This window comes from Nicotiana tomentosiformis, chromosome 4, assembly GCF_000390325.3.
Source record: "Nicotiana tomentosiformis chromosome 4, ASM39032v3, whole genome shotgun sequence".
Classification (NCBI taxonomy): domain Eukaryota; kingdom Viridiplantae; phylum Streptophyta; class Magnoliopsida; order Solanales; family Solanaceae; genus Nicotiana; species Nicotiana tomentosiformis.
In genome coordinates this window covers 5307506-5370519 of record NC_090815.1, presented here as the reverse complement: position 1 = coordinate 5370519, position 63014 = coordinate 5307506, and the positions used below count along the sequence as shown (strand labels likewise).

Genomic DNA, 63014 nt, shown 5'->3' with positions numbered 1-63014 from the left:
CAGTTATACCCTATTGGGGACTAACAGGTATAGTTTAAGGGAAGGACGGGATATCAAGATCCGGCTTGGGTTAGAGTAACCCAAAATAGTGAATGGATTGTTTGCATTAGTTGATATTTTCGAAGGATATAGCAAATGTGCTAATAGATCTCCTTATGAGACACCCAGATGGTGCACTCTAGAATAGTACAGGTAGATATGAATTCTAGAATGTTCAAAGACGGGCACTGGAATCCTGGAAGGAATAAATATTACCTTAGTATGGCTCTCATCCCTAGTAGAGCGAAAATGCTAGGCAACCCGAAGAGTCAATGGATGAAGCAAGGGGAGCTAAAAACAAAAGAATGTCTTGTTGAAGTTTTCAAAAGAAAGTGATAGGCAAAAATGTTAGCGGGAAATAAGAAAAGAGTTAATGAAGCATTATGAGTAAGATATGATACATGAATGACAACGGTGGATCAAAAAGATGATAGTATTATAGAGTCTATAGTCAATCGAAGGAAAAGACGAGAGTTGACAGGCCTTGAGACAACAAAAGAGTATAGGCCATAAAGTCATATCCTCATTTCAAGAAATAAGTTTGCAACTCCAACTCGACTACCGGAAGGAAAAGTTAGACTCCAAAACAATAGAAATCAGTATGGGCTGGTGAACAAGATAAACTAAACATGAATTAGGGACTGAGTGATTGGATAATAGTCAGCATCATGAGAATTTCAGATTTCGTTCCGGCGATAATAGAGTGGACAGCAGAAGAAGATTCATGAGAAATTCAGAGAATGGTCATTCAGGAAGACGCTTCACTAAAGCAAGCAAGGTGAGTAAAGTTAAGCTTAAGTGACTATATATGCCAATTACACTAAGTGCCACCCTCACGAGTAAATAAATTTTGTTGTCCTTGATACAGAAAGATTACCGCAAGGCAAGCAAGGGTCATCGATGATATGAAAAGATTCTAAAGAGGAAAAGGTAAAACATCTATAGGTAGGTCCTTGTGGATCCAACTCTTAGTACTCCCCTAAAGTGAGGAATATGGGTGATATGGCATTAAGTCGGAATTAAGTGGTTCTAGTAACTATGGAATAGTAAAGGAAGAATGCGAAAAACAAAATGAGAAAGGAATGGGATTGCACTTATCCAAATCCTACAGATATGCTACGATTCCAGAACATTATGCAAGAACGACATCAAGGAGAGGAAGTAAGTGTTCCGGCCCGGGAAATTTTTGATAAATAAGGAGCCAGTGCGAGACATAAATTAAGACAAAAGAAATAACCTAAGAAAGATTATGCGGAATATTGACATGAGTATGGGCCACCGAGTAGTTAGTAGTTGATTCATGAAGAGCCTAGTCATGGCTAGACAAGAGGTTACAGACAAATCAACAGATCGTGCAAGATAAACGTAGTGAAACCCAACATGGCAAATTCAGTCTCGCAGAAATGACATCGTGATCCTTGAGAAATATTCAGATAGGAGTTGGGGTAGTTAAAGGCACTGTATGAGTATTACGGAAATAAAAGAGAGTCTCACTGGGAAGACAGTCAAAACTTCAGTTCAGAAGTAATCGTACGAGCACATAAGTGTGGAGGTAAGTAACTAAGGATAATTATAGGTGAGTACGAATATAAAAAAACCTAATAATAATAATACGATGTGTTAAGATCGCAGCCCTGCAAGAATCAGAGGGTCCTCCCTAAGTATTATAATGAAAGACTAGCTGAGGAAGTAAGGAAGGAGGCTTCAACCTAAGCACAGTGACCTAAAGAGGAAATGATCGTGTAACAACAGTCTCACAATAACATTATATGCACTCCATAAGAAAGTGACACCTATCGTGGCTAATGAACGGGAAGAAAAAAAAACCAAAAGGTGATATTCAAGATCATATGGGTTGTATGGAATTCCAATATGCATGGGCACTAAGATAAGCCAGGTATTCATGCAACAAGTGGTAGAGTGACCAAGAAAAGCAATTGCTTGCATTTAAGGAAAGTTGAGAAGGAACAGAAGAAAATATTTGATCAATGATCCAGAATTAGTTATGGACGCACATAAGACTTCAGAGTATTATCCGTGCAGTATATGTGTTGACAATCATACAACCGTAGAAGACTCTGGTATAAGTTAAAAAGAAGAAATTGAGTCCAGGTCATAGACAACGGATTGAATTATTAGAAGATTGTATCATGTATATTCCAAAGCGTCCATGAAAGGCTAAAATAATAAATAATACCATGAGCCGCAGATCAGATGATAGCTTAAGACTACATAAAGGCTGATCAGAAGGAAGAGAAAACTAAAAAGTTACATCAACGAAGTAAATCATGAGTCTGATTATTGGACCCAGAAACTTACAAGAACCGTGATTGAGAACATAGCAGAATCACTCTTAATATCAAAGGTACAAGAGAGATATTACAACAATAATATTCTATAACGGCTCTACGAGAAAGCCAGTTAGAAGAGTACCATGCTCATAAGAAGTTAGTATGAAGCTCCCACCAGATTGTGTATGCACTAGAGGTGCAAGTATTATAATAGAGCATCAAGTTGTGGAAGTAAATTATACCTATGTGGAAAGGAAGTCTTGAAAGAAATAAAAGATGTGATGCAAGATTTTAAAGCAAATAAGGTAAAGGTGAACAACGTATGAGATACTCAAGTGCAGAAGGTTCTGAATAGTCTATACTTCGGATAGAAGACTAGAAGCGCTGGGATTCAGTATTCCAGTAATGATAGCGGCATCGTCAGTGGCATATCATCCAGCCTATGGTTTCTAGGTATCGAGAGGACTAGTTAAGAAAGTAAAGAATAGTTAGATACGATGCGATGGCTCGCTTGATATTCCATAATAACACAAGGAAATCTATGGTACAAGCAAGCTGAAGAAAGGTCGCAAGTAGTATAAATAGATAGGTGTAGGTCGCAAGCTAAGGTATGGTAAAAAGATAAGGTTTTAGGAAGACGGGAGTAAGGATAATAAACGGCAAGTGAGAAGGTGACGAGAAGGGATAAGTCCTCGGAATTAATCCCTGAGAACAAAAATTATAGAAAGTTCAGTATAGTCTGAATATACTCAAGGGAATCTAAGACTAGTAGAATTTAAAAAGAGATGGAATGCTGCCCTGGTATTGTGTTAGATAGAGGATGACGTTTGGGCCTTCGATTGAGTAATGATTTGATGAATTGTAAAGGATTAACATACCCTCATAAGGAGAATCACATTGGGATGCTATGAAATATGGTTATTGAAGTATACTATCGCCCCTAGGTAGATCAGTTTAATCACTTCAGATGCTTCCCCAATGAGACGTGAGCCCTAGTGACAATATATTACGTAAGAAATTTCAAGTTATCAGTGGTAAATTGTAGATCAATATTGAGGTGAATCAACAATGGATGGACAAAAGTCACAAATTATGAGATGAGATTAGGCCACCATTCTTAAGATGAACAGTAATGACGAAGCATTAAAGGACTTAGATTTATACATATAGGATAAGCACGAGAGTAATCTGGAGTTTGGAAGCAGACCTCAGTAACGATAAATCAAAGTAAGAGTTATGGCAGTAAATTCATACGGATGGATAAACGGACCTATGAAATAAGGTATAACGATATTCGTAAAGTTCAACAAAGTACCGAGCAAAGAATTTCAGTATACTCAGAGATGTCCAGAGGGATATCTTATCAAGCTCTGTATATGTTTACGAAGTGAGGCCTAGAGATTGGCTAAAAGATGAATGGAAAAAAAAGGAAGAAGAGTCGCATAGGTACACTTAAAAGGTCAGAGTCGTATATGGTGCATGACAGAAGGTAGCGACAGTTACAAGATTGGAAGGATTCTGACCACAAGTCGTGGTGTAAGAAAGAGGCCTAAAGGGGGGAATGCCCAGGCCTTTAGATTTATTCACAAAACAGTTGCCTAGATGGCAAGGAGAGTACTAAAGTATTCGGAAGACAACATTTATGAAAATGATAAGTGCATCAATCGACATTCGAGGACGAATGTTCCAAAGGGGGAATGATGTTACATCCCACATTTTCGTATGTTAAAGTTTCGTCGTAAGTTAATCGACGTAAAGTTCGGGAATGAGATTATTTTGAGATTATAAGCATTATGCTATTTCAACAAGTGATCGGTAAATTCGTGAAGGTGAGAGGTAAGAAAATCGAAGAAAAGGAATTTCGTCAAAGTTTGACATTTTGGGATAAAATACGGCCCGAGCTAAAATACCCAGTATTTATGGACTAGTACCATTACAAGGTACCACATGACCATGATAGTAAGGTGTATAAAAGTGAGTAGTATTTTAAATAATTTTGGATAATTCTTAAGTATGTGGGTAATTGATTAATTATTGGTTAGTGAAAGATTAATTAAGATTTTGGATAAGTTTAAGAAGGCTTTTAACGTGGCAGCAAGGCCTTAAGGCATTATGACTCATTGGTCTTGATAAATAGGTGGCATGTGTAGGGAAAGTTTTGGATTAAATAAACCCCAAAAGTGGGGCCCACAAGTCTTTAAAATAAGAGAATGTGGATAACTACATAAAAGACTAATAGTAAATTGGTTATTTTGCCCTCTATTTTCTCATAATCTGTCGACATATGAATTGCTACAAGTAATGTGAAATAAGAGAAGGAAATCCATTGTTTGAAACTACAAGAAAATAATTGTGATACACCTAACCCTCAGTCGTAACTTCTGTAACTATACTTCAATATACTTATTATATCCTACTGATAGATTATATACAAATATATTATACTCCAAAGAAAAGCTTTACTGGAAAACTGGAAGGGAATCACAATAATAAATAGAACACTTGTGTTGCTAAGAAACGAGAAAAGTCTCAAACAAGATTTCATGCAAAAATTTTACAAAGTGAGATAAATCAACGTGATTTTGCTTCAACAAAATTATTTTATCCGAAATTATACTGTGTAATAGCAACGGAATTTTGCAATTCTAAGGGGAGTACGGTGCAACCTTTTCCAAGAATATCATACGGATTTTTTTCCTACTCCAGGTATGTTAAGGTTAAGCTCTTTTTTCATTTTGGCATGATCTCGTAATTACACAAGTTTGATAACGAGGTATAAAGAAAAACGTTCATGTCCCAGAATTTACGTATATTTTTCTAGCCTTGTAAGTTACAACATTCTCCTTATCGGGACTTCATATTCAATTGAGTATTTTTCTTTTCCAGTCAAGAGAGCAGAAAGTCTATATATACAGTATTACAATATTTTCATTACCATCGAGCTATAATCAATGGGCAGGCCCCTATTGGGCAGCCTCTGATCAGATGGTAAGTTATATACCGAGCCTAATGTGGCTGAGCTCCTATGAGCGAGCCCAGTTGGTCGAGAAATAGAGCCTAGTATGGCCGAGCGCCTATGAGCGAGCCTACTACGGCAGAGTATTTATATATATACCGAGCCTTATAAGGCCGGATAACTATTTTAATTACTATATTGAGAGAGTTGAGTCAGTATCAGCAGGTAAGAATATCTTCAGATTATTATTAACTTCTAGTTGCTTTCAGTTATTATATTATCAGTTCAGTTTCAGCTTTCAGTATAGTGCCTTACATAATCGGTACATTATTTCGTACTGACGTCCCTTTGCCTGGGGACATTGCGTTTTATGCCCGCAGGTCCTGATAGACATGTCGAGAGTCCTCCAAGTAGGCTATCACCTCAGCGGAAGATGTTGGTGCGCTCCATTTGCTCCGGAGTTTCTTATTTGGTCAGTAGAGTTAGGATATGTATTGATTGGTATGGCATGACTCAGTCCCGACCTTTATGATACTTATGTAGTCTTAGAGGCTTGTAGACAAATGTCATGTATACGAATACTTGTATGGCCTTGTCGGCCTATGTTTAGTTTACAAATGATCATGTAGGCCTTATAGGCCCACATGTCACATTTATAAGTTTTTATATCAGGTTTGTTCGTCCTATATTGAGTATTCCCCTATATTTATTCTAGTTAGCCCATGACGTCCCGTTTGGCCCATTTGCCAATGAGAGTACGATAAGAAAGATATGTATATTGGTACTCGGTTGAGTAAGGTACTGGGTGCCTGTTGCGGCCCATATGTTTGGGTCGTGACAAAAGCATGAGCCAAAAAGAGAAAATGGAGTGCTTAAGGAAAGATGAACCCGTTCTATTCCAACAATTCTTACCTTAGTCCAAAAGCCTTCATTACATTTCAAAAAAGCCCTATGTGATTTCAAGCCGAGTGAACTTACGTTAGTGGTGATTTATATGAGGGGCAAGCATATGGTACTTAGAGCCGTACTTCTGACATTATTTTGAGAGAGATAAGAGAACTTTTCACAAATCCTTGAAGAGATATGCTAACACAGAGTAGACGAAGAGGAGTTTGGGATCCACAATAAACTACATGAAAGAGCAAACTTTCTTGATGAGTAAAGTCAATTCTTGATGCTCTAGTGTCACATTAGAACTATTTGTGCTTAAAACTTCAAATCATTGCCTTGTTGATAATTCATAAGTGTTGTGGATAATTGTTGGTCCCAATTGATGTGTGTTTGATTCACCTTAGATTAGTTGAAATAGATCTTATCTTGTAGAGGTGGGAATTACCTTATTTGCTTAAGGACAAGCAAAATCTTAAGTTTGGGAGAGTTGATAAGTGGGAATTTTGACTACTTATTAGCGTCTTTTAGCTTTCGTTTTAGTCCAAATGTGTCTAATTGTATTTTCGAAAATTGATGAAATATGCTTACCTGCAGGAGTATTGAAAAATGAGCCACTACGATAAAATCACACTCAAGGAGGAGTGATCTAAACAAGGACAAAAATCAGGCACAGAAGCTCAAGTGCGGGCCGCAGATAGAAAATATGCTTACCTGCAGGAATATTGAAAAATGAGCCACTACGATGAAATCCAACTCAAGGAGGAGTGATCTGAACAAGGACAAAACTCAGGCACAAAAGCTCAAGTGCAGACCGCAGATTTCTATCTATGGCCACAAAATGTGAAGAAAAATCAACAGACCCCCAGTGCAAAGTGCGGACCGCACAATTATTGTGCGACTGCAGAAGCTACGTAAGAGCCAAAGTTCAGAGAGTTTCATTTCAAGCTCAAGAATAAATGTGGATCGCACAATAAATGTGCGGCCGCACTCAGGAAATGTGCAGTCCGCAGAAGACCCCAGTGCGGCCGCACCCAGAATTGTGCGGACCGCAGAACATGAGAGATGCGGCCGCAATACAGAATTGTACGGCTGCAGAATCAACTACTGTTAAGATCTAAAGAGAAGTGTGGACCACACATATAATTGTGCGGCCACAGAACCTCCGAAAGGGTAATTTTGTCCGAAAATTTCAGCTTTGTATAAATAGACTACTTTCACGAAATTAGGTCAAATTTTGAATATTGAAAGTCCTGTAGCCGTTTTTACTTACCCCTTTAGGCAACTTTAGCTTATTTTGATTATTTAACATTGGATTTTTATCTTTTAATCTTGTAATATGAGTTTTATCATTTTCTCTTCTTTATTTTCTTCTATACCCATTATGAGTAGCTAGATTTTTAGCTAGGGTTGTGACCTAACCCTAGAGTGTGAACCTAATGGGTGTTTGATTTATGGCTTATTTATAGTTGGGTATTTATTATTTAGCCTTGTTCTTGCCTTTAATTGTAGAATTAATGGTTGCAAACATTAGTTTATGCCTATTTGACTTGGTCTCAACTTGAGAAAGAGAGATTTAGTCTAGGAAAACTTGGCTAATAAGAATTTGAGATAAAATCAAGATATTGATAGTCCCAATTAAAGGATTGAACCTAGAGATAGTAAAACCCGACTTGAGCATTTTATCAACTGTTTTATTCAATAGCCACTTGGACTTGAGAAAGTCAAATTGAGCAAAATTACTCTCTTACCGATAGGTATTGAGTGGGTATTTGAGTGTTGATTGCTATAATACACCCGACCAACAAACAAGATTTAAAGTTTACAACCCATTAGGCAAACACCTAGGTGAAGATTATACCCGTAGGACTTTTTATATATTTGAAAACCATCCAAAAATAATATTCTTTAGTTTTATATCTTTAGAATTGTAATCCTTAACGTAATTTTAGAAGTAAAAACAAAATTATATTTGTGAAAGTGCAACCAAGATACTTCTCGTGCTTTATTCAAATATATACCACTAATCCCATCGCAGCTCCCTGTGGATTCGATCTCGACTCCTTGTTGGGTATTATTATTGCAATCGACCATTTCACAACCCCGAATAGAGGTGTGACTTGGACGAGATCAGCATACTGTGCGCTTGGTACTTTAGGTATCAAGGTTATTATTGTTGCATGATCAATTGCGCTAGTAGCTTCCCATTGTTTAGAAATTGGAGTACTGCGGTGGTGACATCCTTCCCTACAATCCTCCATGCCTTTTTGAAAAAGTCACTTCCATATCCATTAGGGCCTGGGCTCTTGTTGTTGTCAATACTAAATATAACATCCCTCACATCTTTCCATATATATGGTTGTATCATGTTCATCTGTTGTACTGTTGATAGCACATGCCCATTCCTCATAATTCTTCTTACTTCTCTTGTTCTGTCTACTGATTTCTTCCCCAATAATTCTTTATAATACTCTACAAAGATCATGCCTATCTCTTTTGGTTCTGTGTGTATCCCATCATTGCCATCCCTCAATTGTGTAACAACCTCTTGAAGTTTCATGTGTTTAATTATTGAGAAAAAATATCTTGAATTGTCAACTCCAATCCTTATCCATGTTTCTTTTCTTCGTTGTTGTAGGAAGCTTTTTGCGAGGTAGGAAGACCTTCTGAACTTCTGGTATTGTGCTATTTCCTTTCTCTGTAGATCCTGGTCTTTGGGGGTTATGTGTAATTCTCTTTGTATCTCCTCTAATTGTGTTCTGTCTTCCTCTACTTCTGCTAGAATATCCCTAAAATGGCGTTTGTTTAGTTTCTTCACTGCCTGATGCATAGCAGATCCATGCACCTGCAATTGCCATGTTGTCTTAACTCTCCCCAAGAAATCTGGATGACTTGCCCATATATTGCAGTATCTGAAAGGTCTACTTGTATTTTGTTTTGTGTGTAATTGTTCTACCTTAATTGGACCATGATCGCTTATGCCCTCTAATAGATATCTAGCTCCATATGCAGGCATTTGATTCAGCCAATCATTATTGATGAACACCCAGTCAACTTTAGAGTACACTCTATTTCCTCCCTGTCTATCATTTCATGTGAATCTACTCCCTATGGTAGGTAATCAGGCAGAGGCGGATATAGTATATAACGTACGGGTTCAACTGAACCCATAACTTTCGACGCGGAGTAAAAAATTATATGTAAAAATTTATTAAAATTGCAAAAGTAGTAGATCCAAACCCATAACTTTAAAAATATAATGGGTTCAATGTTATAAATTTTAAAATTGAACCCATAGAAATTAAATCTTGGATCCGCCTCTGTAGGTAATTCTATCAGACCACTAGACTCCACACAGTGCTGGAAATCTATTACTTCCCTCATTGTCACCGGGTTTCCTCCAATTCGATCCTCCATATTAAGGACTGCATTAAAGTCACAAATTGTGATTCAGGGATCTTGACTCCTTTCATCATTTGTATTGTATGCATATACCACAGTCAGTCTAACCATTATATTGTTAGTTTTGTTAGTCACCTCACATGTGATGGCCTGTGCATTGCCAGATTCATACTGCACTAGATATTGATCTGGTCTCCAAATCATCCAAATTCTACCATTGTAGTGATGCTCTAAGTTTGTAACATAGCTCCACCCATAGAATAGTTTATCAGTTATTTGTTCTATCATTTCCTTCTTTATTTTTGTTTCTACTAAACCTACCACACTTTCTCTTTTGCAGAGGAGTTGGACCTCCTTCTGCTTATTGGGACTGTTTAGGCCCCTTACATTCTAACATATCATGTTATCCATTCCCCAATGGAGGTAATTGATGTCCTCCCTCATTCCGGTCCTTATTCAGTGGTCCTTGCCTACTAGTTCCTTGCATATTCAATGCCTGAAATGTATTTGTAGCTTGCATCTGAGTCACTTGTTTTGTCTACTGCTTCCTAGTATTCAGAGGTGTAATCCATCCTTCCTTATCAATTTGCTGGTTAGCTTTCTGTGCCTTCCCTTTCTCCTCCTTTTGCCCAGGGTTCTGCTAGTTCTCCTATATCCTTTTCTCTTCTGTAACCTGTCTTCCTTCATTTGTTTCCTTCACTATGATTAGCATAGGTCCCTTTGTTTCCTCCCCATTAGGCTTATTCTTCTTCCTGCAGTTTTCATCAGTGTGCCCATATTTCTGGTAGAACTTGCACAACGTAGGTCTCCAGTCACATTGCACCCTTTGTTCAACCAGATTTCCCCGTTCATTCCGGAATAATATCTTTTCAGGTAGTTTGCCATCAATGTCACCTTAATCAGAAGCCTAGCAAAGCTCAAACCCACCTTTTTTTCTGTATTTTGGTCCACCATAAGTGATTTCCCGATTAAACTTCCAATTTTACTTAGTCCTTTGGAACTCCAATATTTAAAATCTAATCCAGGTAATTTTACCCAAATGGGTACTGTATGTAGTTCCTCTTTCGTGAACTCCATCTCTGGATTACAAGCTTTCACTATGAACGGCTTATTATCAAAATGATAAATGCCTCCCTGAACAACATCATCCCTCCCAATTACAGAGTCAAACCTTACTACTACTATCTCATTTTTTAGCATTAGTATATTATTTATCTCATATTTAGCCCACAAACGTTATATGTAGCCATTCAGTACTGAGAAATGGGAGTGTGCCCCCAACACACAACAAACAACAGCAGTTTGCCAATACTCAATTTCAGAAGTTATGTCATCTACTTCAATTTCACAAACAGGTACCTCATCGATTATCTCTGGCATAACAAAATCCAATTTGAAACCATCATTCGATATCTTGTTGATGTCGAAATTGTCCCAAACTGAGCTCTTCCAGGTTGATTTTCCTGATTTCTCCGGTTCAATCGGCTCTGCTTCAACTTCTTCTGCCCATGATATCTTTCCGTTGCTACTGGATGCTTGGATTGCAGACCATTCCTCTATAATTTGAGAATTTCCACTTGATGTACCATGTTCTTCATTCACCTCTTTCCTTTTCTCCGATGCTTTTGGGTTACTATTTTTCGTCTTTTGTGCTTGATTTTTCTGTCGTTGTTGCTGGTTGCGTATTTTCTGTGCTTGTTCCTGCGCCATTCTCACCTTCTCCATAGGAATTCGAGCTCTCCTTCCCATGGATGGTGTAGGTTATGCTAACTTACGCCCAGAGAAAAATGTGATAATTTTTTTGGGACAGATTAAAAAGAAAAAAATATTATATAAAATGGGATGAAGGGAATATAGGTACAAAACATAATTTATATAAAACTCTCCATAAAAATAAATATACAATATTTGGCTCTATGTAATGTATTATTTTATATCGGATAAAATATGAAATATGAACAAAATTGAGATATCCTAGCTGTTAGGAATCCAAATGTTTAATCATATAAGCTCATTATTATACATTGTTTATTCTAATAATGACCAACCACGAAAGAGTTTCTTGTATTCTAATTTGATTAAAGGATGGCATTTTCGTTTCTTATTCTACTAGGTGCAACAATATAATTTTACACTAGAGATAATTTTGGTGGCAATTTTATTAGGCAATTAGTGAATTTGTCGCGCTCTGCGCGGTCATAAAATAAATAATTGAGATTTAAAATTTTCCTTTATAATTTTAATTCTATAAGTTGAATATGTAGAACATATTTATATTTTTAACAGTTAGCTCAGTTTTACAAAAAATAATTTGAAGTCAACAAAAAGAATGATTTTAAAACTACAATGATATATGCTTAATAACTTCATATATACAACCATTTCGTAAAAAATCTTTTTGTGGTAAAAAAACAATAATTAGTAATAAAAACACATAGTATATGATTTAACTTTTTCGTCATTCATAATTAGTAAAATTGTGTTGTCATTAGCAATTTTTTTCTTTTGTAAATTAAGTAATCTATAAACCACAATAGAAATTTCTATATTCATTGTGACATTACACTTCTCCATTGAAGTAGTAGATTTCTCCAACTAAAAATCTCTTTTACTTCTTCATTACTAAAAGGGAAAAAAGGAAATTATATTTTATTTACTTTATTCACTGTCTACATGCATGAGATGTGATCTCTCTCTCTATATATATATGGAGGATTTAAAGACATTTATGATAGAATATATATGATCAAGGCAATCCTAGATTCCTAGCGTTCAACTTCACTCAGTGTCTCTACATTTCAAGTAATGGTTGGGGAATATTTATCTTTGTTATCTATTTTTTCGTGAAAAACTTTATGTTTTTTCGGTCGGCGATTTAACTAATTCTAGTATTCTTAAATTTTCTTAAAAAGAAAGAGAAAAAACTTTTCAAGAAAGTCATTTCTCTTATATCAGTTTCCTACTCTAAATTAAACACGATTGTCTGATCCTTAATCTTCACCAAGCGGGATTCTTCAAATAAGGGGAGGTAAAAAGAACAAAGCTAATTAGGAAAAAAAGAAGAGAAAAAATATATACGTGTTCTTTGGCCATAGGAATATATATGTAAAATCTACACTCTACACCTTCTTTTCCTTTTTGAGATTTATTTTTACGATAAAGAAAAGAGAATGGAAAATAAACCCACAAAACAAAATAAGAAAAAGGGAAAAATTTAAAAGATGAAAAAAGACGAAGAAGATAAAAATCAAAAAGTTTCAGATTAGGTAAAAATGGAAAAAGAAATGCACGTACTTTCTTCTTGTCTTTTTCCCTAATCTTACCACTTAGAAATGTTATATATAGGTGTTAACAAAAGTGAGATATAATTAAACCTGACCAAAAAAATGTGTAGAAGAAGATTTGGAGGCTGGGAAGAAAGGAATAAAGATAATCTATAATTAAAGGCAATCATAAAAGTGAGTAAAGGAAGAAAGTAAATGCATATATTTCAAGGAAGGAAATCGAAACAAAGAGGTTGAGAAGACGCTTGCGGTGAAAAAAGGACACGTTTCAACAAAAAGTTATAATGATCAGTGTTTTAAAAGGTGTGGGCGTAAGACGAGGCGTTTTATATATGTCTCAGTGGGGCGTAAGCCCCATAGGTATTTAGTTTTTAATATTTTATAAAATAATATAATGACAGTAAATATTTATAAACAGGTAAAATTACATAAAAATTGAAGAAAACTATATATATGTGTGCTCCATCCTCACAAAAAACTAATCAAAACAATCTATTATACGTTACTTACAAGCACAAGTAATTTGAATCTAAAAAAATAAAGTTTTTTATATGGAGAAAAAAAAAGGATGATTAACCTACAATTTAAACTTTGAATTTGCTGCTATGAAGAATAATGTAGTTCTCTTTGTATTTGTAAAAAAATTTAAATATTCGTTGCTTTTGGGAGATATTAGCAGACTAGCGGACATGATAAAAAATTGAGAAAATCATGAATTAGGGCTTAAATCAATAAAAAGGGGTCTTTACTTTTAAATTTAATACTTTTGAGTTCCTTTTTAAACCTTTTGAGTAATTATCAAACTGACTTTTGAGAATTTGGGCATTATATGAAGGACTAATTCAACAAATTTTGTTTTAGTTTGAAAAAGTCTCTGGGGCTTACTACTTACTAAAAAAACGCGCCCCGAACGCCCGGGCGTGCGCCCCAAATTGCGGGGCGTACGCCTCTTGAGACTTTCGCCCCACACCATCGCCTCAGGGCATTTTTGGTACGCCTCGCCCCGGGGCTCGCCCCGAAAACGCCTTTTAAAACAGAGGTAATGAGACATAATAATGAGGAAAGAGAGGCGACGTAATAGGTGCAAAATAAGAAAATTAATGCACCGTTTTAGGAAATTAATCTTTTAGATTTATTAATTGAGTTTATTGTGTGAAAAGAGAATAAAAATCCCTAAAATTCTAAGAAAATAGATAAATACATTTCCTCATCAACAAGAGATGACACATCACTTTCTAAGGGTCCTGCTTTATATTTATATATAGATATAGATGCTTAAGGGAACTCATAACTCTAGACCCTCATAAAAAAAAATTAGAGATAAAAAAAAGGAATTTAGCAAACCAAGGTACAAGTACTAAGCCACAAGGTATAATACTCATAAAGAATACATAGTTTTGTCTACAGACTGATCTTTAGAAAAGCTAAAGTTGGGCCAAGGGCAGTCCGCTGCACGAAGCATCCCGCGTTTACACAGGGTACGGTGAAAGACCGCACCCCGATGGAGTCAAATTTGTCTCTAGAAAAAAAAAAAAAAACTACAATACAAACTAGTAGGATTAAATTGTATTCCCTATAAGAATGAATGTCTTGAACTGGGAATTCCATTTACATGGAATTAATATTTTTATCTATACAATGAATACAAACCAATATATGAATGCAGATTCTAATATAAATGTAAACCGTAAAGCATTATTAAGGTGTAACAATCTTGAATCTCCCCGCGGCCTTTACTTCATAATTTCCAGCTGCAAGCAGAAATATGACAGTCGAAGGGAAAGAACAGCGCGATTATATGGTTATTCTACAGATTTTCACTTGTTTGTTCGCGAATAGACAGAGGAACCTGCAGTTTTTAGCTTGGCATTGGTTTGTTCTCCAAAAAAGATCTCAATAGAATGAAAGCTTGACGAGGGCGATGAAGTGGCACTTCGTGCCCTGCTCCTGTTACAGTTACAAGCGTCAACCCTTTGTATACTTGGCTCCATCCTCCAACCTATTTATAGAATAAATACAAGGACAAACGAAAGCATGAATTTTCGATAGAGGAGAGGAAAAGATGCAAGGTTGTCAAGAAGAAAACAGTTTGCATGTCCATTTTCTCAATTATGACTAACCTTTTTATTGTCATACCAAGGGTACCAGTTGGTGATAGTTGGAAGCTTCAAAGCATCTATAGAATAACGAGTTGCGGTTACAGGAACAACTGAATCAGTATCCCCACTGCAAAGAAAGTCAAATGTTTAGGAAAATCAGGTTCTGATAAAAGATAAGCTGAAAAGTAGACGTTATGGCACGGGTTGTCTTGGAGGGGAGCCTAAGAGCAACGGTAAAGTTGTCCCGTGTGGCCTATAGGTCACAGGTTCGAGCCGTTGAAGCAGTCATTAATACGTGCAGTAGGATAGACTGTCTACATCACACTCTTTGAGGTGCGGCCTTTCTCCGGACCCTGCGTGAAGGCGATATGCCTTGTATACCGGGCTGCCCTTTTTCTTCTGTGACGACTGACGAGGCAGTTATGCATAAATGATGATGATTCTAGATGAAACAAACGTATCAGTCCATTCTGTTACTTAGTTAGAAGAGGAGACACATAATGTGAGACGTTTCCAGTTCATCTTTCATACTTGATATTCTTCATTTGAAAAGCCAAATGAATGTTTCTTAGGTCGGGGCTGAAAAATGCTCAAGTCTTATGGCAGAATAGTATACTTCTAATACTAACGGTGAAACCTACACAAATCAGCTATATATAATGCGAATAGATAGAAATTCCTGCTGAATCTCTTTTGAGGTACCTTTGTCTGCCAAAAAATAGGAAGCTGACAATTGACCATTTATTATATCATTTCGTGAAATTCAAAAAGCATCTTGAACCTTATCATAGAAGTTAATTATAGTACTTTAGCATATTGAACCTATTATTAGTGGCAGTCTTGTATTCTAATATTGTAAATTTCTATCACTACACGTTTTTCCGTCCACCTTGTTTTCTTTTATCTTGTTCTCGTTATTGCTTGTTGCTACTGCTCTTTTCTCATTTTTTCTCGTCCCGAGGGTCTACTGGAAATAGCCTTTCTACATTCACTGTAGGTGTAAGATCTGCGTACTATCTACCCTCCCAGACACCACTTGTGGGACTATACTGGGTTTGTTGTTTTGTTGTAGCATATTGAACCTTATCCCTAAAAGGAGTAACTGAAATAATGCAGTACGCCTCGCTAGCAGAGCAACTCTTAGCTTAAATATTATCAGCACATCACATAGAAGAACACAGGCCCAAAAAAAACTATTTCTTCAAAGAAAAAGAGGAGTACTTCTTTCAAATATGAGATTTTTATAGATGAAGTTCTTTCCCGTAAATAATAGTACGGGATAACCAAAGAAAAGAGATGACTGAAGAGCAAGGGATCTGTTATACAGCCTGCCTGGTGCACTAAGCTCCCACTATGTGCCAGGGAATGGCTGGACTATAATGGTCTATTGTACGCAGCCGTACCCTGCATTTCTGCAAGAGGCTGTTTCCACAGCTCGAACCCGTGATCTCCTGGTCACATGGTAGTAGTTATGCCAAGGATCTGCTATACAGCAACCTATTTTTATGAAAGTTGGTTAGGGAGAGTGAGATGAGTGTCAAACAGACAAGATCTAGGAACAAGGAAGCCAAAGTCCTCTATACGATGACACATAAACAATTTATTTGGTATACAACTACCAAAGTTTAGATCCTGGTTCAGACAAAATCTCTCAACAAAACAGCCTAAGCCCTATCAAGGCAATATCAACATATGTAAAACACAAGTTTAATCGTTTATAATTTATCTTTACAAAAAGGAACATGTTCATCTCTAAGTCCATTAAAACAATTATCTATACATCAATAATGACTTAATTATTTAAAGTTCACTCTGACATAAAAGAAAACAAAACGTTCAAGGAAAACAAAGAACGGTGGGGAAAAAACAAAAACACGAAAAAGAAAAGAGGATGAGAAACTAGGATGCTAAAGTAAACTTTATAGGGATTACATAGTATTTGAAGGTTAAAGACGACCTAGTTACTGATGTCTGAACAACAATATTTCTGTGCTTGAAAACTTTGCATATGGTTATCCTGTCCAGCTCAAGATTACGAGCTAGTTCAACACCTTTTTCTTGGGAAGTAATAACAATAGCGCTTAAATCAAGGATCACTGAGATTAAACTTTACACTAGCTCCCTATGAACTTAAATTCCTGACTACTTTAATCATTAATGATAGGTACATGTGCGAATATGTCTTCTATGAGATACAGGTAATCACTGAATTTTATGAAAGTTGAACCAGAAGAAAGACGCATTTCAAAATCAAGCAACAAACACCATTCATTGCTTGATTTAACTGCTTATTGGATTTACAATAGGGAGATCTTGACTTTCCGTAGTAATATATTTAATTTTTGCGTCTAATAAGAATAAATCACTGATAAAAGAGGGAATAAATGTATAGGCTCCTATACGACAAATTTATGGTATAGTATTCATGTCACTTCCAATTACCGATATTGAAATAATTAAAGGTTTCCAAAGGTGCAAATGATGTTTAATAACCAATGAAAATAGAGGGGCAAAAGAAGACTGTGAAAAGGAGGATTTACTTAGCCTTACCTGAATACCCATATCCTGAGACCAGCAGCTATTAGCTCTTGGTAGATGGGAAGCATTGACAGAGGAGAATCGGCCCAATAGTTTCCAACAATGTCACTGGAAACCAAAAAAGATCCAATTAAAATCTATCAACAAGTTTGAAGATAGGAAACTTTTCAACTGCCAAAGTTTTTCAAACAGACCTGCATGTTTTCCAAGGATAGGCAACCTTAGTTACATTAGCATGGAATGCCTTTTGTACCTCGGGGAGATTAAAATAAATTTCAGAATATCTCTCGGTACATGGGTCATATGCTCTGGACATCCACGGCTGCATGTTTGAAACAGGAAGAGAAGTTTAAAAACTTGAATGTACAAGAACGAATAGATAACCAAAAGGACTTAAATATCAAGATCAGATGTGTACACAACCAAATGGTGAAGTCTAGAATGATAAAGTGTCAAAACTTATTTTAATAAAAAGAATCTGAAACATGTAACTTGAAATAAAATAGGGTCAAGTAAGAACTTGTTTTAGAAACAAAAACAAAGATAGGTGGACTACTAGTCAAGAAAGGAGATTTAAGGGAAATTGCTGGCATCGACGGGTTTCCTTGCAGATGACGCGCTTGTTTTACAGGTCCAAAAAATTAAGTCATTTGTGATTTTACTGCATGGGAGCATCCACAGAAAAGGAAAGAAGTATATGGAAATCTACAACAAGCATGTTATCGATGATAAGTGAAGAACAGCTCCGGAATCTGCTAGTAGCTTCTAACACAACTCTGACAGACAGCTTTTACCACAAAGAACTCTGATAGTTTTTCTTCTGTCTTTTTCTTTTCGAAGGGGGAAGGAGGGAGTGGATGGGGATGCATGTTTATGATATAGCAACATCCACAGGTTTTATTTCACAAGTCATCTGTCTATTTGAGGGTGCTAAAGTAAAGATGCAAGTTTTCAAGAATTGATGATACTCCAAATCCTCTCCCTCCAAAAACCATATTGAAGAGGCACTCCTCTGAAGGAAAGTTTACAAAAATACAGTAAGCTTTCTTTCTATGACCTAATATCAAAGATAGACCGACCATTTGAAAACATAAAGATCTTGTATACTGGCGAAAGTTAGTCATTTATGGCACTGTCTCACTAAAAAAGGGATCAGTGTTACTCACTGCACAAGAAAGATACTCTAATGCTTGCGTTCTCTCTCACACATGACCAAACAAATAGATTCAGATGAAAATACAGGCACCTAGATAATAAACCATTCAGCGCCTCCGAACCATCAGAAATGCAATCCTCCAATTTAACTTAACAGTTGGCAGGTACCAGCATAAAACACTGATCCACTGAGAAAGGGATCCATATCATAAGGAGACATTACTTTGATAGATGCTTATATTTTGATGAAGGGTTAAGAACTTCAAAATCTTCACAAGGTGAAAAAGAAAACGGCAGTTATGTTTTTGGATCTTTGTTAGTCATCTTTAAGGATGTAAAATTTTGGTAAAGCTAACCACTTGCCAAGTCAGGCACCAGAAAGAGGGTTCTACTTCAGATTGAGATATCAATTCTAAGTACGCACACTTTCAACCATATAATCTAAAGCTCCAATTCTTTCACATTGCAGGAACTTATCTGTCTCTTTGATTTTTTTAAGCATGTAATGTTTTTCTAGGCATTCTAGAAAACTAAAGTTTTGTAAGTGTTTACAGAATCAAACCAATATTATCACAAGTAGTATATCTTCTTATTCTTTTCCAGTCTTAGTTAAACATTCTGCAATTACCTACATTTGCGACTGCGAAGTGGAGTGACATAAGAACATAAAGAAAAAGACTCACATAATGACCCCTTAAGTTGCGCCGAAGTGATGAAGTACTAGCACAAGGACGAGTATATATGCTATAAGGGTCAATATTTCCCTGCTCTTGTTCTGCAAGAAGAAGAGCTTTAGTACAATCAGTGGAAGGATGTTCAGAAGATCCTTTGTCACATGTTATCTGGAGAAGCTTGTACGTAGAATCCGAAATCAAGCCATGGGTCCACCAGTACTCGAACGTGCCAATATAGTCATGGTAATCATCGGTAACAGCATTCCCCACCTAAAAAGTACAGCCAGAGAAATAGACCTTGATAAAAACAGACTGTAACTTAACATTGCATTCAACGTTAAAATTTTCATTACTACTACCATAAAGCCCTTGAAATTAATAATCGGGTTCTTGATTCCCTTGTTCCTTCGGTAGACAAGTTGAGATAGCTGTGGAACATAATGCCCTAAACATATACAAGAAAAATGAAATTAGTATCTTATGATAGCACTCGTGCACCGGGTAACTCAGAACTTTCGGCACGGAAGTAGAAATTCACTAAAATTGTAACAAACAGTAGGTCTGAACCCATAATTTTAAGAATACAATGGGTTCAATACTAAGAAACTTAAAAGTTGAATTCATAGAACTTAAAATACTAAATCCGCCTCTGATGATACTAGGTGTTGGCAAAATATGTGTAAGCAACCAGTCAGAATGACAAAGATAAATGCTACTCGTAAGTAATGTGTTATGAATAATTACCTGCATAACTTTCTCCAGCAATGTAAAATTCTCTATGCTTGTACTGGGGAAACCTTTCGAACCACTTAACGAGAAACTGGTACGTATCTTCAGCTACAAATCAAAACGCCAGGATTCAACATTTCAGCTTAAACAACATAACTACTATGAATCCTCAATATTTCTCACATTGAAAGCACATACATAATATACAAACATTCAATTACTCAATTATCCTTACCTGTTCTTTGATCACCCGCATTATACAAGTCTGAGGAAGTATTCGTATACGAAAATCCAACCCCAGCTGGCGATTCAAGGAAAAGCAAATTTGCCACTGCCCATAATAACACAACTTCATCAGAAAAATTCAAGAAAAAACAGAATTTAAAACACAGAGTTGTTAAAAACCGCTACATACAATTGTTCCAGGAGTATGGATTCAAGTAAAGTGTCTTCCCATCAGAATCAATATGAAACGGACCGATTTCTTCAGCTGCTCCATAAGCTACTGAAGAACAACCTGGCCCTCCATTTAGCCATAAAATTAGTGGCCTTTTCTCAGGATTTCTACTCACTGGTGACTCAATTAACCAGTAAAACAATGCTCTTCCAGCTTGTTCATTTACAGTAACATAACCTGAATACTGATTGAATTGTACATTTGCTGGTTGACCAGGCAAATAAGTAATTTTATCCCTCAATTGTTCTACATTTATGGAACAATAACAACTACTCAAAAACAACAATGACAAGCAAATTACAAAGGGGGGAATTTTCTCCATAAATTGAATCAAAACACAGAAAATATGAATAGGCACAAAATAAAGCTGGGATCTTTTTCAAGAATTATGTACAGGGGGGGCTAAAATGTTTTTGCACATGTATCACATGATTACAATTCTTGAATTTATACAGATAACAAGGTGAGGTAGTAACAAATACAGTGAAAAACAAAGGGACAAAAACACAATTTTTTTTTCAAGAAAATAATGAGACAAGGAGAAAGACAATAATTGAATAGTACTGGACAGGAGGAAATGAAAATGACATAAAGGTACTACACACTAAAATGAGGAATACCCAGATGCACAGATCTCTAAAATAATTCTTGGAATTATAGTTAAGTAGTTGGAGATTTGATCTAAAAGATTCCTACATAACGAAGTTACACATTTTAAAACCAATTTAATCGCCGCCTTGTGGCCACTGAAAGTGGACTATTTTAGTCAACTCACTGCTCAATTTCTCTTTTTCAAGTTCACTTTTATTTGTCCAGTATTTTAAAAATAGATTTTTATTTTTATTTATTATTTTTAGCATATTAAGAAGATAATTTCTTTTTTCTTGTTATATTCACAATATTAATTACTTATTTTAAATTATTTTTCCAAATCCATTAAATTAAGTATGCATCAATTAATATGAATATTATGATAAATTATACACTTAATTTATTATCTCTTAAAGGGTGCAAAATTTACAGTGAACAAGTAAAAACGAACTGAGGTAATATTACTAAGTATCCACCTTTTGGGGTTTACAATCACTGCATGATTGATGGTTTCGTCATAATTATTTTTAAAAATTTTCATTGTTGTCGACTAATACGAATTTACGCTGTATAAGGTTACTGAGCTTGTTTGGATGGTTGTTACTTATTGTATTATATCGTATTGTTATTTAAAATACGATGTTTATTTTGATTGTTACTTAAAATTTATTGTATCGCATCGTTAAATCCGTCGTTACGTAACGACGAAATGTAATGACCGATTTGGTGTGGTCGCGTCGTTACCTTGTCTCTTTCTCTCATCTCACCCTTCATTATTATTAAATAATTTTATTTTATCATTTACCCTATTTTTTTATATAATAATTTTATCCCGTATTATAATTTTCTTTATATTGCAAGTTTATTCTTCATATTGATGGTGCGTGATATCATGAAACAACGGCAAACGATACAATCTATCCAAACATTGTATTTATCAAACGATACAGTACAATACAATATAATACATTATGAAACGATATGTAACAACCATCCAAACAAGTTGTAAAGTGGGAAGCATTCCAACCATAATATTTTCCATTCTCAGAGGCGCATACCTGAGATTGCATCGTATCATTAAATTCATCGTTACTTAAAGACAAAAAATGTCATTTTATGTAACGGTCGATTTGGTGGGATCGCGTCGTTACCTTTTTTCCCCTCTCATATTGCCCTTTCTTATTATTAAATAATATTATTTTATCTTTTATCCTACCTTCTTATATAATAATTCTACCGCGTACCTTACTTTTTCTTTGTAATATTGCAAGATTATTCTTCATATTGTTGATATACGACATCATGAAAGACGATACGTAATGTAATTTATCCAAACATTTAATGCATCAAAACAATACAACATAATTTGATAAGATACATAATGAAACGATGCATAACTACCAACTAAACAAGTTGTAAGGGGAGGTATCATATCTATCCCATCATAACCTTTGGTGGTTCGGCACAACTATTCTAAGAATAATACTAGCTTTTTACATTTAAAAAATAATAATTTAAAATCTTGTATTATCATAGGCAAATTTAAAATTTTAACTTGATTTGTTTTGACGTTCTTAGCACTGAAAATATAATACTTTTACAATTATAGGTTTGGATCATATATTTGTTAAATATTTTATGGGTTTTCACATAAAAAATTATACTTCGCGTCAAAAATATTGAATTTGGACAAGCGAATACCAAATCATTGGATCCGACCCTACATTTTACCTTAAATTAAATTAGAATAGTCACACAAAATGTTATGACGATTAAGACAAACAAAATTTAATTCATTAATTCCTATATTTCACGTCAGTCAAATTATGTCACATAAATTAGAATGAAAAAAATATTAATTCATCAATAAAGTCGAAATGAAAATCATTAAAAATAGTATTTGTGTGTGAATTAGAGCTGTACTTACATTCTAATTCCCTTCTTTTTCACATAACCCCACTATTGGGTACCGGGAAGTAGAGAACAGTATTGATTAAGGGATACACTTTTTCTCGATTTCTGACGTTATAAAAATAATAAATAATAAAAATAAAGATTTTCTTACGTTACAAAAATAATTAATTATATAAAAAAAAAAAATCTTACGTTAGCCACTTTTGGAGCAATTGACCTAACAGGTAAGAGGAGCACATTTTTTTTTTTTTTTGTCTAATTTAGAATACTCGATTGGGATTGGCTGGCAAACTCTCATTACAAATTCACATGGGATATTCACTGACTTTTTTGCCATGATTTTTTTAATTCATATACCGTTGAATACGAGGCATAATTTGAATGGACGAAAAGCTCCAAAGCTTTAATAACCAAAATCACTTTTGATTAATTTAATCTGGCAAAAAAAATATAGAATTCTCGAGTTAGAAATTTAAGAATAAAGAAATTTATTTTTCCTTTAATGTAGAGGAGTACGTACCATATATGATAATTTAATAGCTTTGTTTCAGACCATATATAATAAATTACGAACCATATAGCATAAATGGGTTGTGGCTTTGATGGCAAGCGAGAGGTCGTCAGAATCATAAACTTCAAATTATAGATCAAATTCTAACTTCAGTTAGTTAGATCAGTAAATTTCGTAGAAATGACATTAGGTAGCCATTTTAAAGGGCTGCTATTTAGGAATGAGTCAATGTGTCATGAAATTCATTTTTCCAGTTCAATTTTTTAGGACAGAAATGTCCTAAATTGTCCTGAAAATTAAGATTTTTAGTTCAAAATTTCGTGACAAATTAGGTATTGACTAATCCCTAAATAACAGCCCTAAGAATGGTTGTTTGCAGAGGCGAATGTAGTGTACTACCTACGGGTTCAACTGAACCCATTACTTTTGACGCAGAGAAGAAATTATATGTAAAAATTCATTAAAATTACAAAAATAGTAGATATGAACCCATAACTTTAAAAAAATAATGGGTTCAATGTTAAAAACCTTAAAATTGAATCCATAGAATTTAAATTCTGGATCCGCCTCTGATTATTTGTGTACTTTTCAGTAAATTTAGAATACGAGATGAATAAAAAGACAAAGAGAAGAATTGACATAGGAAAATGTCAAAAGTAGATTACAACAAATATTCTATGTATTTCTCGTTGGACTAAAGACAATATAGCAGGTTGGAAGTTTTAACTACTATTTGTACTTACTTGATAATTGGTTGGGATTAGTCAACTTGATGCGCTCAACCGCGTTAAGATTAGTTATTTAAACCTCTCGATTGCGTAAAGGAAATCAACGTGATTTAAGTAAGATAGGTGTCGCAACTAAGTCAAATTCTGAATACTAAATATGATCTCAAATGAATCAAATTGATAAATAAAATTGTATCAAGAAGTTTTGTTTGTTGAAAAAACATGAATTCCGTATTTATTAATTTTAATAAACTGATATAAATTATACACATCAGATATTGAAAAAATAAACTGTCTTGATTATCCGGTGTTCGAGTTACAAAGAGTCGTAATTATCTAGTGTACAAATTTAGAGACAACATCTAAATATTTATATATATATATGCTAGTTTCTCTACGTGTATTCCATATAAATTTCTTACTAAATGCTAAAAAATAGTTATAAATTTTTTATATGCATACATAGCCGAAATACATTTGATTGTGTTATAAAGTAGAAAATTAGATATACAAGAAGTTTACATCTCCCATATGAAAATTGATTGCTATCTTCTCTATATACTTCGACCTTAACAGTGTCAATTGTGTATTGGCATAGCTATCTTCTCAAGGTTGATTGGTCGTTTATGAAATATTGAAGCCTCCTTTGTTATATTTCAACACACATGTCATGCACAAAATCTTCAATTTCTTTGTGTACATCTACAAGTAATATGTATTTAATACACTAATAAGTGTTAGAGTTCAAATTTCATCATTGAAATGAAGAATTGAATTGCCAAATGAGTCCTTTTTTATCTATTGACTGGAAACAAATAGGTAACCATGTAAGACAAATTAAATAAAAAGATTCACATATGCCCTGCACTATTTAAAATACTCAATTTTATATTTTTCAGTAAAATCTTTGAGCATATATATCATCATAGGAAAAAACAATTTGAATCGCATAATGAGTCATCTTTTATTTGCTGACTGAAAATTAGGTAATCAATAGGTCACAATATAGAATGTGCTACTCAAAATTACTTCAATTTTATATTTTCATTAAAATCTTTGAACTTGATATCTTATTAGAGTGACTATGGTCCTTCGGGAGAAATTCAAAAATAGCCAGATTTACAAGTGATAATTGAAAAATAGTCACAATTTTAAAAGTAATCGAAATTTAGTCACTTTTCATGTAAAGATAAATCTGAACGAAAACACTGTTCAAAATTCAAAAAATATTCCAGCATAATATACTGGAGTTCCAGTATAATATACCGGTCCAGTATAATATGCTGGAAGTTCATACACAGGTGCTCCAATCTCTAGTATATTATGCTTGAACTTTCTACGTGTTGGAATTCCAGCATAATATGCTAGAAGTTCATACACATGTGCACCAATCTCCCGTATATTATGCTGGACCGGTGATAATCGGCTTAATGTATGCATATTTTGATATATATCGCCTCATATTTTGCTCATGTCTCGACGATTTGAGATGTTTAATATGATTATTTGTGCTAAATTTTGGTATTTCTATGTGTAGGGATCATTCGAATGCAATTTGGGACAAAAGGGCGCGAATTGGAGCGAAATCGGGACAAAAACGCAAAAAGTAAAATTTGAGGGCCACAGCCAGCGTGGGGCGCTGGCTGTGGCGTAATTTACAGTAGCTAAAATTTATGAGCGCCAGGGCCAGCGCCCTACGCTGCCCTGGACGCTCAAGACGGGAAAGTAGCCTTTTTCGACTAGGACTCGGTTATTTCGACCCCTAGACGCCCCCAACTCATATAAAAACCAACCTAAACCTATATTTTAGAGGGAGGACGTGACTTAGAGAGAAGAGGGAGGCGCCAAACACTCGGAAGCAAGGATTTGATCAATTCTTTCACCCCTTTCCTAGTACTCATTGATTTTATATTTGAAAATATTATTTTTGATGATTGTATGAACATGAGTGGCTAAGAACCCTATTGTTCTAGGGTCATGGGTATACATGAATGTTGACGTTTGAAGTTTAATTTGACGAAGTTGATTTTATCATATTGGGTTATTTATTTAATTCTGTTTTTAATTATTTTGCTGAGTAGCTAACAGTGAAATACTATCTACGAATCTAGAGTTGAACTCGAAAGTGGGAATTCTAGATTGCATATAGAATTAAATAGAGCAAGTTCTTAAACCCGGGCATCGGGGAACAGATTCGCAATTAGGATAGACATATACCTAATTGCCTTGCTCTGTTGCAATACAGGAATTGTAAATGCGTTCTTGTTAATCTTAATTCCATAGACATATAGGTATTAAGTTAGCTTAAATAGGCGAGTAAGGACTCGACAGATTCTTATGAGTAATATCAACCCTGTCAATCAACAATTCAGATAAGTCAATTAGTTATTTTAAGCTAAGAATGCAACATGATTATTAGATAACCCTTGACCCTGGAATATTATCTCCTATTGATTGTTATTCGAAATTATTTAAGTGTTGTGGTTGATTTCTAGTATTTCATTACTTGATAGTTTTTAGGTAGTAAATTAGAAAATTATCTATTTTGTAAGAAATCACTTGAATCGATAAGTTATTTGAGTTTGAATTAATCAAAAGTTAATCATAAGTCTTCGTGGGAACGATACTCCACTCACTACTCTATTACTTGACGACCACGTATACTTGCGTGAGTGTGTTTGGTCGCAACAAGTTTTTGGCGCCATTGCCGGGGACTTAGAAATTAGCTATTTGACTGAGTTAAGCTTTTTATTAGTTATTTGTTCAAGCTCTAATTTTCAGTTTACCTTGTTTGTGTTAACGCATGCTCTTCTCTTGAATGCGGAGGAGTAAAAGTGCAAACAATCTCCTTCCTCTTGATCCTGAAATTGAACGAACACTTCACAGAGTGAGGAGGGAAGTCAAAGCAAGAACTAGAATAGAAGGAGAGTTGGACATCGTAGTTCAACCACAGCCAACAGAGATGGCAGGTAATGAATAGCGTGCGGTGATAGAAGCCGCAAGGCCCAATCTTGCTAATATGACTCAGGCTATTGTGAAGCCTGATATCACAGGGCATTTTGAACTCAAACAATACATGATACAGTTGATTCAGTCCACAGGGCAATATGTGGGTCTATCTCATGAAGACCCGCAGAGGCACATTCAGAATTTTTTTGAAATTACAGACACCTATAATTATCCGAGCGTTTCCAAGGACTATGTGAGGCTGACAGTATTTCCCTTTTCACTGTTGGGGGAAGCTAAGGAATGGTTGCAAAAGGAGCCCGCGAACTCAATCCACACTTGGGATGATTTAGCAAGAAAATTTTTAATCAAGTTTTTTCCCACTAAGAAGACAAAGTCGCTGAGGAGCTAAATTCTTGGGTTCCAACAACGGGATGGCGAGACACTTCGTCAAGCTTGGGAAAGATATAAGAAGCTAGTCAGAGACTGCCCGCATCATTGTCAGACTGATGAGGTATTGGGTCACACTTTTGTTGATGGGCTAGATGAGGCATCAAAGATGAATCTTGATTCAGCTTGTGGGGTTAGTTGCATGGCGAGGCCGTATAGTGAAATACAACTCTTGTTAAATAACATCATTGCTAATGACCATAATTGGCAAGAAGATGGGGACTCACGAAGGGCAATTAAACAAAAGGCAGCCGGGTTGATTGAGCTTGATGACTTCTCAGCCATGAGAGCCGATATAGCAAAATTGGCAAATCAGATGAATAGAATGACAATGCAACAAACACAACAGATGCAACATGTACAGCAGATGTCTATTTGCTGTGAGCTATGTGGTGACAGTCATATGAGTGACATGTGCCCCACGAATCCTGAATCTATATACTATATGGGGCAACAGAGCAGAGGTCCAATGAATCAGCATGCACAATATGGGAACACTTACCATCCAAATTGGAAGAATCATCCCAACTTCTCATGGGGAGGAAATCAGCCGAATCAGAATCACTATAGGCCCCAAGGAAATTTCAATCAACCTCAGAAACCACCCCAACGGATAGAAGAGTGTACGAATGACTTGCTGAAGAAGTTGTTGCTTGACAATCAATAGCTCAGGACCGATTTCAAAAATCTTGAGAGGCAAATGGGACAGTTAGCAGCAAATCAAAACACTAGACCTGCAGGCGCTCTTCTCAGTGATACAGAGAAGAACCCTCAAGTTAATGCAGTTACACTCAGAAACGGGAGGGAATTAGAAGAAGTGCCAAAGAAGAGAAATGACAAGCCTATACCTGAGGGGGAGCTGATCCCTAAGGCAATACACGAGTCAAAGAAAAATGATGCAGGTTCAGAGCCAGTGGAGGCTGCAAGGCCACCACCACTTTTCCCCCAGAGATTGTAGAAAAAGAATGATGATCGCATGTTCAACAAATTTCTCTCTATGTTGAGCCAGGTTCAATTGAATATTCCATTGGTAGATGTACTTCGTGAAATTCCAAAATATGCTAAGTACATAAAAGATATAGTGGCTCACAAGAGGTAATTGACTGAGTTCGAGACAGTTGCACCTACTGAGGAGTGCACTTCAAGGGTCCAAAACAAGCTTCCTCAAAAGCTTAAGGATCCTGACAGCTTCACCATCCCTGTGCGAATTGGTAATATTAACATGGGTCATGCTCTTTGTGATTTGGGGGCGAGCATAAATCTAATTCCCTTGTCCTTATTTAAGCAATTGGGTCTGGGAGCTCCAAGACCAACCATTGTGATGTTGCAATTAGTTGATAGGTCTATAGCCTACCCTGAAGGAGTGATTGAAGATGTGTTACTGCAAATTGGGAAATTTATCTTTCCAGCTAACTTCATTATTCTAGATTTTGAGGCGGATGAACAGGTTCCATTCATATTGGGACGACCTCTCTTGGCTACTAGTGATGCAATAATTAAAGTAAGAGAGGAAAAAATGATTATGAGGGTGGACAACGAGGAAGCAATTTTTAATGTCTACAAAGCGATCCAACTTCCCCGCCACTATAAGGAGCTCTCTATGATATCTGTTGTGGAGGTGGATGAGCAACTTCTTGACACGAGTGTATATCTAGACGATTCTCTAGAAAAAGCACTCATGTTGTTCGATAGCTTGGAGATTGATGATGAGGTTGAGGAGATGATGCATATCCTAGATGCATCTTGTGCTTACATGCAGGGAATACACCCGTTTGAGCCCCTGAATAGGCCAAATGGATCTCCTCCAAAGCCGTCAATTGAAGAAGCTCCAAAATTGGAGCTTAAACCCCTACCCCCTCACCTTCAATATGCTTATTTGGGTAGTTCTGACACTTTACCTATTATTGTTTCTTCTGACTTGTCTAAATTGCAGGAAGAAAAGTTGTTGAGAGTGCTAGGTGAGCACAAGCGAGCAATTGGGTGGACGATGTCTGACATTAAAGGCATTAGTCTAGCTTTCCGCATGCATAAAATCCTCATGGAGGACGGACACAAGCAAAGTGTAGAGCAACAATGCTGCCTAAATACAATCATGAAAGAGGTGGTAAGAAAAGAAGTGATTAAGTGGCTTGATGCAGGTATTGTATTCCCAATCTCTGATAGCAAATGGGTAAGCCCCGTTCAATGTGTTCCTAAGAAAGGGGGGATGACTGGAGTGGTTAATGAAAATAATGACTTAATTCCTACAAGAATTGTCACTGGGTGGAGAATTTGCATAGATTATAGAAAATTGAACAATGCCACCCGAAAGGACCACTTCCCCCTCCCTTTCATTGACCAAATGCTTGATAGGTTAGCTGGCCAAGAATACTACTGTTTCCTAGATGGTTATTCGGGGTATAATCAGATTGCTATAGCCCCAGAGGACCAAGAGAAAACCATATTTACGTGTCCCTATGGTACGTATGCGTTCAAGAGAATGCCTTTTGGTCTCTGTAATGCACCTGCGACTTTTCAAAGGTGTATGATGGCTATTTTTACTGACATGGTTGAAAGATTTGTGGAAGTGTTCATGGATGATTTTTCTGTGTTTGGGTGTTCTTTTGATAATTGTTTAATGAACCTTGATAAAGTGCTTGCTAGGTGTAAAGAGAAAAACTTGGAACTAAACTGGGAAAAGTGCCATTTCATGGTACGTGAAGATATAGTCTTGGGGCACAAGGTGTCAAAAAATGGTCTGTAGGTGGATAAAGCAAAGGTGGAGGCGATTGAAAAATTCCCCCCACCGACATCCGTCAAAGGCATTCGCAGTTTCTTGGGCCATGCAGATTTTTATCGTCGATTCATTAAAGATTTTTTGAAAATTTCTTCTCCGTTGTGCAGGCTTCTAGAGAAAGATGTCACCTTCAAGTTTGATGATGCATATCTGAAAGCATTTGAGGATCTGAAGGGAAGGTTGGTGACTGCACCAATTATCATCGCCCCAGATTGGGGACAACCATATAAGTTGATGTGCGATGCAAGTGACATAGCAATCGGAGCTGTTTTAGGGCAAAGAAGGGGTAAAATCTTTCACTCCATTTATTATGCGAGCAAAACTATGAATCCAGCTCAAATGAATTACACAGTTACTGAAAAAGATTTGCTTGCAGTGGTGTGGGTGTTTGACAAGTTCAGATCTTATCTAGTGAGAACCAAAGTTATCATCTACACAGATCATTCAGCTATCAGATACTTGTTTGAAAAGAAAGACGCCAAGCCGAGGCTGATTCATTGGGTCCTCTTATTACAATAATTTGACTTAGATCCGAGATCGAAAAGGAACAGAGAATCAAGTGCCTGATCACTTGTCCAGATTAGAAAATCAGAACCATGTAGCTGAAGGGGGGTTGATCAAAGAAATATTTTCTGATAAGCAGTTATTAGCAGTCACCTCAAGTGAAGCCCCGTAGTATGCAGATTATGTGAATTTTATTGCAAGTGGGGTGACGCCACCAGAATTGACACCTGACAATAGAAGAAGATTCCTACATGATGTGAGGCTCGACATGTGGGATGAGCCATTCCTGTATAGGCAGTGCGCAGATCAGTTGGTGCGAAGGTGTGTTCCTGAAGAAGAGATAAATGTAATATTGCATGGTTGTCATGCTTAGCCATATAGAGGTCATCACGGTGGGGATAGAACTACCCAAAAAGTGCTACAATCAGGTTTCTATTGGCCAAAATTGTTTAAGAATGTACATGCCTTTGTTAAAAAGTGTGACAGATGCCAAAGAATTGGAACTATCACGAGGAAGCACGAAATGCCTTTGCAAAATATTCTGGCAGTAGAGCTTTTTGATGTTTGGGGGATTGATTTCATGGGACCGTTCTCATATTCTAATGGTCACAGGTACATCTTGGTGACGACCGACTATGTTTCTAAGTGGGTGGAGGACATTACTATTCCTACTAATGACGCAAAGGTAGTGGTAAGCTTTGTAAAGAAGCATATCTTCACGCGCTTTGGGACTCCAAGAGTGTTAATAAGCGACGGAGGAACTCACTTTTGTAACAAATTGCTGAATAATGTTCTTGCAAAGTATGGAGTTAAGCACAAAGTTTCCACTGCCTATCATCCCCAAACGAGTGGTTAAGTAGAAGTTTCAAACAGAGAGGTAAAGCAGATTCTGGAGAAACAGTAAGTGAAAATAGAAAAGACTGGGCCGGGAAGCTGGATGATGCATTATGGGCATATCCAACTGTATACAAGACTCCCATAGGTACTTCTCCGTACATGTTGGTTTATGGGAAGGAATGTCACTTGCCCGTTGAGCTTGAACATAAAGCTTATTGTGCGATCAAAAATCTAAATATGGATATGGACTCAGCTGGTGAGAAGAGGTTGCTGCAACTCAACGAGCTTGATGAGTTTCGATTGCACGCATATGAAAATGCCAAATTATATAAAGATAAGACGAAGAGGTGGCATGACAAGAACATTCAACATCGAGAGTTTGAGCCGGGTCAAGAAGTTCTCTTGTTCAATTTGAGGTTGAAGTTATTCCCTGGAAAGCTTAAGTCTCATTGGGCAGGTCCTTTTGTTGTGGTAAGTGTGAAGCCTCACGGAGCGGTGGAACTGCGTGATACGAGCTCAAGTGGTACCTTCTTGGTAAATGGTCAGAGAATAAAATATTATTAAAGTGGTGACATCGCACGTCACAAGACCTCAGTGGACTTGGCAGATGCTTAAACACGTGTAGAGTCGTGCCGCGACATTAAATCAGGCGCTCGTTGGGAGGCAACCCAATTTTTACCGCTTTCGAAGCATAGTTTTTTTGTTTTCTTTTAGTTAGAATAGGCTAATTTTTTCTTTGTAGTTGCAAAAAAAAAAAAATCTTAGGTGGAAATGGTATGGAATGTGTAATGTATATATTGAGTGCTCGGGTAGTCGGGATTGTTTATCAAAAAATAAAAAAATAAAAATCGAAAATCAGCGAATTGAGCGCCCAGGCCAGCACCCCACGCTGCCTGGGGCGCACTTTCCAGTATGTCTGAAGCTTCAACGCCATCCCCAGCGTGGGGCACTGGGCTGGCGGGTCAGGTATGTATTTTTTTTTTCTTTATTTTCGTTTTCTTTGTTTAATTAAAAATACCCAACCCAATTACCCATATATACACACAACCCAACCCATACCCAATTATCCAAACCCATCCCCCACCTAAATTAAAATAGCTAAAACCCAAAACCCCTCCTTTCTCCAAAAACGCTGAACATTGCCCGCTCCTCTTCTCCCCTTTTCTCTCAAGTTCTCATATTCTTCCATCTTCCTTGCTCAATTCCATCTCAAGACTCTAAGGTATGTTATTCTTGTTATCTTTTTTCTTGTATTTTGGAAGTTCTTAGAATATTTGTAGTTTTCTTTCTCCCCCAATCCTCAAATCCCCTAGGTCTCTTAAACATACTTTGATGTTATTGCGAGTGGAATGATTATACACGAAATTGGTGCAAAATTAGTTGTACAGTTGTGTTTGAAGTAGTAAACTATAATTCCCTCTACTTCATGTAAATTTGGGAGGCCCACCTTCTCCCACCATTGTTGAAATAGAAGAGCAAAATTGATGCCCACAAGGTATTTGCTAAAATGCTTAAGAGAGTAAATTTGAACACCGGTGAAGTCTAAGTAGCCGAGTGTAGTTGTATATGAGTTTGGGCGAAGTGTGGGGTGTTTTGGGGGTATTGTATCTTGTTGTAAACTTTTGTAAGTTGTAGTTAGTGTACTAAAATAGTGTAGTAATGTAAACTTTAGCTTTGTTATGCTTGCACCATAGTTAAGTTACGGCCATGTTAGACTAATTGAATTTTATGGCATAGGGAAGTCTAAGTACCTATAGTCTTATGATGACACATTGGTGCACGTTGAATCAATATTATGATTCGATTATACATAGCCTTTGATTTTAAGTGTGGGGTCATCTTTCCTCTCACGATGACCTTAGGCAACATCTCTTGATTCATTCTCATCTTTGTGTTTATCATGTGTAGGTTACTATGGATCGTGACGATACCGCTAAAGGAAAAGGGGTGGGGAAGTCCTCCACTACTGCTCCCCCTCCAAAGAAACGCAAGCAAGGCGAGAGCTCTTCCCGACAAGCCAAGGGAAAGCAAGTGGCTAGCGGGTCTACGAGGCCACCACGGCCTCGGGTGGAACTTGTTCAGGATAACGCCATCAAATGGCATGATACTTTTGTTCCATATGGGAGATATGTGTCTGAAATGGGGATAAATGTGAAGGCTTTAGAACGGAACTTCCCAGATGTACTTGCTACATTGATCGAAAAGAAGATGGATAAGCTCTTCGAATGTCCGGGCCCGACAAATCTCAGCATGGTAAGAGAGTTATATGCCAACTGGAACGAGAAAAATGACGAGTCGTGGGTCAGAGGAAAGGAAATTCCAATGGATAGGGAAGCCTTGTGTCATTTTTTGGGAGTTAATAGCCCTAACCCACGAAGGCTCCGAAAGTTCGTCAAAAGTCCACGCTACCAAGCAATACGTCACACACTTTGTGGCGTTGATTCTAATGCAAAGTGGACGCGAACTAAGGGAAATATTCACCTTGAAATGCTCCGGTTCGACTTCAACAAAACGGCCAAGGTCTGGCAAAACTTTGTGCAAGCTAGATTAATATCCGTTGAGCATAATAGTGAGTGCACTCGAGCTCGAGTGTGCGTGATCTCCTTTTTGATGACCGGGCGCCCCATAAATGTGGGTGAGCTCATGCTTGGGGAGATGACCCGCACCCGTTTTGGAGGAAGGATCAAAAGCTTTTTTTTTTGGCAACATCCTGACACAATACATGCTCTCTCGTGGGGTACCAGAGTACCCTGGCTATGATGAGGTAGTGGAGGCACCCACAACATTGTTAAACATCACATACATGCTAGAGTCCACATCCAAGCTCACCCAAGCTGCTAGGAATGAGAGGGACAAAAATTTCAACAGGTATCTTTACAAATCCCTCAATGTTATTATGAGCAGGCTAGGGGTGATAGATGAGGAGCGCACGCGATTGCAAAGTGATCTCTCCAGTTCTTCCAAGGAGATGTTGGGCATAGAACCAAGCAGTCCCGTTCATCCGTCTGAGGATGAAAACACTGACAAGGAATCTGATAATGAGGATGCGGATGATGATGAAGTTATGGGACCAATGGCTTTGGTACCCTTAGGAGATGATGATGAGCCCATTGTCGCAGCTGGTTGGCATCCTGATGAGGCAGACTCCGACTAGCAGGGAGTTCTTTCTTTCTACCTTACTTTATTTTTGAATTTATTATGCATCGGGGACTATGCATTGTTTAAGTGTGGGTGGGGGAATACTCATTGAATTGTATAAAACTTTTTTTTTTAGTGTTATTGTTATTTTTTTCTTTTATCACCTTTTAGCTTAGTTTAAGACTAGCATAGTCTAATTAGCTAGATTACATTAAAAAAAATATATAAATTAACAAAAACTTGGACTTTTCCCGATAATGGATCTGTTGGACAATTTTCTTGAGGGATTAAAGTCCGATTAAAAATACCAAAAAGATTTCCTTTTGCTTTATTTTTGATAGTTAGTTAGTATCCCTTGGTTTTTCTTTAGACGCCGGTTCTTTTTCAAGGGTGTAGCTCGAATCGGGTGTTTTGTTTTATTTTTTTTAGTAGGATAAGGGAGAAAACTGAGGTGCTCGGAGATACCTTTTGACATGTTTGGTGTTGGCAAGTTAAGTTAGGGCATGCGCTCTGTCTTCCTGCATATATGATTTGAATTGTAATGCCCAAGTAGATTAAGTAGCCTACTCTTTGACGCCTTTTTCTCAGTTGATTGACTTGTATGCCACTTAGTGCATTGTTGCTTACAAATTCTCAACTTGATATGCTTGCTTGACCTGAGATTCACACAGAACCGTTTTGAGTGAGTCAAGTGCCATGTGTGTGTAAGGATTGTTGATATTCTGTGCTATCCTGTGTAGTCTAGAACTTTTCCCGTGTATTAACCAACACGAAATCATTAAGTTGTGCTAGTCTAGGAGATGACGTAGGCGTTTTTTGCTTGACCATAAAGGTGCTTGTCACTGACAAATAGAATTTTCCCATTGCTATCCCCTTTGAGCCTATAGACCGTTTCCTTGGCACCCCCATTACAAATCGTACTCCTACTTTGTTCTTAATGTGAGATTGTTGAACCTTTACCTCCTAAGGCACTTAGTCGCTAGAAGAAGTAAGGTGAGAGATTGGGAAGTGGCTTTCGAGTGGAACCATGGAAAGGCCCTTAAGGTGCACTAAAATTGTGAATAAAGGTCACTAGCTTATGAACTTCAATGTATGGAGTGTGTAAGGGGGAAAAAAAAGAGGAAATTTTTTGCAAGAAAGAGCAAACAAAAGTTCAAATAATGTAGAAAGACACACCTCCTAATCCTTCTCACTCGTGCTAGTAAAATCATAGAGGTGCTTGATGGAAAATAGGGCTATGTTAGTTATAGTGTATGACAAGTAAATGGGTTGCGAAGCAATTCCGCTTGAATTGTGAGTGTAGTGTATTAAAGTGCTTAGGAGGATTAGTCATTATGCCTAAATGTATCCTACCCATACCTTAGCCTATATTACAACCTTAAAGTCCTAATTGATCCTAGATTTAACTAGCTTAGATTAGTAGAGATGTACACTACGGGCAAGTTTATGGTACGACCACGGGATGCACATAAATTCTTTGTGAGAGTGAGTGAATGTTGTTCAATTGTGTGATGTCCTTAATTTATGTTCAATGATATATTTGAATTTGTGGACTACTTTGATATTCATTTTTTTTGCTTGTGGAGAGGGCACTTGATCTCATGACGGATTGGTGATGTTGTACACTTTTTTGTGTTGAGTAAGTGCGTGAGTTGAGGATGCGCAGTGGTAACGAGTCGTCTGTTGAGGTAAGGTGGTTGTGGAGACGTTGCTTGAGTTGATTGAGTTGGTTGAATAACATTGAGTATACTTGGGCTATTTAAAACCGGGAAGAATGTGAAATTTGTGTGTTCATGCTTAATTACCGGCATCGATCATAGTCCAGAGGTAGGGTGTTTGACTGAATTAATTGTGAAGTCCTCTTTCATAGTGCTAAGTACGTTTTGGGGGTGTTAATATAGTTCCATTGCTCGAAGACGAGCAAGAGTCTAAGTGTGGGATGTTGATAATCGGCTTAATGTATGCATATTTTGATATATATCGCCTCACATTTTGCTCATGTCTCGATGATTTGAGATGTTTAATATGATTACTTGTGCTAAATTTTGGTATTTCTATGTGTAGGGATCATTCGGATGCAATTTGAGACGAAAGGGCGCGAATTGAATTGGGACAAAAACGCAAAAAGTGAAATTTAAGGGCCACCAGGGCCAGCGCCCCACGCTACCCTGGACGCTCAAGACGGAAAAGTAGCCATTTTCGACTAGGACTCGGTTATTTCGACCCCTAGACGCCCCCAACTCATATAAAAGCCAACCTAAACCTATATTTTAGAGGGAGGACGTGACTTAGAGAGAAGAGGGAGGCGCCAAACACTCGGAAGTAAGGATTTGATCAATTCTTCCATCCCTTTCCTAGTACTTTACAATTTTATGTTTGAAAATATTATTTTTGATGATTGTATGAACATGAGTGGCTAAGAACCCTATTGTTCTAGGGTCATGGATATACATGAATGTTGACGTTTGAAGTTTAATTTGACGAAGTTGATTTTATCATATTGGGTTGTTTATTTAATTCTGTTTTTAATTATTTTGCTGAGTAGGTAATAGTGAAATACTATCTATGAATCTAGAGTTGAACTCGAAAGTGGGAATTCTAGATTGCGTATAGAATTAAATAGAGAAAGTTCTTAAATCCGGGCATCGGGGAACGAATTCGCAATTAGGATAGACATATACCTAATTGCTTTGCTCAGTTGCAATACAGAAATTGTAAATGCGTTCTTGTTAATCTTAATTCCATAGACATATAGGTACTAAGTTAGCTTAAATAGGCGAGTAAGGACTCGACAGATTCTTATGAGTAATATCAACCCTGTCAATCAACAATCTAGATAAGTCAATTAGTTATTTTAAGCTAAGAATGCAACATGATTGTTAGATAACCTGAGTGTAGTGGTTGATTTTTAGTATTTCATTACTTGATAGTTTTTAGGTAGTAAATTAGAAAATTATCTATTTTATAAGAAATCGCTTGAATCGATAAGTTATTTGAGTTTGAATTAGTCAAAAGTTAATCATAAGTTTTCGTGGGAACGATACTCTACTCACTACTCTATTACTTGACGACCGCGTATACTTGCGTGAGTGTATTTGGTCGCAACAACCGGTCCGTGTTGCAGCAAAATAATGGCTATTTTTCAATGACTTTACAAACGGTGGCTATTTTTAAATTACCGGTCCGAAAATGGACTATCCTGTGCTATTTTTACTGGTCCTTCTTCACATTTGCCTTATCACTGCGAGGAGCTCTCTCCAATTAATTAAATGAGCCTTAGATAAAGACAACATAAGTTCAAAAAAAAAAAAATTATACGACGGGAAAATAAACTAAAATGGGACAAAAATAAAAAGTCACACATAAACTACGGCAAGATGCAATCTGAATTCACGATCATGCGAAACTCCTTTATATTTCTTATTACTATTCTTACATATGTGATGGCTCTTTTATATATAATTTTATGACATTTATAAATTTAATTTTAACATACAATTATTTTCAAAATTTGAAAAATAAACTGTAAACGAAATAATGCAAAAAATAAATGATGACCTGGAATGATCCAATAATTTTAGTTGAACTTGCAATTAATCAGGAAAAACTCAAAATCCTTATAAACTTCAAAACAAAATGCCTGCCAACTCTAAACAATGCTTATTACTTTCTCTACTAACATTTGGAAGCAACAATCAAATATATTAGAGAATAAATTGAGATTTACAAGTACCAATGTAAAAGATTCTGACTTTGAATCTTAAGCCTCATTCCTCTAATTAATTCAACATCGAAATGTTTCGTAGGGTAACGTCGGTTCCTATCCCCTAGGGGATTTTGATTTTTGCTGAAATGGCGCGTAGTTTAGGTTTTTATACGGTGTTTTTGGTTAATAATAATAAAAAGATATTTTAATAAATAATAAAGGGGTAATTTGGTAATTTGACTTTTAGATTCTGATATATATATAAATCTTTTTAAGAAGTTGGCCCCTACTATGCCAAATATTATGGTCCAACCACAAGGAATGCATAAGTTCATTTGAACATTGATTTGAGAGAGAATGAAAAAGACAGCCAACTATTCTTACACGAAACACTGAATTAAAGGATTTGAAAGAGAATGAAAAGTATAGCCAGTATTTCCACATGAAAGCTTGAATTTCATTTAACCTGCTTTATATGATTATAACTGCTCTTGTTAAAATACAAACATAAAGCTAAAATAAGTTAAAATGAACACTCCAGACAAATTTTAAAAAGCCATATAAAACATTATGTATAGTTATAGCAATGTAAGGTTAGTCAACTGTACAAATACAACACAAGTACATGTCCTCATATGCATCATTTCCGTTCTTCAGCAGCCAACTTATCAGCCAAACCTGAAACAAGAAGTGATACCGTTGGTGTTTGCACTAGAAACCAAGTAATACACGATAGTGTCTGAGCACCAATTATTCTACTTAATGAGAATACCAAAAGATTGCAAGTCAATTCGAGTTTCCAAATGAGGTCTGTAATACCCTCATGTTAAGGGTAGCGAAAGGAGCCAATGATGAATTATTAACATGTGACTATGTATTCCAACCAATAAAGGCCTGGCAAGCACAAGCTTATAAAACCCAGAGAAGCTCACTAGCTGAACCAGGACCCAGCCAACGACACACTACAACAAGTATTGTGGCGTACCAAATATGGATAGCTTTAGGAAACTAGGTCTGATTTAGGGGAAAATTTCGCTGTCTTTACCTTAATTTAGAGGATGCTCTTTGAACGAAATGAACTTTCACCCATAACTCAACGCCAGTACTGGGCCCAACGGTGAATTGTCTCAACCATTTGTGGAAATAATGCACTGACACTTTCATTAATAAGATCCTGAAAGAAGTGAATGCACTCCTCATCGTCCAAGTCTAACCGAAACTTCTCTTGAAGCTAATAAACATAAAGAGTTAAAGTCAGAAGATGGAAATAAGAGGAGCGATCAACGCGAACATGAGAGTTGTAACATAGATAAATAAATAGATAAAGCTACCTTAAGAATGCCCTTCTCAGGATCAGAAGCTATGTCAGGAATATTGGAACCGGCCATCAAATGAAACAAATTTAATATGAGGTTGCTTGATTTTCGTAGAATGTTGTATGCTTCACAACAATAGGATTTGAACCTGGTGTAGTACTGACTGCAAGAAAAGAAGAGGACAATTTAATATTGCTTTTCAAGTTTCATCACACACTTTCCACAATGCCTACAGAGGATTTATAAATGGAAACTTCCAAATCAGGACGAACTTGACAAAACTCAGTTTGGATCTTGAGACAGGTTACTTCAAAGCAAAATTAGGTACCTTTCTGCTCCACCCATAGCTTCAACCATTTCTTTGCAAAGCTTCATCGGCGGTGGAAAGGGCTTAGGATCTCGACCTAAAATGAAACCAAAATCAACATGGAAAAGGCGCCCATCATCTCTTAGCAGAAGATTGTCAAGATGCCTGCATATCAGAAACATGATTATTATAGATCCAGTTAAAAAGAAACATATCACTTCGAATAAGCATGGTAATGGATGTTAGAGAACCAAGAGATCAACCCTTAATTGCTGATTTCAGTTTTAATCATTAGAAGTTTCATAAGAAACTGTGACTTGCCCTCAAAGAAACACACGTCTACACTTACATGGTAATGATATTCTCTACACTTGACCGAGATTAAGTTAGACGTAATTGACTTAGCACCAAATTAGCTGTCAAATATTTTATCTATCTAAACTTATCATTCAAGACCAAGGATTTTAAGATTACCAGAAATCCTGCACCACATTATCTAGAACTTACAATGACACTTCAATAGTGAAAAGAAAAGGAAAGAGGGAAGCAAGAATTCCAAGTTAATAGTCACCTGTCCCCAATGCCCAATATGTACGTGATGACGGAGTATCCAGCACAGCTTTTTATAAACGTCTCAAGACATGTAGATGTAATACCAAATGGTCCATTTTCATCAGGATGAAACTTCTGCAGGTAGCTTACAATGCTTCGATGCTCTGAAATAATCTGATAAAATAAACTAAGAGTAAATTTAGTTGCAGTTTAATATAATATTTGTATGTAGAAACTTTTTTAAGAACAAAATTCAAATTGAAAATATACTACCTCATCTATAATTCCATTAAAGAGTCATAAAAAAGCACAAGACGAGCGATTTAACGTAGACTATGATGCACATTGACATTAAGCACGACCATGCTCTTGAAGCTTTATATGTAAAAAGGACTCAAGACTATAACAGAAGTAATTCATCTTAAATGCAGAAGTTTGAGAGTCAGCACTTAGTGCTTTTACTGTCATTGTAGGTTACATACCTGTGCCAAAGGCTTAGACGGGATAAATTCCAGCATGCCCTCATCGTGTCCAGTTGCCAATACTCTGTATGGAGTCAAATGCAAATCAAGATTCTCCAATTTGAGCAATCGATCCATAAGTGATACCATTTGGACAACCTGCAAGAACAAGAAGTCAGTACGCTGTGTCTTCAAACAGGATCACTAGAGGCAGGAAACAGTTGCCCACCCATCAGTTTTCTTTTTCTCTCAGACACTTTTTTAAACATAAATCTTACAATATTTAGTTGGCTCCCTCATGAATTTGAAACTAATTCTGATGCCAAAAACTGAAGGCAAGGTATGCCTCTATCTGTAAATCTCATTTCCTTTCTCATGTGAAAGTTGGGACAAAAGAGAACTTGTCCCCTCGGAGGGAGACAGACCAAAGCACATCACAAATGAACCCATTGTGTCTAAATGGTTACAGCAAAAGCAATGTACAATATCAAGCATATACCAGCTGATCTTGTCGAAGATCATCTCCTTTCTTAAATATGATCTTGCAACATCCACCATTTGCTGTTCGAAATGCCAACCGTAATGGATGCAATGCACTTTTAAATATTGAAGACTCTGATGGGATGATCCCTGTGATCAATAGATCAGGGGCAAGAGGAGATCGAATCGGCTGCAAAGCATCAATGATCAGCATATTATGATTTCAGAAATTGACATGCAATATACATGTATTATAGACGTTTACAAATTTAATGACAGGCGGACCAGTCGAAAAATGTAATTACCTCATCAAAGTAAGTGAGCTCGCTGAGGAGGCCAGACAGAAGATGTCTAAGCTTTTCAATCTTCTTTTGTGTGCCACCACGGACATTTCTTACATCTCTCATTATAGAGCATAACTGAGCAGTCAATTCAGTCTGGCGCACTAAGCTTTGCCACAACTTAAAGCCATCTTCATCTCCACTTGCACCAGCCCCTAACTATTATGACATATATGCAGTCAGTAGCCAGCACAAGCAACGAAGAATAGAGAGTGGAAGAAACCACTGAACACGCTGTTATTTACTCCAAATGTTATCATATCTGCTCTACCCGTGGCAACTTATTCATAGGGCACTTAGCCAACAATTCAAGTCTTAAATTTAATCTCAATATCCCCATTTACCTTTAAGGAGACAACAGTTTATAACGCCAATTTTCCCCTGGAGGCCAAGCTTTTCCCCCTAATTTCGAAACTGGAAAAGGGTCGGAAGAACTGACCTTCAAATTTATCTAAAGCTAAATTTCCCTCCAAAGTTTTTTTTATAAGTCAAAAAGTTTCATTAAAAAACACCAAGTTGGTATCCAAAATTATTTACAAGATGTCGTGTGACTCTGCTTGTACATTGTCTTCCGCCAGTTTCACCAACTATCCATACAACATGTTCTTTTATCCTTATGCAAAAACTACAAGTGAAAAAAGATCTCTTAATGCTTTCCAGATCATTCTCATAATATGTGTCTGTGTCTGTGTATATACATATATGATATAATATATGATGTATATAACATAAACACATATACATATTTATAATATATATGTATCTCCGTTGAAATGTCAAAACCAAGGAAGTTTTTAAAACTAGCATCTCACTCAACTCAAGAGTTCTTTTTAATATAACTATCTATATTCAGACACTTATCACAACAAGATAATCTAAATAGCCTATCTAATGACTAATGATATAATAACTGTCTCCCACCTTCAACATGCTTTCTTCCAGAATCTCATAGGTACAATAAAAGCGTTTTGCATATGCAGGATCATGAAGTTCCACTGCTACAAACCACCGGAGAAAGCTTGCCAACTCAACATTCCTTAATGCTGCAAAAAATACAGAAAACGAAACGATTACCTGCTTATCCTATAATTGAGCTATGGATCTTCACGATGCACCTAGAAAACTTTCGTGTATATTACAGTAAGCATACAGCGTTGCACAAGGAAATGAGAAAGGCGAGATTTGTCTGAACGCTCAAAACGAAGAGCTTGAACCAACTGAAGGAGGTAGCACTGAAGCTCTTCATCATCAGCTCTTTCAAGAACGCTAACGGCATAGGCACGGACCTGCCACATTATTTCAACTTAGAACTCCTTCAAATCCGAATAAGATGTAATAGCTGGCGATGATAGAAAAACAGCAAAAAGAAAAAAAGATTTATCTGAAATGACTTAAGACATACAACTTCAATTATCGTTTAAATGAAAAAGAAACCCGTAAATAACCATGAGAGACATTTTATAGAAAAGATTTCCATTTCGAGAAACTATTAAGACCAGTGAAGAAGCAAGTAGTATCAAATTTTACTACCAATTCTCAGCAACTTTATGAAGAATCAACAGCCTACACAATTTTGTTCTCACTAAACAGTTTCTTTTCTTTTCCTTTGGTACTACCGTATACTCGTAGCCACCTGGGAGAGAGATTTCAAGAACCTTGACTTTGAGGGCAGCATATTTAAGGTCAAGTATTTATCTCCAATAAAACTCCCTGTCCCAAACCTGTAGAATTTCTGGAACTATATTTCTTGGATGATACTCTTGTAAGTAGCTATTTTCGAGTGCACATGATAAAAGCAAATTTCCTGTAAATTTTCACTTGCAAGGATAACTGTCTAACTCTTACCTCTTCACTCTCAAAGACGGGAGATAGAAGCTCCAATGCATCACATAAGTCAATTGATTCCCACTTGTGCATCAGTTCTAAGGCTTGCTTTGCTTCCTGCATAAAAATTCAAATTTTGTCCTTGAAATTGATTTAACTTGGTCCATGAAAGTAGTATTTGTGCACAAAGAAAATATTCAAAGTCTAAAATACTAGTCAGAAGACTTCCACAAACTTGATGTACTCCTCTTTTCCAAACAGAGAAAAATTTGATTAACTCATGCTCCAGATAAATACAAGGATTAGCAAACAAATAGAGGAAAAGTGGAAGCCTTGATCAGAAGAGATCAATTAAGAAGATGCATATCGTGAACAGATGATAGCATCTCCTCCTTGAGACCGTATATGCCGGGCTTAACTGAAACAACTAGGGGTTATATCGAGTATTTTCTCAAACAGTATAAATATTTTTTTGAGATTAAAGGATTTTCTCAAATGTTGTATTCAGAGAGATTCCTTCAGGAGAAGTACTGAAATAATGCAGAAAGTTTGCAGTTCGTGTTCAATAAGCCGACATCCAACCCTATATGTCTCTTTCTCTATTTCATTTTTTATGTCTACTGATAGTAAATTCAACGTATGTGAAAGCACAGCCGGTCCTAAACCCGAACAAATGAGGGTTGCAGTAGATTAACAGCCAGCATAGGAATAGTCTAATTAAGATGAATCCTCCAAATAGTAAAGATATCTGGAATAGAGAATACATATAGCCGACTCCAACCAGTTTGGGATTGAGGGAGAGTTGATTGAGATATAGTGTCATAGTCTCGCTGCTTCCTAATGCCAAGCATTTCGACAAGAGGAAGAATAAAATTCTGTCACTACTTGAACTCTCTTTTCTCCCTCCCTTTTTTGTTTTTATTGGAGTGGGATTATCAAGGACTATTCTGTTGTCCAGCTTCAGTTATTGGGTTTTAGAAAGGAGAGAAAGGTGATTTAAGGGAAAGAGAGGCCTGTGTTATACCTGGACATCACTCCATTCAACACATCGAAGAAACTTAGTCAGAGCCCGTTTCTCGGACATCAACGAGAAACGGAATTTCCAAAGCAGCTGCCTCTCGTCTCCACTCAAATTTATCGTTGGAGGGTACTTCAAAATTCTTTGTATTGACCTAATAGTCATGCAATATACAACTGGTTACATTCTACCAAAGGGATACAAATTTTAAATAAAAAAGAAAAACAAGATACACAAAAAGCAAAGAGAAATAGGAACTGAATGTAGAGTAACTCAGTAACATTAAGGATCATGGAATCAGCAAATTGCATAATTTATAAAATTGTACAGACAGAAGGCATCAAGATAAGTTACTGAATCTGAACAAGCTACAGAAATAAGCACAGAAGAAGAAACTAGAGAGAGATGTAAAAGAGAATGGAAGGACAACCCTGTTTCTAAGGTTAGTGCTTAGGATAAAAAGATCAAGGTTCTTTGATTGCTCAAAAATCTGACTAAACTACACAATGTACTATTGGACATCCACACCCCAGACAGTGGTCTCCAACAATGGTGGAGAAAGAAAATACATTGAAGGATTAGAAAAGTGAACACAAAGTTTAAACAAAAAGGTTATAGGTGTGGATTCAGTGGAATGAGTACAAAGGACTCATATAGCCGGCTCCAACTAATTTGCCATGGGGCATAGTTGATTGATTAATTGATTGATTGAAAAAGGTTAAAAAATTTGGTTTGTGTCTTACTTTCGTTCTGTAGAACTTGGTTTAAGATCTCGGTCAATGATGCCACGATTTAAGCTCCTAGCAAGCTTTAGTTGTTTGTGCTCAGAGGGATTTATTTTTCCCACTTCTGGATCGTAGACAGTAACCAGTTCATTCGTTGAAGCAATAGGAGATGGTAATAAGAAGTTTGCTCCTGATTCCTACACAATAAGGTAACAAAATCAACATACTGCACCTCATTGGAAAAATACCATGCTATAACACTACGTTGATAGTCACGAGTAAAAGAAAATTATGAGCACATTTGGCGCCAGATATTAGGCTAAAGAAAATGCTAATATGAACTCTTTTAGTACCAGAAATCAGTTGGCAAAAAAGTTAGGTGACAACCAGGTAACTAAACCTAGAAAACAAACTCTGGCAAAAATGTTCTCACGTTGGGATCCTGCTGGTTTTCTTTATCTCATTTTTTATCCTAGTGGGAGGTAGCAGGTACCTCGTGGAATTAGTCGAGGTGTGTGCAAGCTGGCCCAGACACCACGGTTTTTGAAAAAAATTCCCTCATGATTTTGTTCCTATTTTATTGGACTTAATTGAAGGACAACATTACAGATTTTCCTACTATGCTCCCTTAGTTGTGTTGTGCTTACTTTTCATCTCTTAGCAGTGAACTATTCTCATCTTTTATTCTCTGCAAAAAAAAAAAGCAACACGAAAAGCTGTCATGTTCCGCAGAATATCAATTTTTTTCCGACGTGCTTCGTATTCTATGTTAATCAAATTACATGAAATACATGTAGAAAAGTGTGGAATGCTTGATTTTGATATTTGGAAAGTGATGTGAATGTGTATGTATGATTTGGGCATGAAACATGGCTTGAAGGGATTGATTTGGGCAGTAACCGTGTGCAGCCCTTTAGATTTGGATCATGACAGAAATAAGCCGTACAAAATCTTCTATAGGAACTGTACTTATCAAAACAAAACAAAAAATGTATACGAACAGTGAAATAAAAGGAGGAAAGTCAGAAATCCAACAAAAACTTGATGAATAAGAAGAAAGATTAGCTGGCAAATCATAAATCATATGTAATAACAAGAAGAGCTTCCAGAAAATTAAAAGTAAAATGGATATATCACTACATACTGATAAAGAGATACCTGGAAGACAACTCGGTGTTCAAAACTGCAAAAATCAATAACCAGATATAAATGAGAACTTCCATTTTGACTATTTTCAGACTCCTTAATTTTCTCCATAGCTTTAAATGCAAGGCGGTCAAGCCAATCAACTCGTTGAATCTGCCCCCTCTCGTACTTGTTAACCAGTTTTTCCAAACGCTCCAACTCCCCACGTTCTTCCTTGGGGACCTAATGGAAGTCAACCTTGGTGAGTAAGTAGAAAGTTTTCCATAGCAAGTCTCTTGCGAACAATAAATGGAAACCATGAAGCTAAGCTAAAGATCAAAAGAAACCTTTCCAGGTGTAGTTGTATTAATAGATCCATCTGCCTCTTTGCCTGGCCAAAGCCTAAGCTTATGTTTCCCTGTCTTTAGCTGCTTTTTCATGTTGAAGAGATGAATTGTCGCCCCGCCAATCAATCCTTCACCTTTCCCGCAAGAAACATCCCAAACCTTTAAGTGAAAGGAGAAACCCAAATTAACCATATCAATCTAACTTAGTCGAACAAGAAAGCACTGTTGGGCAAATGTCGTTGACCCCAGGATTAGACCCAACCAAATCCGAATTTTGAAATTCTCTGCAATCTAATTTAGTAGATTTGGTGTTCCTCTAATGCAATTCAAGAAAGAAACATGAGTTCTTTGTGCAGACAGGGCATAACAAGTACATGTAGGAAAAGTGGATATACTCAAGGTCTTGCTTTGCCAGACAAACAAATCTGCACAACACTATGGACACGAAACAAAGTTAAGACACATGTTAAGATGGTTACTAATAAACTCAACAGAGCATTAAGCTTTGGGTTAAAGAACTCCTAACTAATAGTAAATAGTCTTTTTATAGCTGAAAGGAAGATAATCAATATGCTCTCAACTCACTGTAAATGCAACAACAACAACAACCCAGTAAAATCTCACAAGTGCGGTCTGGGGAGGGTATGGGGAAGGTAGAATGTACGCAGACCTTACCCCTACCCCAGAGGGGTAGAGAGGCTGTTTCCGAGAGACCCTCAGCTCAAGAAGACGAAAAAACTCACTGTAAATGCCAGTTGTGAATTTGCAGTTAAGTCTCTATACTTTGTACTCAATGTGATAAGTTCATTCCAGCAAAACGATGGACCTCTTGATTCCAGCCTGCCCAGGGAAAGGTTCTCAATTAATAATTAAGAAATTAAGTTACAAACTTACAATTCGGAAAGACTGTTCTTTCAACTCCAATTTCCATTGTAGTTAAATTAGAAACTGTCAAACACATTGTCCTAAATGAAACCTTGTTCTCATGGAAAGCCCAAAGGGAGCACCATCTATATACAATGTACTCTCCACATATAGCTCTGGCTTTTTCTCCTCAGCAGTAGAATCAACATTATCTACACAAATTAAAAGGATAGAAAATTCGTAAATGCAGAGGTCAGACAACTGTGATAACCAACAATACTGTCAGCCCATGATTGCATTTTCACTAGATTTAACAATGATTCTCTCCGCTTACGCAAAATTGGCTAGTCTACTACTACTCCCTCGGTCCCATTTTATGTGACACACTTTCATTTTTAGACTGTCCGGAAAAGAATGATACCTTTCTCTTTCTCCAAACAATTTTATCTTATAATTCCCATTTTAACCTTAATGACATAATCTTATACCCACAGAAATGTCATGACATGTTTCAAACCGCAAAGATCAAAAGTCTTTATTTCTTCCTTAAAATCTATGCCAAGTCAAACACTTAACATAAAATGTAATGGAACTACGGAGGGAGTATAATTTAGCTAAAAAATCGAGCTTTAACGATCCATGAAGCTAAAAATAACACAATGAGCGACTAGTCCAAAATCCTAGTAGGCAAAAAAGTTAATAGAGTCTAAAAGGCTTAAGCATATGGAAAGAAATCACTAGTGTTATTTGCCTACACTGGGATTTCAGACATCAGACCTTTTTTTTTATAACTAAGAAATCTCAAGGGCCACTGGCACACTTGGTTCTAAATTGATGGATAACGGGTCCACCCCTCTACGCTTTTTCACTTACTTATCAGGCTTTTGTCTGCCGCATAGGGTTCAAACCCGTGACGTACTCCTAAGTCCGGACACCAGATTTAAACATGATCATCTCAAATTAACAGAAAATTGTCTAGTATAGTACTATAATTTAGCTCAAAAAACGAACTTTTAACTATAAACGCATATTATCACTAAATTAAAAAAAAAATAGCTTTCGAAGAAGCGCAATTTAACAACCGAATAAAGAGAAGATAGCAGATAAATTTTATGGTAAAATAAGAGGGAATTAACCTGAATCGGAATGTTTAGGCGTTAATAATTTGCCTTCCAATTTCTCAATACGGAAAGTGACAGGAAGATTGATATCACAAGATAAGAAAAAGCGGAACTCGTTTCCGCTCATGGCTTTGATCACAAAACTGTAGACGAATTTTTCAAACACTTTGTTCTAAGCTGGGTTTTGGATTTTCGCGAGTTTTATTTTTGCCGTGTAAGTTATCAATGGGTACTGAGAAAAAATGACACAATTGGTCCTTATATTTTGGAGTAGACTTAAAATAGTCCCTTAAACATTCTCTTTAGCAGCTTTAATCCTTTTAGTTTGCCAATATTAGTATTTTCGGTCTCCGTTAAATATTTAATAAACTCTAGTTGTCAGATATTTATATTGAACTTATATAGTATGAGAGTATAAGTATTTAATTTTAAAATAAAAAGTTGTATATCCAAATGTAGTTGATTACAAGGGTTTGTGTTTAATTTATCAAATATTTTAATTATATCATTCTTATACGTTGGAATCATTCATATCCTTATTGTTAGCAAATTATATTATATTTAGTTTTGATGCTAATAGAGCTCCAATGTGGATTCTAACCTAAGTATAATCAACTAGTGAAGAGTAATAATAAAGCACAATCGAAATCGGATGGATAAATCTGAATCGTTGTCACAAAGTATTTGACATGCAAAATTCATTTATTTTACGCTATATTTCCTTTAAGGTTAAGCACATAAGACAATTTGTTTGACAAAAAGAATTATAATATGAGTGATCCAAAGTATACCAAAGGGTAAACTTAAGATATTACATATGTATAGTAAAGGGTATTATGTTCTCCTTTTGTTTCAATTTATACACATTGCTACACTCATAGATGCGTATGAGTCTCTCCTCTATGTTACTTTTTGCCTTCGTGAATTTAAACTTCATAATATGGCACTCAAAAAAAAGTTATAGTTGTCCTAGACTATACGAATAACTTAGAGACAGATTAGTGGATATTCATAGTTTAATTTACTCGCATATTGATTAACAAAATGTTCTTAATCGTTTGTTTCGTGATTTCAGTTATGTTTCACAAATATTATTATTTATTCAAATAAGCACTTAAAAAGTTATCATACGTCAAAATAGAATGAACGCTCTCTTTTAGATGTATTTATAAACATCTCTTAGTATCATCAAGGGGGAGAAAAAAGATGAAATTCAACAAGTTAGCAATTGTAGATCAAGAAGAAGAAGTTTGTCTTTCTTTTCGTCACCTTGTTTGAGTTCTTCAATCAAGAAGGGGGTTATCATCATCATAAATATCGTCAAGATATTATTTTTCGTGGAAAACTCATTTCTCAAGAAGAAGAGAGCCTTGGAGTAACGGTAAAATTATCTTCGTGTGATCCGTAAGTCACGAGTACAGCTTGAATTAGCCACTAATGCTTGCATCCTTTCTCAGACCTTGCGTAAATAGGGATACTTTGTGCACCGAGTTACCTTTTCTTCAATCCTCAAGAAAAACCCATCTCACATAGTCCTCAAAAACTCATCAAACACAAGAAAAAAGACGGGACTATATCACATTTTTCAAAGGTAAGATCAAGAATATAACAAATAATAAAGGCAAAGGCAAAGGCAAGGCGTAATGTTGGCTAATTAAAGCCTTAGAGATGCAGTGATCAAGGGTGGGGTGAAGTTATGTATGGCCAAGGATGGTCAATTGAACATTCTTACCCAAAAATAATATAATGTATAAAATAAAATATTACTTGTTATTGATTGAATACACTTTGAACACCATTGCATAGCCCATTGACAAAGGATATTCAAATTTTGAACACTCTTATTGAATTTTCTGACTTCACCACTGACAGTGATAACTCCTACCATGCAAAGACAGTGGTGAAGGCGTCCATTAGTTACATTCCAAAGGGGCGTATGCAAAAATTTTTGTGGTGTCGAAATTTTTAAAAGAACGAAAATAAATAACTTTAGTTATCATATTTCTAGACTAGAAATAACCAGTAGACCATTGGTTTTGTTGAGTGTTAAGTTAGAAAAGGTCTGAGTTCAATTTTACTTAGAGCCTGTTCGGATTAGCTGATTATAAATAGCTGATAAGCTTGAAGTGCTGAAAAGTTTTTTAACTGTTGAAACTGATTTTTAAAATAAGCATTTACGTGTTTGGATACAAGTGATGAAACTGATAATAAACAGTTAATGTGTTTGATAAAAAAATGTTGATAAGCTATTCTTTTGTTAAAATGATAAAAATACTCATAAACTTTTTTCAAAAGAATATAAATTAAAAAATTTCTTTGTAAAGAAAATAATTAACAACGAATATGGAATGAAGAAAAAGTCAAGAAATTTATTTTGGGAAAAGTATTTTGTGAATTAGAAAATATTATTAAGGATAAACTAGTAAAAGTGTTGGTCAAACTGAAAGTGCTTATAAGCTGAAAAACCATAAGTTGAGGGTGACCAACCTATGACTGATTTTAGCTTATAAGCACTTGACTTATAAGTAGTTTGAGTGTTTACCAAACGCGTAGTGCTTATAAACTAGTTTGACCAGCTTATAAGTCAGTTTGACCAGCTTATAAGCTTAGCCAAACACCCTCTTAATCACAAATTTTAATCATAGAGGCTCTCTCAAATATTTGACCTCTTAGACAAAATCAAACACAACCAATATGCCAAGAGACACTCTGTGTCAAGTGGTGTCATTTTTTTCTACTTATTCATTTTCTCACAGTATAAATACATATATTTAGTAAAATTTCCAGACGAAGCGGCGTCACGTGACACCGCTTCGTTCAAGGTGCATCCGCCCCTAACATTCCACAAGTCAAGTGAAAGAAAAAATGTGAAGTCACATTTTATCTATTGTAACAATAAAGTCACTAAAGTATTTTACACATTATAACGTGACAAAAATAGTTTTGTGATTTTGTAGTTATAACGAATAAAGTTATGTGACCATAAATTAATCCCAAGTTATTAGTAAATTTACAATTTAGTTGTACCAAGTGACTTTTTCGTCTACTAGACGGGTGTTTAATTCTTATTCTTTTTTTTTTTTTTGGTTAATCTCTTTACCTGATCCCAATATAATAGAAAAGATCATTTTTAAAAAAATTGCCATATCATGTTGTCTAATTTCACTATGTATTCTCAGATTATGATTAATTAATATGTATTCTCAGATTATTGATGTGAGGAAAAAGATTTAGAAGACATATTTCAAACCATTACTCATTCAAGAATATGCTAAAAACAAATTATAGTAACTGCAAAAAGAATTCCCATATTGTAAGGATGGGGAAAAAGAAATAGCAATAAGTCTAACAAAAAGATAACTAACAGACTCCTAAATAACACTACAGCTGCCTAACCTGAAACTCCATTTCTATTTCTAACCCTTTTCTCCCTAGCTATCACCTAAAATATGGTCATCTATTTCTTCTCTATTTCCCCTATCCTCCTTACATATTTGTACAAAGAACCAATGAACAAAGCAATAATAAAAACAGTAAGCAAATTAAACTAAGAACTGATATGACAAGGCAGAGGAGATAAAAAGACTAGGAAAAACTATTATCTGCATTCTTGTTACTCAGGGTTGAAATCTGATTGCGCAGTTGAAGTACCACCTGTGGCATTGCTCTCGGGCGGGCCAGGGCTTAGGGGACGAGTTGAGTGTGGCGCAGCCTGCTTGTCGTGTGTATCCTCGGGGATGAGGTTGCTTCTCATTTCCAAGACCTTCTTGTGAGAGTTAGAGTGCAAGGATGGAACAAATGTGGGGGCTGCAGCAGGGCGGTACTCAGGGAAGAGTCGACCTTTCTTGTAGCGAACGCCACACGCGTTGCAGAGGGTTTTTGGTCCCATTGGACCTGCCCTCCATTGAGGCGTCTTTGTTATCTCACAATGCATGCATTTCCTAACTGTTTGTAGTGCCCGCTGGCAATTCTGATTCGTGTCAACTGGAGCTAGAGGAATGGAAAATTTGATTCTCTTTTTCTTCTTCATGTGAGACTCCCCGAAATTGTCAGATTCCAATGTATCTTCAGGCGCAACAAATTGCTGGTGAATCTCGGTAAAGGATGATGTTGGAGACATGAGTTGACTTACTGGCCATGGATTAAAAGTTGCAGGGCGAGGACGCTTGCTCCGAGCACGTTGTGTACCACGGTGGCATGGACTAAGAGGAGGAGTCGTTTTCCCCGCCCCTGAGCTTGATGAGCTGCTGCTGCTGCTCTCAAGCACAGAAACAGGACTTGAGGACAGGAATTTGCTATGAGATGGCTCCTTGTTGACAGGAAAATGTTCTTTCCCCATTGTCAATCCGCCACAAGAGAAGGAATCCTCCACAAATGTTGAAAGCCATTCGAGTTGAACTATATCCTCGTACTACAAATACAGAAGAGAAAACAGAAAATGATATCATTAGAGTTTCTATAAAGTATGCGATGAAACTGCATAAACATCACCAAATTAGAAGCTACAAGAGTAAAAGGACAACATACGAATTCATGTCTGATTATCCGTTTTAACGCCTAATCAAGATTAGGACACTAAACAGCACCTAATCGATACACCTAGTTTTCAATCATGACAAGATTTTCAACAGAACGTTAGTTCAAGTGACTTATTATTGCAAACTAGTACCTGCTCATTTATTATGATGGTCCCTCAGACACCCACCAACCTTTACAACATCCATGTGCAAGTGCCAATGGATTGAAGAGAAATTGACTGACTTTACCTACTATAAGGACACTCTTTTGAGCATTAAATAGGAAGACAAAGTATCATTTTGCAAATACCCATCAGAAGGTAAATACTCTCATAATAGAAGGTTTGAATTTGAAAGTGAAATTTGAACTAAAAACTTATTAACAAGTCGTTATCAGTAGAATGTGTGGACAAAATCGTCAGATTCTAAAAGCTCCAAATGATTGAACTGACTGCACTTGTAGCAAGATTTTGAACAGAAATTTTTTAAATCCAACCTACCATTACCATGCATTTAAGATAATTACGCATGGAACAATCAAGATAATTAGTTAAGACAAAAAGCATTTTAACAAAAAACTTATGCGCGCAAGCTGGCCTGAACACCACCCGGTAGTCAAATGCTCAAAAAAGGCAACCAATCACGTGACAAGACATTCGCATACAATAGGTCCCTTCGACAGTTGCTTAAATTTATGACGCACTAGTTTTAGATTTTGATTAATGTTGCTTAGTATTCAAATATCCGACAATCAAGATAGCAAATTTAAGAGAATCACAGTGAAGTTGCTGCACTCACAGGAACTAAGAGCTCGGCTGAGAAGTCGGAAGGTGAATTTCTGTGGCTGCTGAAGAAAAGTGGGCCGGAATCCGGCAAGGGGTCGTTGCAAATGCTTGGAAAATTCTTGCAATCAGTAGAGTCAAGGTCACCACACTCATTTTCTGGGGAAAATTCAACCAAATCATCAATATGGTCAAAGAAGCTAGCACAATCTATCTCATCCACTAAATTTGACGCCATGCTATATACTCTTTTTTCCTCTAAACTATAGCTGTTACCTGTAAAAAAAATAAAACAATACGATGAATAATGAATGCCTAGATAACAATTCATCATCTTCCAATTATCCTATACTTTATAGCAATGAAGGTGAAATTGGAATGCATATAAACATTATAGAGTAAGAAGATGAGCGGTACTCCCTCTGCTACATTCAGGGGCGGCCCAACCTCATCGGAGACCTAAAGCAAAATCTTAATAAGAGGCCTAAAGCAAAATCTTAATATATATATTATTTAATGAACATCGTTTTTAAAAAAATTAGACAAGTGAGTATGTAGAATTAAAAAAAATGAGAACTTAGTTTTATAAAATACAGAAAATTAAATGAATTTAACGTTGATTGCATCACAACTGAAATGGGAGAACCAGAAAACATAAGTGACTCCTTTTTTTTAGTAAGTCCCTTTCTATATTTGGTAACAATTCAACTTTAGATTTTTTTTTTTACCATCAATGAGATGATTTCTAGCCCAAAAACTTCTATGATTTATTTAAGATTACAAGTTTCAAAAGCCTTCCTTTATTTCATAAAATCTATGTCCAATCAAACACTTTCATATAAATTGGGACGGAGAGAGTATAATTTATGTAAGGAAAATAAATAATAAGTTAGATTATTAGATATAGTTACGTGACCAACTAATGAATAGAGAAATATAATTAAGTAAAAAAGTAAAATAAGATTGACAGAAAACTATTTTAGTTATATTAATTAGAGAAAGAAATCGAGTTATTAAAAATTAATATGACAATAAAGAAATAAATTTATCAATAATAAAAGATAATTATATAAATAATATACTACTATATATAGAGAATACTAGTAATTTTGGGGCCCTTAAATTTTTGGGGCATAAACCAAGTGTTTCAGTTGCTTTATGGTTGGGCCGCCCCTGGCTACATTTTATGTGACACTCCTTTTTCGGTATGTTCCAAAAATTGACCTTTTTGATATTCAGAAACATTTTAACTTAAACTTCTCATTTTATCCTTAATGACATAATTTTATAGAACAGTAATATTATGGCATATTTAAGACCACAATTTCCAAAAATACTTTTTTTCTTTAACATCACACCATCAAACACCTTCACATAAAACGGACCGAGAATTTACTAGCGCAAGCATGCAGCGATTATCCTTAATGACATGAATTTATACTCACCGGAATTTTAAGACATAAGTTCCAAAAATGTTTTTTTCTTAAACATTGCACCATCAAACACCTTCACATAAAATGAGACGGACCGAGTATTTTTTGGCGTAAGCATACGGTGAAGGATAGGGGCCACCATCAGCCCCAACATAGCTTCAAGCTGGAGCAATGTTGTCACAATGATGCTAGCCAGCACAAAGGGGAGCGTGGCCCATTTTAGCAGAAAAAGGTTGAAAATTCTTTTTGGATTCTTGTCACTTACATTTGGCAAATTAATTTACAGTTGGCCAAAAAAGGAAAATTAGAAAATAAAACAAATAAGCTGGTGTGAGAATGAACAAGCACACTAATGAAAATGAGGATGAACTGATAATACTTAAATAAATCGAAGAAAATTCAAAAATGCAAATACAAATTCAAAACCATACCTCTCAAGAAATGCAGGAAGTCACAGAGCCCTTAAAATGCAGAAAAGTTCTGAGTAATCAAAATTTCTTAAAAATTCACTCCACTAATGAACATTCCCCTGAAATATATCAAGAAAAAAATGTTAGGAACACATCAAAATAATGCAAATAGCAGAGTAAAAATTGAAACTTTATGCATAGAAGTCAAAGTTTGGCTCATTTCAAGCAAAACAAGTAAAAAAAAAAAATAGTGAAGTTTTAGGAAAGGGTAACAGAAATACTTAACATTGTTTTAGCTTCGCTCAATTTTAAAGATAAGCAGAAAAATACCTAAGAAAAACTCTGAAAGCACAAGAGGAAAGAAAAACAGTACCAGCAACTAAACAGGGGCCTCAAATATAAGTATCAAACTACAGAAAAGTACAAAGATAGCAATTGAACACCATTTGTCAAAAAATTATATAGTGTATATAAATAGCGACAAAGCCAAAAAATTTGACAAAAATTGTTCAAGGATGTTCAAAATTACTCTGTAACAACATACTCATCATATAACATTCATTCACTATAAAAGCTATATTTTTCTCAAAACCGATTTTTATATTATGTTATAATATATGTCACAGTGTATATATATATAAAAAGTAATGTATAATTTTCTATACAACATAGTATAATTTTCGGGCAAAATGTGTTCAACAAATTACGGGCCTATGTGGTTGAACACACTCCGCAAAATTCCTGATTTTGCCACTTCGAATAATACTGCAATATTAACTTTAATTTAAACCATATATTTGTGGGGGGAAATTTGTTCAAATTATTAATTTAAAATTCAATAACTTAAAAAGACTTACAATCTTAAACTCATAAACTTCAAATAAACAGAGTTTTAAAAGAAGCGGTAAAATTTTAGGAAAGGATAAGAGGGATACTCAATTTTACAAAAAAAACAGAACATTTCTGAGGAATGATAAACAGAACCAGCAATTCTAAACAGGGGATTCAAATAGAACAAACGAAAAAGGAAAAACAAGACTAAAACTATAGGCTATAGGTAGTGTGAATGAAAGAAGTGTACCTGAAGAGAAAAGAATTAAGAGAAGCGGAAAGGGTTTATGAGTAAGAAACTTATACGCAGAAATGAAAATGAAGAAAGCTAAAAAAGGGAAGAAGAGAAAAGGAAGATGCTGAGTAGGTGAGGCTCTTATTCATTGCTAGCTGTACCTTTTTACCAATCTCAGCTCAGCTGACCACCGTCGTCATCTTTGATAGCCGGTTTGTGTAGAAATTTCATAAAAGTATCAAAATATAAAAATTACGTCGAAAAGTCAAGACGAGTAATGTATAAATATACATCAAAATAAAAAAAATTATTTAGCAATATAAAATAATTTTCCGGCAAAGGCGTGTCATTTGACACCCTTCGTTCAATGTGGCTTCACCTGTTTCGCCAAACTTCTCAAAAAGTCAAAAGTATTTTTTTTAAAAAAATTAATTTTTTTTCAACCTAAAGTGTTTGGCCAATCTTTTTTGAAAAAAAAAATACTTTTGGGAAGAAGCACGAGCACTTTTTTGAAAAGTAAAAAAAAGTAATTTCTTCCCAAAAAAGAAAAACAGTTTTGACTTTTATTTTTAACAAAAATATTCTTAACAAAATAACCTTACTTATTTTAAACCTAATACTTTTATATTAATATATAAGTATTTTTTCTTATTTTTAGGATAACTCTCTAGTATATAGTGACTTTAGATGTGAATACTTTTATATTTGTTGAATAATTTTTAATATAGTTAAATCATATTATAAGAATTAAAGTATTTTTTAATTTTATTTTCATATTTTACTAAAATAAAATAAAAAGATTTAATTACTGTCTTTAATAATAAATTTTTGAGATTATTTATTTACTTATAATATTAATTATTAAGTAAATATATTCATATTTTTATTCGTAATTTGGTACTTAAAAGAATTTTTTGAAAAGTTTGACCAACACAAATTATTGTTTAATTTATACCTCAGTTTATAATGAATTTCACCATTATAAAATAAATAGTTTAAGTTATATATACTTCAGTTTATAAAAAATTACATCATGACTGAATTTTGAAGAAAAATATATATTATTAGCCGTTTTCAAAAATAATAGCCGATCGAAAAAATTTATATATATATATAAATACTTATATATATATATTAGATGCATATAATATAAATATTTAATATACTTTATGGCTAGTGATTACAATTAATTTGACTTCCAATTTTGATTTAATTGCAGAACCTTAACGTTAGTGTTCGCCCGTAATTATTGCCGGTTTTGGAAAAGCTAAAGCGCGTCAATTGCTAACGGCCGTTATTTTTGACATTTGAGATGCTTTCAGTTTGTTCTTTTAATTGTCGAATTTGACTTCCGTATCCTATGAGCAAGTGAAACTCACTGACTAATGATATCATTACACACAGATTGATTGACGTCGTATGTACCAATTAGGAAGGCGAGTGTTGTGGAAACGTTTCCTATCGCGTGGAGATTTTGGAGCAAAAATCGAACAAGGTAAAAAGTATAACTGTCGTTACTAAATGACAAAAGGATGTACGGTAAACGGCAACAGATTTACTAAACTTGTCTTTAAATTATTGCGCAAAATAAAAATCACTTTAAACAAATCAGATTAGTTCTAAATAAAATAACTTCAATGATTGGCTATGTGTATATACACTTGCATTTATACTTGGCAATTCATTTTTCAGAAGCATATTCAGAATTTAAATTTAAACAGTTTAATAAAATTATAAGTTAATAGTTTCTTGTAGAGCCGCCTCTGTCAATATTAACTACTAGTGTTTCTTTATTAAAAGGGAATAAGAAATGGGCTTCTTTTTCATTTTTATTTTTACTTGCACTTTTAATATAACTTGGATTGTACTCTTTGAATATCTTCCTTCCAAAATACTGTCCCCTTTAATTTTAATAAGTTTAAACAACAATATAATAATTTAGGTAGATCTCTATATTTCAATTTTAGTCCGATGGTTACAAATTAATCAGTTGAAGCAACCCACAATTTTCCTAAAATATATTAGGTAACAAATGTTTTTGGAGTGATGTGTAGAGAGAGCAGTTTGTCATAAGTGGAAAGCGCCTATACGCAATGGCTTAAGACGTTATTTCTATTTTCTCGCTCGAGCACTCTTGTGCCGAAGATGAACAGGGATAGGTGATCTGCCAAAACTGTGGGATGTAAAAATACATCGGTAGGGAGCGCTCCACCTGCGCGAGCGGTGATGGACGAAGCAGAAGCGAGAATATCAACTTTAATAACACAAACATTAGTGAGAGTTTGATGCCTGAAAATCTAAGGGCAGGCGGGGTGAAAAAAATTAATTTGCCTCTTTTATTTAGTGTTCATTGTCGAATCAGATGCTTAACCCCGCCCCCAACTATGGGGATTCATTATGCAAAGATACGTCGTTTGATTGAGTGCTAAAATTATTCAATTATTCATTAATAATTAATCATGGGCAAAGTAAAATTTCTCAACGACCAAAAAATAATAAAAGAAACAACCAACACTTAACTATGAAAGATTTGATTATTTTCAGTGAAAGTGGAAGAAAAGTTCTTTTAACAAGAAATTGCTCAAACAAATTAAAATATAAGTATCATATTGATTAGTTAAACAAAGTCTTTTATATAAGAAAAACTAAAACCAAATTAATGATTGTCACTTCCTTCACTTCGAAGATAAACAATTAAGTAGTTGTGTCAGTCACATAAGTTTAAGAATCTACACTAGTTTGCACTATCTGCAAATGCACATGACATTTTATTTTTTATTTTTTTTTTGTCTTTCTTAATTCATGCAGATCTAGTAAAAGATAAAAAATAACGAAAATTGAAAATTCATACAGGTGAATAGGTGATATTAACTAGAAGATCAATATTTACCAAAAAGACTCTTCGTATATTAGAGATGTAATTATTAAAATACAGTATTAGAGAACTCGTAGGGGTCGTTTGGTATGATTGATAAGCAAAAATTATCATGGTACAAAAATTTAGTATCGTCTTATCTCTTGTTTGATTACTAATATTGGGATAAAGTTATCTCATGATTAAAAATAGTACCGAAATAATTTATACTTGCAGATGGTGAAATAGTAATCTCAGGATAAATAACTAAAATTGACAATCTCAGGATTAATATAACATATCAAATGGTCAATAAGAATTAATATCATGATAACTAATCACATCATAACTAATTCCAGTATAACTAATCCTATTATAACTTGTTTTCAAACCAAAGGACCCCTCAGTGTTATAAATAATCCTTAAGTACAACGTATAAAAATATTATGAATGCTAACAGAGCACTATAATATTGAAAATTCATAGAGCCAATTTCGACTAATTTGGGATTGACATGTAATAATTATTATATTAATTGTTTTGTTGTTAAAAGCTTTCAACAAATGTAATTAGAAATCCTTAGACAGAAGAAGAGAAAAATGTCAATAGAAAACAATACTATATGAGGTCATGCTATCAGAAAATATGGGCGGTCCTTCCATAAAGCAAGTAAAACAATTACTTTAGGCCTTATATTTGTGGTAGCCTCATTTTTTGTTATACCTAATAGGCTATGCATAAATTTAAAAAAAAATTGTGAAGTGAAAAAGTTTGATTTTTTTTCTTTAACAAGTATAGAGAAGAAGTATTTGCAACTGCTACGATTTCTGCCAAGAAAATTGCACTTGAAATGAATATCGAACTCGAATTTCGTAAGAAACGTGTGATATATAGGAAGAAATAATTTGACGAGAATGTTGATAATAAAATCTCAAAATCTTTGGGAGAGTTCTTTGGAGTTGATTATTTTATACATAGCACACAAGACTATTTTTTCCACTTCAAACAAGAAATTGCTCAAACAAATTAAAATATAAGTATCATATTGATTAGTTAAACAACAACAACAACAACACATTATAATCTCACTAGTGGGGTCTGGGGAGGGTAGTTTGTACGCAGATCTTACCCCTACCATGGGGTAGAGAGGATGTTTCCGATAGACCCCCGGCTCCCTCCCTCCAAGAACTCCCCACCTTGCTCTTGGGGTGACTCGAACTCACAACCTCTTGGTTGGACGTGAAGGGTGCTCACCACTAGAACAACCCACTCTTTGTCAAATATTGATTAGTTAAACAAAGTCTTTTATATAAGAAAAACTAAAACCAAATTAATGATTGTCACTTCCTTCACTTCGAAGATAAACAATTAAGTAGTTGTGTCAGTCACATAAGTTTACTAGTTTGCACTATCTGCAAATGCACATGACTTTTTTTTTCTTTGTTAATTCATGCAGATCTAGTAAAACATAAAAAATAATGAAAATTGAAAATTCATACAGGTGAATAGGTGATACTAACTAGAAGATCAATATTTACCAAAAAGACTCTTCGTATATTAGAGATGTAATTATTAAAGTACAGTATTAGAGAACTCTTAGGGATCGTTTGGTATGATTGATAAGCAAAAATTATCATGGTACAAAAATTTAGTATCGCTTTATCCCTTGTTTGATTACTAATACTAGGATAAGTTATCTCATGATGAAAAATAGTACCGGAATAATTTATACCTGTCAGATGGTGGAATAGTAATCCCAGGATAAATAAGTAAAATTTACAATCTCAGGATTAATATAACATATCAAACAGTCAATAAAAAATAATATCATGATAACTAATCACATCATAACTAATTTCAACATAAATAATCCTATTATAACTTGTTTTCAAACCAAACGACTCCTTAGTTTTATATATAATCCGTAAGTACGACGTATAGAAATATTATGAATGTAACAGAGCACTATAATATTAAAAATTCATAGAACCAATTTCTACTAATTTGTGATTCACACGTAATAATTATTATATTAATTGTTTTGTTGTTAAAAGCTTTCAACAAATTAAATTAGAAGTCCTTAGACGGAGAAGAAAGAAGAAAATTACAATAAAAAACAATACTATATGAGGTCATGTTATCAGAAAAATTGGGGTAGCTGCACATGGGAATGTACATGCAAATCTAGAAATAGATCACTTACATTGACTTAGCATTACACGGGCGAATCTAGGATTTAAATTCTATGAATTTAGATTTTAAGAATTTTAACATTGAACACATTATATTTTTAAAGTTATAGGTTCAAATCTATTATTTTTACAATTTTAATGAATTGAACTCATAACTACCACACTATATCCGCCTATGATTACATGAATCAAAGCCAATATTCCCTTAGAAAATGTCTAATAAACAAACTATAAAGAGGTTTCTTTGCCTAATTTCGAATTAGTGCTCCACTATAGTAAGCTATGTTGTTCGGATTCTTCGAAAAGATTTTTCGGTGCATATTAGAATCTTCCTAAAATAATATATTTTGGAGGATCTTGCACGAGTGAATCCTCCTAAAGTAATATATTTTGGAGGATTTTGCATGAATACAATAATATTTTAGAGAATTCGCACAACATAAATGTTAAGCTCCGTACCACTAGACAGTGACCCTTTTCTTATTCTTAGACACGTTCCAAATAGAAATCATCTACCTTAATTTACGTGATGTTGTTGTCTAAAAAGGAAAATCCAAATTTTAGAACTTGCAACTTTAAATATGCTATGATAAACTATATAAAAGTAAGCCATTAAAGATAAAATAAAAAAATAAAAAATAAAAAATTAAATTATTTTTAAATACT

The 63014-nt window shown here is 35.4% G+C and overlaps 3 protein-coding genes across 6 annotated transcripts; all 3 read right to left on the bottom strand.

Annotated features, from left to right (window-relative positions):
• Window positions 1-14218: 14218 nt before the first annotated feature.
• LOC104089619 (serine carboxypeptidase-like 27) lies at window positions 14219-20985 on the bottom strand. The gene is made up of 9 exons (XM_009594559.4): window positions 20471-20985; window positions 20291-20386; window positions 20071-20163; window positions 19686-19771; window positions 19336-19596; window positions 17692-17819; window positions 17510-17605; window positions 14981-15086; window positions 14219-14859 (listed from the first exon to the last, which is right to left on the bottom strand). The coding sequence occupies exons 1-9, from the start codon at window positions 20832-20834 to the stop codon at window positions 14719-14721; spliced, it is 1371 nt and encodes a 456-aa protein (XP_009592854.1). The 5' UTR covers window positions 20835-20985; the 3' UTR covers window positions 14219-14718.
• An 18063-nt stretch (window positions 20986-39048) lies between these two features.
• On the bottom strand, window positions 39049-49289 carry LOC104099989 (phosphatidylinositol 3-kinase, root isoform). Of its 2 annotated transcripts, XM_070199506.1 has the most exons (18): window positions 49110-49289; window positions 48086-48185; window positions 47853-47949; window positions 47110-47268; window positions 46796-47005; window positions 45656-45834; window positions 44919-45066; window positions 43916-44011; window positions 43221-43356; window positions 42992-43113; window positions 42035-42229; window positions 41749-41919; window positions 41271-41408; window positions 40808-40962; window positions 40258-40401; window positions 39945-40092; window positions 39659-39844; window positions 39049-39291 (listed from the first exon to the last, which is right to left on the bottom strand). In XM_070199506.1, exons 1-17 carry the CDS (start codon window positions 49219-49221, stop codon window positions 39707-39709), a joined length of 2448 nt encoding a protein of 815 aa, XP_070055607.1. In that variant the 5' UTR covers window positions 49222-49289; the 3' UTR covers window positions 39049-39291; window positions 39659-39706. The 2 variants fall into 2 exon arrangements, with proteins under 2 accessions (XP_070055607.1, XP_018627567.1); XM_018772051.3 differs by lacking the exon at window positions 48086-48185 and having other exon boundaries at window positions 49110-49247.
• A 3093-nt stretch (window positions 49290-52382) lies between these two features.
• Window positions 52383-57556, bottom strand: LOC104099990 (GATA transcription factor 8-like). 3 transcript variants are annotated; one of them, XM_033657061.2, is made up of 4 exons: window positions 57464-57556; window positions 56258-56355; window positions 54410-54669; window positions 52383-53505 (listed from the first exon to the last, which is right to left on the bottom strand). In XM_033657061.2, the coding sequence occupies exons 3-4, from the start codon at window positions 54629-54631 to the stop codon at window positions 52708-52710; spliced, it is 1020 nt and encodes a 339-aa protein (XP_033512952.1). In that variant the 5' UTR covers window positions 54632-54669; window positions 56258-56355; window positions 57464-57556; the 3' UTR covers window positions 52383-52707. The 3 variants fall into 3 exon arrangements, with proteins under 3 accessions (XP_033512952.1, XP_009605437.1, XP_070055606.1); XM_009607142.4 differs by having other exon boundaries at window positions 57318-57478; XM_070199505.1 differs by lacking the exon at window positions 57464-57556 and having other exon boundaries at window positions 54410-54639; window positions 56242-56306.
• Window positions 57557-63014: the final 5458 nt, after the last annotated feature.

Coding starts and splice junctions, on each gene's coding strand:
- LOC104089619 (XM_009594559.4), bottom strand. CDS start 20,834: ATGGAGAAAATTCCCCCCTTTGTAATTTGCTTGTCATTGTTGTTTTTG. Junction 19,597..19,685: donor TTAATTTCAAGGGCTTTATG/GTAGTAGTAATG, acceptor TGTACTTTTTAG/GTGGGGAATGCTGTTACCGA. Junction 17,606..17,691: donor TATCCTTGGAAAACATGCAG/GTCTGTTTGAAA, acceptor TTTGGTTTCCAG/TGACATTGTTGGAAACTATT.
- LOC104099989 (XM_070199506.1), bottom strand. CDS start 49,221: ATGAGCGGAAACGAGTTCCGCTTTTTCTTATCTTGTGATATCAATCTT. Junction 47,950..48,085: donor GGGCTTTCCATGAGAACAAG/GTTTCATTTAGG, acceptor TTCCCTGGGCAG/GCTGGAATCAAGAGGTCCAT. Junction 47,269..47,852: donor ATTCACAACTGGCATTTACA/GTGAGTTTTTTC, acceptor TTTCACTTAAAG/GTTTGGGATGTTTCTTGCGG.
- LOC104099990 (XM_033657061.2), bottom strand. CDS start 54,631: ATGGCGTCAAATTTAGTGGATGAGATAGATTGTGCTAGCTTCTTTGAC. Junction 53,506..54,409: donor CAGCCGAGCTCTTAGTTCCT/GTGAGTGCAGCA, acceptor CTGTATTTGTAG/TACGAGGATATAGTTCAACT.